The sequence below is a fragment of the Micromesistius poutassou genome, assembly GCF_964030765.1.
Source record: "Micromesistius poutassou genome assembly, chromosome: 3".
Classification (NCBI taxonomy): Eukaryota; Metazoa; Chordata; class Actinopteri; order Gadiformes; family Gadidae; genus Micromesistius; species Micromesistius poutassou.
In genome coordinates this window covers 10,112,615-10,175,344 of record NC_140273.1, presented here as the reverse complement: position 1 = coordinate 10,175,344, position 62,730 = coordinate 10,112,615, and the positions used below count along the sequence as shown (strand labels likewise).

General features: G+C 45.9%; 2 protein-coding genes across 2 annotated transcripts; both read right to left on the bottom strand.

Annotated features, from left to right (window-relative positions):
• Nucleotides 1–2,138: 2,138 nt before the first annotated feature.
• Nucleotides 2,139–4,893, bottom strand: LOC311340570 (B-cell receptor CD22-like; the record flags this gene model as incomplete). Its single annotated transcript, XM_084465431.1, has 7 exons — nucleotides 2,139–2,220; nucleotides 2,303–2,550; nucleotides 3,161–3,218; nucleotides 3,307–3,398; nucleotides 3,602–3,855; nucleotides 4,106–4,321; nucleotides 4,488–4,893. 7 exons carry the CDS (start codon nucleotides 4,891–4,893, stop codon nucleotides 2,139–2,141), a joined length of 1,356 nt encoding a protein of 451 aa, XP_084321557.1.
• A 14,916-nt stretch (nucleotides 4,894–19,809) lies between these two features.
• Nucleotides 19,810–40,099, bottom strand: LOC311341314 (sphingosine kinase 1-like; the record flags this gene model as incomplete). Its single annotated transcript, XM_084466221.1, has 5 exons — nucleotides 19,810–20,617; nucleotides 23,675–23,790; nucleotides 25,057–25,151; nucleotides 29,940–30,089; nucleotides 39,670–40,099. 5 exons carry the CDS (start codon nucleotides 40,097–40,099, stop codon nucleotides 19,810–19,812), a joined length of 1,599 nt encoding a protein of 532 aa, XP_084322347.1.
• Between the last annotated feature and the right edge of the window lie 22,631 nt (nucleotides 40,100–62,730).

Here is a 62,730-nt window from a genome sequence, read left to right as displayed (position 1 = left end):
AAATGATCAGTGAGGTTCTTATTAATTCTGTTTATTAACACATAATCATCACCATGTCCCTGCTCTGTCTAGCGCGTCTATCTGTCTCCCAGCATCTCGCGATGTCTCACAGCATCTCGTGATATGTCAAGTAGGCTATCTAAGATACTATACTACACATTCTACTCAACCTAAGCAAAATCATGGAAAGAATAGTATATGAGCAAATAATAAAAAAAAATCTTTATAAATGACTTGAACACAGCTCATCAACATGCATACAGAAAGGGGAACTCCACAGCTACAGCGCTAACCCAAATGACTGACGACTGGCTGAAAGAAATAGACGCAAGCAAGAATAAACTGTGCTGTCATGGTTTTGATAGCCTGGATCAATAATTACCTTACAAATAGAAAATACTGTGTATACTTTAATGGTGGTTTTTCAGAAATTAGGGTTATGAGCTGTGGAGTGCCGCAAGGGAGTTGTTTAAGGCCACTTTTATTTTCAATATTTACAAATGATTGACTTTAATTCTAAACAACGCATCCATTGCTATGGACGCGGATGACTCAACCATTTATTCAACAGCGTTGACACCAGGAGATCTTGAAAAAGGTTCTAAATGAAGAGCTAGTGCTGATAAGGAAATGGGTTAACATAAATAAAATGGTACTTAACATAAAAAAACCAAAATGCATAGTATTACGGTCTTAATGGGGAGGGAGATTAAAGCCGCTCAAATCTATGGGAAGGGGGAGAATTGGGACAGGGCCTAAGAGTCTGGGTCAGTGTCATCCTTGACAGCACACTATACTTTCAATCCCACATCAATGACATTACCCAGTCTGCCTACTTCCACCTACGAAACATCAATCCCCTCCGCCCCTCCCTTACCCCACACTGCCGCCATCCTTGTCCACAGCCTCGTCACTTGCCATCTGGATTATTGTAACTCTCTCCTTTTCAGCCTCCCTCACAAATCCCTCCATCAACTTCAACTGGTCCAGAGTTCAGCTGCCCGCATCATAACTTGAACCCCCTCCATCCACCACATCACTCCTGTCCTCCAACAGCTCCACTGGCTCCCGGTTCGGTTCCGTATCAAATTCAAAGTCCTCCTGTTTAACATTCAAGGCCATCCACAACCTCCATCCATATCTGTCCGACCTACTCCCCGTTCCCACTCCCTCCCGCTCCCTTAGATCCTCTTCCTTCATACACCTGTCTGTCCCCTCAGCCCATTACACCACCATGGGGCGCAGAGCATTCAGCCGCTCTGCTCCCCGTCTCTGGAATTCATTACCACCCCAACTCAGAAACATAGATTCATTCCCCCATTTCAAATCACAACTCAAAACACACCTGTTTAAAACTGCCTAGTCCATCTGATGCCAATTGCTCTGTCTCTTACTGTATCTTTGTACGGTGTCCTTGTGTGCCGAGAAAGGCGCCTTCAAATTAAAGGGGTAGTTCGGAATTTTGGACATCGGGTCTCATTTCCAAGTGAGCCAGTGTGTTATTTATCATTGGAGACCGTTTTCAACATGTTTCATTCAGTCCTTCTAGTTGCAGAAATCACTGGTGCTAGGCCAATAAAAACAGTTTTACCCACTCCACAGTACACCCGAGGCAAACCAATTATAACGCCAGACTATCGATGTAAATGTCTGTGTTGATAGAATAATGTTAGAAATTAAACTATCTTTGTATTGCAATGTTCGATTTCTGCAACTAGAAGGACTGACGGTCTCCAATGATAAATAACACACTGGCTCACTTGGAAATGAGGTCCGATGTCCAAAATTCCAAATTACCCCTTTAAATTAATTATTATTGTTATTGTCATTTTAGAACCTTACAGGTGCAATACATTCAGGTAACCAGCAGATAGCAGTGATGAAGCAGAGTGCCGTCCACCAGAGCACACAGGCCCTGGATAAGATGGTGGCCTCACTAGTGGCCTTGTGGAACATAAACAATCAAGTAAATAAATAGAGTGAATTCAAGACTCGTCAGATTGTGCATAAGCAGTAGTGGTAAGTATTCAGCACAGGAACTTAAGCACTATAGCAAACAATCAGCCAGCGTATTGTCCTGTTTAAACTGAATGAATGGAGACACTTTCCATTATCCCACTATTGAAATCCTGCTGCCGCTACTGGTTCACCGCCTGGGGTGTTTTCTTGACATTGCTGTACATCTCTGAGGTTTCTGCAGTCTCTCTCTGGTCACAGGCCCTGTAAAGAAGACACGAGGACATATGAACTTCACTCACCTTGTTTGTCTATATTGTCTTTAGAAATACCAAGAGAAGCTTACTCTGGGACAGTGTCGTTGTGTCTTGTCTCTCTGTTAAAGTTGACCGCAGAGTACAGGACCCCTTTTGTCTGATCTGATTGGACACAGAAGCCAGCCAAACAGTGAGGCACTTCCTGGTTCTCTGAGTGAGAGTGGTGGATGGTGGCATAGTGAAGGTCATCCTGCTTTCCTATTGGATCACTCTGTGCTGCAGGAGCTGAGCGATTGGACAGAGCTGAGATGTTGTCATACACCGTAACAGGAGGTGGCTGATGGGGAGTGAGGACAGTAGAGTACATTAAGAAGACACGTTACACTTCTGAAGACAGTCCTGAAGGCCATGTGTTTCTGGTTCATTGAGAGACCCATGGTGGTGACTAGTGGTCCCACCATGCTGCAGGCTGCACTTCAAAACCATCCTACAAGGTTTCATTCAATGGGTGAGCTTCTTTAAAACAATATACAGTACATCATTCCTTCCATTAATCCATCTTCTAATTTTTCTAATTAGTCTTTCCAGAGTCCAGTTTGAGCTCTAGATCTCTCACCCAATTAGCAAACATCGCTTTGTCAAGTCATGACTCTTAACCTAAGAAACTCTTATAATGATTCAACATAGGTTTGTATTCTCAGTTGACCACACCATACCATAGTCGACAGGTGTCATGGCAACACTGCCCTACAGAAAGTATACAACCAAGACTGAATACTCAGTCTTATAAAACAAAGTATCTCCTAGTGGGCTACAGGAACAGAAAAGGACACTTGCTAAGGAAACAACTAGACGACTCCTGTGTGGTCTTGTGTTGATGCCATGTAATTTCCACTGTGTGTCTTAGTGAAGGATGGGTTAGTAATCAATGGCTTCCTGTGTCTCACCTCCTCCATGGTGTCTGGCCTTCCTCCCTGTCCACCAGTTCTGGAGGCCCTCTTTGTTCTGGTGAAGAGAACAGAAACATAAAGAAGCAACAGGAGAAGGGAAGGAACGTCATAAAGAAAGTGAGAAAGAGGAGAGTGTATCTCACCTCATCCAGAGGAAGACTAGGAGGAGTATGGTGGCCAGTAAGACACCAATGGTTCCTACTGCTACTGCTGTTGTCTGTAATGATGATGGCGTCTCTGGAACATAGTCATCTGAATTCAGACACTGATAACAAACTGTTAAATTAATAGGCGAATAATGAACAGTGTGGCCATTGTTGGTGAAGTATTAAGACTCGGCCTATTGATACTCTGTGAGTGTGTGTGTGTGTGTGTGTGTGTGTGTGTGTGTGTGTGTGTGTGTGTGTGTGTTTTTTAAATACCTAAATTACTTATCACATGAATGGACAAAAAGGTGGAATTATGACGTCCAATTGCATTACGGGGTTGGCAGTAATAGTTTCCTCCCAGCTCAGATGTGATATTAGTGATGGTGTAGTTCTGTCCTGATTGTCCCACTGAGTCATTATGTTCCTTGAACCAGGTGTAGTCAGCTGCTGGGTTGGCATCACTGCTGCAGCTCAGAGTCACTGAGCTGCCCTCCTCTATTTCACCAGAGGGACTCACGGTCACTGAGGGGGTCTTTGGAGCGTCTGTTAGAAGTAATTAAGTAATTAATATGTAAAATGCCAACAGTTTGAGACTGCAGATAAGTTGAAATTAGACATTCACCAGAAATTCAAATTCAATTCAGCTTAAATGTCAACGTTAGACTGGTATTGACTAAAGCTAACTTGTCTGCGGTCAGTTTGAGTCCATTCCTAGTACATCTACATGTAGTTCTGTACCCTAAAAGGTCCATTACATCTGATATCATGTCAGTGTACTGTGGAGTTGACTTACACACTAAAGGAGAGTGGAGAGGTTTGTATCCTTCAACGGCACATGCATAGTTGTCTTCAGAACTAATGTTGCCTTTGTAGTACATTCCCTGTTCTACATACTGTCCATTCCTGAACCAGATGTAGGTAAAATCACCAGCTGGACTACACGTACTGTTGCATGTCATGTTTGCCCTGGTAGGATCAGTAGAGGAAGGGAAGGACACCTTCACCTGGTCTGAGAATGAAATACACAGTACATAACAGTAATTAAGATTACACACATAACAAACTTGCAAGAACACAGACAGACAGACACACACACACACACACACACACACACACACACACACACACACACACACACACACACACACACACACACACTAGTAATTAAAGTTTACCTGTCACAGATAGCATCACTCCAGGGACTCCAGTCCACTTCCCTCCTTCTATGTTTGTTATGAACCTGAACTTGTACTCAGCAGAGTCATTCTGTCTCAGGTCTTTGATTCTCAGAGTACACAGTCCATTACAGCTGGACGAGTTACAGCTTATATTTCCACAGCTGTATTCAACACGATCTGCATAGTCTGCATCAGTGATCAGATTAACTGGCTTATCTATCGCTCCTTTAGTAAACCACAGTGTTGTGACTTTGGGGTGGCCATTGTTAGGGAATTTATAGGTGCAGTTGATGTCAACTGTTGATTCTCTTAAAGCGCAGACATTACTAGGTGTGTAAGTAACTCTGTAGTTCTCATCACCCTGTAGCACTGAAAAAATAAAATAAAAACTGATGAAATGCATGATCACAAGATACACAAAGAGGTGGAGGCTGTTGGGTGGAGCTGGAAACTACAGATACATGCAGACCACTGAGCTGTGAGAGGAACGTTCCAGAACATCATGAAACATTATACAGCTAGTGATAGTGATATAGCTAGCAATACAGCTAGCAATATAGCTCACGATATATCGCTATAAAAAAAATAGTTATGAAGATAGTGATAGAGCAAACATTTTTAAGATAGGAAACCATGTTGGCTTCTGACCTTCAGACTGGATGCTGTATGCAAAAATAGACCAACTGAATATCCATCAATGTTTTAAATAATTCAGGATCACCTAGCAACCAGGAAATGGCTAACAATATGTTATGTATTCTGAAATGCAAATATATATAGTGTCAAATAATTCATGTTCAAGTTTTTTTTATTTAAAAAAAAACGACGTTACTATTTCTACAAGCCAAATGCTAGACCGTCCAGTCCGTCACTGTCTACAAGAGAGTGTATACAACTTGCATTGATGTGGTATCCACATCAAAGACTAATAACCTAAACTCAAATATATAAAGTGGACCTTTCTCTATTCTATGAGTCTTCCCTAACCAAACACAGCGTTCAAGAGATTGCTTCTTTAATGTCAAATCTATTACCAACATGCTGTGCTTTCACCCTCTACTCATTCCAGTTGCTTGGTTCTTATGGTATTCATTGAAACAGTTACTAAATGTTCACAAAAAAATAATACCTGTGACTTTTAATGACAGAAGAATAGCTAGAAATGGCAAATTCATAGTTCTCTAGTCCTCTCCTCTCTCACTTTGTTGTTCTTCTCTGCAGGTAAAAAAAATAACATTGTTAATGGAATTTTGATCAAGAACACCACAATAATCCTAATAGGATTTGTAATCATCAATGACTTAAATTAGTTTAACAGTGAAATTAAAGTAAAAACAAAGTACATGGTCTTACTGTAGAAGAGGGGTTAGTTCAACATATATTAAGCCAAACAAAAAAAAGAAAACTTCCAAACCTTCCTTTTCTTACCATAAATAGAAGCATTAACAAGAATGGGCATGCCTTCCAGGCCTGGAGCATTAATCACATAAAGACCACAATGGCACAAAGATCCTTCTTGTGTTATCTTGCGATATTTTATCTTTTTCTACTCTATTTCTCTTCTTTTTCTTCCTTTTAATAGAGATTTCTGTACTTTATACTTTTTTCATAGTTAATTTACAAAACAGGATGAAATCTTATTTTCAGCTGCAACATACAACTTTTAAACAGTTTTCTACACAGCTAACTAGTTGGTTAAGCTAGCTCATTTTAGCTTGCTGTCATCTCTAGCAAAAAGTTCCTCATAGTGATGGTGAGGTGTACTGTGTGGTTGATATGGTTGATATGGGAGTGGCCTGAGTAGAACAATATGTGTTCCTTTCCTAGAAGAGAACTACTTCACCTTGGTACTTCTCTCTAAGCATGTGTATTCTTTTTAACCAATCACCTCAACCTTAATTCTCATGGATAATTCTATAATGTTCATGCAATTCTATAACTGTATGAATGTATGTTCTGAATATCTGTAGTGGGTAGGCCTATAATGCACCTTTGCAATTAACAGCAAAGAAATGGACACAAAATGATTGTCTGTCTGTAGACACTGAAAATTCATTTATTAGTGCTCTAAATCCAACCCGGTATCACGCGATTTCGTGCTCATGCGCACGAACTAATCTATTGAATCGTGTCCCACAGCACGATTGTCCGACTTTTTTCGTTCTACACAGAACGTGATGTAAACCAATGCATTCTGAATGGGAGCGTTTCTCCGATTTTTTCGTGCTACACAGAACGAAATGTAAACCGATGCATTCTGAATGGGAGCGTTTCTCCGATTTTTTTCGTGCTACATAGAACGAAATGTAAACCAATGCATTTTTAATGGCAGCGTTTTTCAGACGAGAGAGAGAGAGAGAGTGTGTGTGTGTGTGTGTGTGTGTGTGTGTGTGTGTGTGTGTGTGTGTGTGTGTGTGTGTGTGTGTGTGTGTGTGTGTGTGTGTGTGTGTGTGTGTGCAGACAGTACAGTGCACCCTCTAGTTATATGTATGTCAATATTTCCGATCTTTAAGCAGACCTCCTCAAAAACTGAAACGAACGTGCTCCACAGAACGAAATATAAACCAATGCATTCTGAATGGGAGCGTTTCTCCGATTATTTCGTGCTACACAGAACGAAATGTAAAGCAATGCATTTTGAGTGGCAGAGTTTTTTTCGTCCTACACAGAACGAAATGTAAACCTATGCATCGTGAATGGGAGCGTTTCTCCGATTTCTTCGTGCTACATAGAACGAAATGTAAACCAATGCAGTGTGTGAGCGTGTGCGTGTGTGTGTGTGTGTCAATATTTCCGATTTTGCAGAAGACCCCCTCAAAGACTGAAACGTATTTTTCGTGCTCAACAGAACGAGAGAGAGAGAGAGAGAGAGAGAGAGAGAGAGAGAGAGAGAGAGAGAGACAGAGACAGAGACAGAGAGAGAGAGAGAGAGAGAGAGAGAGAGAGGCTTCAGAAGGGGTGTGCGCAGATAGTACAATGCACCCTAGTTATTTTTATGCCAAAACCACAATTGCATCAAAGGGTAAATGTAATGTATTAGGGATACAACTGATTTCCCTGCTTTTAAGAGCAGACCTCCTCAAAAACATTTCGTGCTCATGTGCACGAACGTTAATCTATTGAATCGTGTCCCAAAGCACGATTGTCTGACTTATTTCGTATTACACAGAACGAAATTCAAACCATAGCCTTTCAATTGGGATATTTTCTTCGACTATAGAAGGGGTGTGCAGATAGTACAATGCACCCTCTAGTTATTTATGTGTCAAAACAACAAATGCATCAAAGGGTAAATGTAGTGTATTAGGGCTACTCTGATTTTCCCGCTTTTTACAGCAGACCTCCTCAAAAACATTTCGTGCTCATGCGCACAAAAGTTAATCTATTGATTAATTAATCTAAATCACGATGTCTTAAAGGCCCACATTATATAAATTGAAATACAGGCTTAGAATTCTGGAAGCTCCAACGTTAACATCTAAATATCTTTTGGCTAATTTATCAAACCTTCTGCTAATCGGTGGTAACATCAGTGTGTTTTCAGGCCGCCTAGGGTTGCCAGAGAAACAAAACCTGTTTGTATCTGAAATCCAATTCTCTGCCATTATCTGGTGACCATACAGTAGGAACATAGAATGACCTGTATCATTATCTGTATGGGGTGCCGTTTGTAAAAATTCGGTTACATTTTTTTAGCTGATACATTTTCAACATTTAGCTCACTTTCCTCACATTTAGCGCATTTTCCTCACATTTGAGACAGAAATTCATGTAAAACAACACGTTATATGTAATTTTCAACAATATGTTCAAATGTAAAAAATCCATGTTAAAAATTATATATAAATGTTATATCTAAATCTAAATGTTATATCTAAATCTAAATGTTAAATCTAAATGTAAATGTTAAATTTAAATCTAAATGTTACATTTATATCTAAATGTTAAATGTTAAATCTAAATGTTAAATCTAAATCTAAATGTTATATCTAAATCTAAATCTTAAATTCATATCTAAATGTTAAATGTAAATGTTAAATGTTAAATCTAAATGTTAAATCTAAATCTAAATGTTAAATCTAAATCTAAATGTTAAATATAAATATAAATGTTAAATGTTAAATCTAAATGTTAAATGTTAAATGTAAATGTTAAATCTAAATGGGTCGCCAAGTGTAAAGCTAAATGTTTAGAAAATATTCAAATCCCCAAGGAAACCACGCCCACTGCTTGTGGGCGTTCGATGTCCGTTCGATGTCTAGGACTCTAGAGAACCGGCCATGCCCGCCTGCCTTTCACCACAAGTCCGGGGGAGGGGGGCGGGGCCGTGCGATCGTTGCCGCGTGTTCTATTTCATCCTTACTGACCGCCAGAGGCGGTGCTTCAAGCACTGGATATATCCACCTCGCGCATGCGCATTTCGAGTACCTAATACCAACATAGTCACCTGTGACCCCCACGTGACACCGGGAAGGCTATAACTTCCGGTGTCGTTAAAGGATCTGTTCCTTTTCATCTTCTCGCTAAGGCGCAGTACCGTAGTACCGTTTTGACGTTGAGAAAAGGAAATTACACTTACAGCAAGCCTCGTGCAGCCTCGCGACAATCGTCGGAGCCGCGGACTGCCCGTCCTCCAGAGGCTGTGGCTAGCTGGTTACCTGAAGAGGAGACAGGTAGGTGGCCGGTGCCTGTTGGTGAAGGCAGTGCATTCGCTCCCGCTCCCAGCACGCGCTGTCCTCACTGCTCCCTTATTGTTTGGTGTGTTAGCCGTTAGCTTTGCTCTGCTTTGCTTTGCTCCTAACCACCATCTACTTTTATTTGGTTTCCCCGTTTAGCAGCAGCGCTTACGCTCAGCCTAATTATTATTTGCTAGTTACAGGTGAAGGCAGTGCTCTCGCTCCCGCTCCCGGTAACGCTGCCTTTTTTGGCTTTTCTGTTTACTTTAGCAGCAGCGCTTACGCTCGGGCTGATTGATTTCTGTTTTCCGTTGATTCCGGTGTCACGGATTGTCGCGCTGCCGTAATGGCCCACTTATGTGTCGCCTGCGCAGCTCCCCTGGAGCCGGAGGACGGTCACGACAGCTGCCCTCCTTGCCTCGGCCTCGAGCATTTGAGGGAGGGACTCACTGTCAGTGCCTGCATGAATTGCAGCCTCCTGCCGTGGGCGATTAGACTGGCTAGGCTAGCAGGGGTGGAGCAGCAGGCAATAGCTGGCGACCCCTCTGTCTTAACCAGTCTCCCCCAAAATCTGCGCTCTCGACTCCGGCAAGACGGAGCTGCGGCTAAGGGTGCCCCCCCAAAAAAGAAGGCGAGGGGCGGACTGTCCTCCAAGGTGGACAAATTGGCGTCCGACATGGAGCAAATGAAGTCGCTCCTCCTGGCCCTTCAGCCTGCTGGTCGGGGGCCAGCTGGACTTCAGCCTGACCCTCCCTTGGACGATGCGCCCTCATTGGACGATGCCCTGTCGCTTGCGGCTTCGGCTAACTTCTTTAACGAAGTTAATCTAGAAGGCGACGCCTCTCACACATTGGGGGAGGCCTCCTGCTCCTCCGCTCAGAGCTCTCTGCAGGGGGCAGCGGATACCTCTATGGCGGCCATTATGCGTGTGGCTCTGGCTCGCCTGGGGCTCGATGCCCCCCAGACGGACCCGGGTCAGGCCAGCGCCTTCTTCAGGCGCAACCCTGCTCCGTCCACATTCACCGTTCCCCCGTCAGAGGAGTATGTGAAGGAGCTCCACGCGTGCTGGAGGGACTCCAGGGCCCTTTCCCATGCAACAACAGATGCCCGGACCTTGGCTGCCATGCAGGACGCGGCACAGGTCGGGCTGGGCCGCATGCCGCCAGTTGAGCCAGCCATCGCCTCGCTCATCTTGGCTCCCGATGAGGCTCTGAGACCGGATGCCAGGTGTCCCCGGCCGCAGTGCAGGGTCACTGACGACCTCCTGTCTAAGGCCTATGATGCGGCAGCACGCATGGGTCGCATTGGTAACTCCCTCTCCCACCTACTGCTGGGCCTTTCAACCTCCCTGCAGCAGGCTCAGGTTGACCCGTCACTGCAGAGCCTGAGCGACGCTTCACTGCAAGTGTTTGCCCTTATGTCGAGGGAGTTGGGGCGCACAATGTCCACCCTGGTCCAGACTCGCCGCCAAGTTTGGCTGGCTCAGTCACCCCTGACAGAGACGTGCAGGAAGGTCCTCCGTGCGGTGCCAGTGGAGCCGGGGGAGCTGTTCGGGGCAGCTGCCCTGGAGGCACTGGAGAGGGCTGCCCGAGCAAGGCAGACCAGACAGGAGCTATCAGGGCTCCACAGGAGTGTGTCCGCTCCTAGCAGGCCTAGGGGCCCCTTGGCTGTCCCCCAGCGGCGCTCCCAACCTGATTACCCTGGTGGTCTACGGAGGTCTCAGCGGTCTGCTCAACAGCCTGATGAGGGGTTTCGGGCCCCCGAGCGCCCACCTCCCTGGCAGCAGCGTGCCTCGCAGCCTAACCGACGCCCCCCCAGAGCCTCAGGAGGCCGAGGGGGCAGGCGCTAGGCCCATGGGGTCGGTCGTCGGCTGCTTTTCCCAGCAGCAGCTCAGTTACTGGGCTGCCTGTACTTCAGACCCTTGGGTAGTTTCCACCTTAACCCAAGGGTACGAATTGCAGTTCCGACGCCGGCCCCTAGCCTTCAGCCGGGTCAAAATGACTGTAGTCAGCGATCCGGCGAGGGCCTTAGCCCTGAGCCAGGAGTTGTCCGCCCTCCTGGCCAAGGGAGCCATCGAGCCAGTAGATCCTCTGCTGCACCCCAGAGGCTTCTACTCGAGATATTTTCTCGTGGCGAAGAAAGACGGCAGATTCCGTCCCATTCTCGACCTGAGGGGACTCAACAAGTTCCTGAAGGTACTACCCTTTCATATGCTCACCGCAGCAGACACACTGCGAGTGGTTACCAGGGGAGAGTGGTTCACCACCGTAGACTTGAAGGATGCATACTTCCACGTCCCAATCGCACCACACCATCAGCACTTCCTGAGGTTTGCCTTTCGCGGCCGGCATTTCCAGTTCAGGGTACTTCCCTTCGGCCTCTCCCTCTCTCCAAGGGTATTCACCAGGGTTGTGGCGGCAGCTCTCGCACCCCTGCAAAAGCAGGGCATGAAGGTCCTGCCGTATTTAGACGACTGGCTGGTCTGTGCACCGTCCCAGTCTCAGGTGGCCCGGGATACAGCTCGACTGCTTCAGCACGCGGCCCGGCTGGGCCTGACGGTGAACCTTCTGAAGAGTCAACTAGACCCATCTCAGCAGGTCACATACCTGGGGATGGTCCTAGACTCAGACACCATGAGGGCTTATCTGTCACCACGGCGGGTGAACGACATCCTCCTCCGCCTCCCCCTCTTCGAGTGTGGCAGGATGGTGCCGTTCATCCAATTCCTCCAGCTCCTGGGCAAACTCCAGCTCCTGGGCAAACAACACAGCTGCCTCAGCTGTGGTGCCTCTCGGCCTGCTGTCCCTGCGGCCACTGCAGATATGGCTAAACAGCCTCCACCTGGACCCCAAGTGGCACAGGCACCGGAAGGTCAGGGTGTCGCAGCGATGCCTCCTCTCTCTGTCCCCATGGAGAAGGAGGCCATATCTGTCGGCCGGTGTACCCATGGGCGCCATCCCGTCCCGTCGGGAGTTGGTCACAGCAGACGCTTGCCTCTCAGGATGGGGAGCGGTGTGGCAGGGCAGGACTGCCCAGGGGCAGTGGCCGGCCCAGAACAACGAGCACATCAACGTGCTAGAGCTCCGTGCGGTGCAACTAGCACTCAACCACTTTCTGCCCCAGCTGAAAGGCAAGCACGTGCTGGTTCGGTCAGACAACAAGTCCACTGTTGCCCAAATAAACCACCAAGGGGGCACTCGGTCCACACGGCTGCTCCGGGTATCTCGGAGCCTGTTGACCTGGGCATATCCCCGCCTGGCCAGCGTGCGGGCAGTCTTCATCCCAGGGGACCTGAATCAGGTCGCAGACTTTTTGTCGCGACAGAAGCCCCCACCGGGGGAATGGCGGCTTCACCCGGAGGTGGTGGGGGCGATTTGGGGTCTTTTTGGCAGGGCGGAAGTGGACCGCTTCGCCTCGGAGGAATCCGCCCACTGCCCCATCTGGTTCTCCTGGACGGAGGTGACCAGCCCCCTCGGTCAGGACGCCTTGGCTCACGACTGGCCACAGAGTCTTCTGTATGCTTTTCCATCCCTGCCCCTGATCCTTCCCACACTTCAGAGGGTGCTTCTGCGGGGTCACAGGCTACTTCTGGTGGCCCCTTGTTGGCCGGGGAGACTCTGGTTTCCACTGCTGCGCAGGCTCTGCTGCAGCTCTCCATGGCGCCTCCCCTACAGGAAGGACCTCCTGTCACAACTGGGGGGTCGAATTTGGCACCCAGACCCCCGTCGCCTCCAGCTTTGGGTTTGGCCACTGCAGGGCCCGACCCACTGCTGAGGTCCTGCACGGCGACCGTCAGGAACACTATCCTGAATGCCAGGGCGCCATCTACCAGGGCACAGTACGAGAATAGATGGAAGCTGTTCTCTGACTGGTGTGAGGGGAAGGCAGTGGACCCAGCATGTTGCTCCGTGGCCACCATTCTGGAGTTCCTGCAGTCCCTCCTCGATAGTGGTCGTGCTCATTCCACCCTGAGGGTCTATGTGGCTGCTATTTCTTCCCGGCATGAAAGGGTTGACGGAGCCACAGTGGGGTGCCACAGGTTGGTGTCCCTTTTTCTTAGAGGGGCTCTGCGGCTGTGTCCCCCTAGGACCCTGAGGGCCCCAGCATGGGATCTGCCCCTGGTGCTGGAGGCCATATCATTACCCCCGTTTGAGCCCTTGACCCAGGTAGGGTTAAAGTGGTTGTCTATGAAAGTGGCTTTCCTGCTTGCCATTTCCTCCGCGAAACGGGTCGGGGAGTTGCAGGCCCTATCCGTGGCAGATACATGCCTGCGTTGGCACTCCGATGGCTCGGGGGTAGTTCTATGGCCGAATGTGGCGTTCCTGCCCAAGGTGCTTTCACGCACCTACCTCAACCAGCCTATCCAGCTCGCTCGTTTTGACTCCCCGTCTGAGGAGGGTAGATCTGTGCTGCTCTGCCCGGTACGGGCACTTAAGGCCTACATTGCTGCTACGGCTAGCATACGGCAGTCGGAGCAATTGTTCGTGTGTCACGATGGCCCTAACAGGGGTTGTGCCCTCTCCAAACAGAGACTGTCCCACTGGGTCGTCGATACCATTACACACGCCTATAGGGCCAGTGGCCGCCCCCCACCATCTGGGGTGAGGTGCCACTCCACTAGAAGTGTTGCGACTTCATGGGCTGCACTAAGAGGGGTGCCCCTGGAGGCTATTTGTGCTGCGGCATCGTGGACAACGCCTGGCACGTTCACACGGTTTTACCGGGTCAACGTCGCCGCCCCCCATCCAATGGATGTGGTCCTACGTCCAAGCTCTGCTGCCTCCAATGAGTAGGTGGGTGTTGGATTCTTTGTGACCTTGTTGGTATGGTCATCCAGTGCTTGAAGCACCGCCTCTGGCGGTCAGTAAGGATGAAATAGAACGAAAGTTACAGATGTAACTACGGTTCTATGAATCCTGGATGACCGCCAGAGCTTCTAGTCACTACAGAATCCTTGTGTTTTCGCGAGAAGATTCTAGGAACAGATCCTCTAAGACACCGGAAGTTATAGCCTTCCCGGTGTCACGTGGGGGTCACAGGTGACTATGTTGGTATTAGGTACTCGAAATGCGCATGCGCGAGGTGGATATATCCAGTGCTTGAAGCACCGCCTCTGGCGGTCATCCAGGATTCATAGAACCGTAGTTACATCTGTAACTTTCGGTTTCCTTGGGGATTTCAATATTTTCTAAACATTTAGCTTTACACTTGGCGACCCATTTAGATTTAACATTTAGATTTAACATTTAACATTTAGATTTAAGATTTAACATTTAGATTTAGATTTAACATTTAGATTTAGATTTAACATTTAGATTTAACATTTAACATTTAGATATAGATTTAACATTTAGATTTAATATTTAACATTTAGATTTAGATTTAAGATTTAGATTTAGATTTAACATTTAGATTTAACATTAAACATTTAGATATAAATGTAACATTTAGATTTAGATTTAACATTTACATTTAGACTTAACATTTAGATTTAGATATAACATTTAGATTTAGATATAACTTTTATATATAATTTTTAACATGGATTTTTTACATTTGAACATATTGTTGAAAATTACATATAACGTGTTGTTTTACATGAATTTCTGTCTCAAATGTGAGGAAAATGCGCTAAATGTGACGAAAGTGAGCTAAATGTTGAAAATGTATCAGCTAAAAAATTGTAACCGAATTTTTACAAACGGCACCCCATATATCTGGTGATCATGGAGGTAGGAATATGACCTGCACCATGATAGTTTAGTCTTTTACATCACCTTTAGTTTGGGTTAACACAGGTCCCACACAGAGACTCTCCTGGTATGGTAAAGGCCTGATTATGGTTCCACGTTCACGCAACGCAATGACCACGCAGACGCTTCGATGCAGTCGTGAACCTTTATGTTTCTGCGTCGGGTTTTAGTAAGCGGACCAATCACAGCCCTTGCTGTTGCGTTGCCCTGATGGAAGGTTACAATTTCTAGGAGGCGAACGTCAGGCCCTTGCGGTGGACGCAAGGAGGGTCTGCAAGGACGTAAGGGGTCCATAACCCGATTGCGTTGCGTGAACCTGGGACCACAATCAGCCCTTTAGACTTCTTATTTTGGGAGGATTATTACAGGATAGTTTACTCAAAAGTCTTCATTCCTGTCCCCCTACACCTCCTTCGAGGAACTAAAGAAGCTACATAAGTGAATGGAAAATGAGATAGGAAGAAAGAGAGAGAGTGACAGAGAGAAAGAGTTAGCAAGACAGAGAGAGAGAGAGAGAGGGACAGAGAGAAAGAGAGTTAGCAATAGAGAGAGAGAGAGAGAGAGAGAGAGAGAGAGAGAGAGAGAGAGAGAGAGAGAGAGAGCTAAGAGAGTTAGCAATTCAGAAGAGAGACTGATGATGATGATGATGAAGGCGTCTCTGGAAAATACAGATATGAATTCAGACACTGGCTGGGTCTGTTTCAATAGTTATTCCAATGCTAGGGCTAGGCTTGACCACTGGAGCTTCGAGTGTATCAAGTATCATGATAAAGGAACGATGTGCAATTTGGAATGATCAGGACAGATGAGATGCTTCAGCGTTATTAAAGTCAGCTGTTGAGGATCTGACCAGTTACTTCCTTCAGACTTTGCAATCACGTTTGTTATGTAATGTGTCTTTTGAGGCCCCAGGGCTTTGTAATATGTAAATGTACAATGACGTAGCCGAAGAATATCTATAACACTGATGAATCCTCAGTCCCCCTCCGATTCAGCGGCCCATTAACTCAAATTTGTTCATCACGCTTCTGGAGAAAGTTGGTTTCCGAAACGAACGGCGCAGATTTTAGATTTTTTTTATTGATTTTTTTCTTTAGAGATGCATGTATGTATGTATGAGACCATGCCTCGTCCTGACTGGATGTACTGTCTGTCAGTCTGCAACTAACAGATGCAGTTGCTTACCCAGTGTTTTCACGCATAGCTTATAGTCTCCTCAAATCACTTTGTGAACATTCCGCTCTGCTGCAGAGGTAGGTGGCGTTATTGCCCTGACGCATGGGTGCTTGCTTTTATCTACTCACCTCTAGGTCTTTTCAGTTTGCTGCTGAAAAACATCGGCACCACCCCATGGCCCCCTTTTAGACCCGCCCATTAGTATCTTTTGCACCAGTGTTCCACAGCGGCCCTGAAGGCATTAGTGTGACAGTTTGTTGGTTTTTTTCCTGTAGTCTGAACATGAACAGAATAATACTTCCTTGTCCTGATAGGAAACATGATCTCACTTACTTTTCTTGAAATTCAGAACCGACAAATGTATACGTTCCAGAGGACGTACATTTGTAAAGTCACAGTATGTGTTGTCTAGCTGGTGGTTTTACCTACATCTGGTGGAGAGACTTAAGACAAATCAAATGTGATCTCTATAACTATGTAGGGCTAATTTTTGTCACAATCGTGCAGCCTTGTCTCATGGTCCCCCAAGCAAATCTGGGGCCTGGTACATCCTTAGTAGCCTGCTCACTTCTCATTTAGTTACTGGTGATAGGCCTTTTATGAAATACTTGCTTTCATTATTTTCATCAAACGTGTGATCATACAGATCTATAAAAGTCGTGTACGTGTAAGAAAAACGGACCGGTCAAATTCAAGTTTGTCTTTATTTCTTTATCAATAGAAATAGAAAAGGATATAATCATAGCAATAGAAAATTACAATCATGTGGAAAAATAGATATCTCTGCAGCAATTCAAATGCACAAGACATCAATCATCAGTTTATCGTTTCCCTGCATACACGGATGGTTAAAACAGAGCAGAGCCTCATCTCCGTAGCTTCACCTTAGAGAACAGTGGCATGTCTGTTCATGACCTCTTATGAAGTGCCTTTGATGGCTGTCGATAGAAGTACAGTGTATCCCTTGAGCGATGACATTGTTTACATTGAAACTTCCCTATAGACAAATTTAATGCAAACAAGGCTAGACAGTGGAACTTCTGCCCCGACTTTAATAACTTTTTGTGTGTACCATACGTCCTAAAGTCGTCACGTTCTGCTTCTCCCACCTTTTTTTGTGTTTTCAGACATCTGAACGATGATTGCCATTCTGTCTATCTGGGTAATTAATGTCTTGTATACCCCCAACGCGCACTTGCTATGGGAAGAAAATAAACTTTACTTCAAATTCCCTTCTCTTAGCTCTTGAAACTATATGTGCATGTATCCAGATGATTTATAATAGATTCTACTAGTGATCAAGGCACTTCAAACAGAAGCAGGGATTAAAAAAAATCCTCAATAATTAAAATGATTTACATTGACAAAATCAACGATTTTGCTTAAGATAAATAGAAACAGATAGAAAATAGAAATATAAATCAGAAGAAAAAAAGGCATAGATCTAACATAGTACAAACAAAGTTTTAGCACTGTATTGCTTTTAAAAGAAGTTCCACTACCAAAAAATGTCTAGGCCTACATCCATCAGTTGAATTGATTAGACTTCCTTCTAGGCTGTGACAACTTAAGCAACCATAAGGACACTTTTTATATTGAAGTTGTGGGCCATGAGGAACCCATTAGTCCCACTAAAAGTGGCTCATCCACATTTTATAACCTTATCAGACAGGCCCCTCAAGTAAAGGATGGAATGTATCTTCAAAAAAGTGAGGTCATGATAGTGAATAAGTACCTTCTCTAGAGCACCATTAGCTAGGTTATTGTTATAGGCTAATAGAAATGAAGGAAGCGGCTTGCAGTCTTGTTCAGACTTCAGTGTCCAGTGGCAGGCTAGCAGCTAATGCTGGTTAGCGCTCCCCAGGGGGCCTTCTGTGGTGGATTGCAGAAGGAATACACCTACTCAACATTTAACATGTCTATACTCTAGAGCAGGGATGGAGGAATGTGTTTGTGCGATTCTGCATGCAAGCGCACACACAAATCTGGGAGCAAGGGTGCACTAGAGAGAGTCTGCATGAGTGTGTGGTATGGTTTTATGCAGCGCTAAGAACAACACATGCATGGGATTGTCCCTCAGACAGGTCACACTAGACACCAGTCCTTCCAGTGTGTTTTAACAAGACAACGGTGACCACCGTGTCTGTTTATCATGCCCCTGACAAGGGGGAGATGTTAACTCCATCTTTCTGCACACGTGAGCCACACTAGTACTGCATGCTGCAAAGACATGTAAACCTTGAAGGAATTGGTGCCTTTGCTATTAGGAGTACTAACATGGGGGATGGATCCAAATAGCATATTTTGAAGTATGACCTCTTCCATTGAACATGCATGTGAAAATTGGAGTGTGTTCTTTTTAAAAGCTTAAGTTGCATGAGGTAAAATCCAACGACCATACTTTGGAAACCTCTCCCACTCTGGGGAAAGCGAGGAGGATTCAAGGCATGTCAGATGGGATGTTTGTCCCGTTGTCCACTGTCACTGGACATCCCCGGGGTTCAAAACATCTGGTCAATGACCATATTTGGTTGTCAGGAGGAAGCTCTGGTATACGGATGCGCCTTCATTTAATGAACAAAAGCATGGACGCTGTCATGGTGGAAGGCCACAAGGGAAATGCAGCAGATTATTGGTGCACAAAAAGGAAATAATGGTTAACACGAACACAAAACAAATATGATAAATTATCCTTTTATAAATTAGATATATTCATTTGGTTCACAGTTTCAGTGTTACATTCGGAGGTTTGAAGACATTTAGCCATGTCTCGTAAACTTGTGCTTGATGAGTTGATGGGTTGATCAACCCAGTTCATCTAAAAATAAAAACAATTATTCTCTTGGGCGTATTCTCATATCATAATTAATTCTGACAGACTCAGTGTATCACATATGAAAATATATTTGAAAAGCTTTGTGCAGGATTGTGATGCAGCCTGATCAAAGACATTAACCGCTCCAATGGAATGACAGCCGTGCTCTTCCCCATTAGCCGTATGGGGGTGGCTGGAGCGTCGTTGACCTTGAGCATGGCACTAGGGGCCTATTCGGTTGACTTCACAACAAACTGTCACACAAACGCCTTCAGGGCCGCTGTGGAACACTGGTGCAAAAGATCCGGACGATCACGTGAACGACGCCACGTTGCTGCTGCACGTGCCCGTAGCACTAGGACACGAGCGTGCACACATCACGCAGAGACACATCACACAAATGTGCAAAACATACAACACACACACACACACACACACACACACACACACACACACACACACACACACACACACACACACACACACACACACACACACACACACACACACACACACACACACACACACACACACACACGTCGCTGCAAAGGCATGAGTCAGATTCCTCTGTGTTACATCAGAGCACACGAGAAGCGTCATGGTGATATGGTGGCTTGGCCAAATAATACATTGTACGTGTTCAAGTAGTACGCGAGTGTGCCTTTGACGCATTTCATTTTTTGGTGTTCTTTAAAAGCATGAAGGTATACCCTGGACTGTCACACGGGGTAGTGTGTCTTTGCGACACACAGACTACACATTGTACGGGTCACCTGATTTCGAGACGAACCTTCAACCACAAAACAGAAACCCAATATATTGCTTAAAAAAAAAACGATCTGTTGCACTGTAAGAGCCCATCACAGTACCGCTAGCCATTAGCTTAGCCGTTAGCTCAGTTATCCAGTGATCATCCTCGCCAGACCCCGGTGCACCTGCGCCTGCACCGGCCCGTACTCCACCGCCTCGCCGTCCACAGTGATCAGGCCTTTCTGGGCGTAGGGCTCCAGCCGCAGGGCCCGCACCCGGCGGTACACCAGGTGCGGGCAGCCGGTGGCCAGGTGGGTGCCCTTCTCCATGGCCAGGAACAGCTTGAGCAGCGAGGCGCGCGATATCCCCGCCTTGACGTACATGAGGTGGATGACGCCCTGGTCCAGGGTGGCGCGGGGGGCCGCAAGCAGGTCCTCGGCCAGGCACGCCTGGTACATGGCCAGCATGAGCACAAAGTCCTCCTCCGGGACCACCGCCCAGTCGCCGGGCACGGGCCCGTCGGCGGGCGGCAGCAGTGGGTCGGCGGGGCCGCGGAGCGGGGGGGGGTCCCTCCTCTTGGCGTCGAGGGCGTTGTTGGAGCTGCAGGTGTTGCGGAAGGTGTGCTCTCCGCCGCCGGCGGGGATGGCTCCCCTCTCGTCGGCGGCGGCGGCGTCCCCGGCGTCGGCCGCCGGGAGGTAGGAGAGCCGGCCGCGGTACACGCGCAGCGAGGCCAGCCTCACCAGCGTGCCCACGGTGAAGCGGGCCGCGCCCACGTGCCGGTACTTCTCGCTCTCCACGTCCACGTCCGCCACGAAGCCCCAGGCGAGGGAGAGGAAGGAGAAGAGGCGCTGGCCCGAGCCCAGGTGAACCGAGGTCAGGTCCATGCGGGACACCAGGCCCTTACACAGGATGAAGCCACAACTGACCAGAAGCTCCTCGCTGGACACCAGCGGGCCTCTGGAGGAGCAGGAGAGGGGGAGAAGGACCAGAGGGAGCGAGAGACAAGAGTCATGGAGGCGTTCAACAAAGCATTTTAGTGTAATATGAACCAAAAATCCACTAAATCATACATGATGCGGAGTAATTATATTGTTAAAACCCGATTTTTATTGAATCTGATATATCTGAGTATCTGATATCATCGTACTAATTAAACATATTATTATGATGATGATAATATTAGACTATGAAGTAGGCAGGTGGGGCTGAGTGGGATGCAGGGCCATTTATTGATATATTTATTCATCAATGCATCCAGGTGGTGCTTTGTTTGTGTGTTTTGAGTGAGGATGCTGAGGGTAGGTGCTGGGAGTCTCCAGTCAGATGCATGAGGCAGGACATGGATGGATGACTAGGCCTGCCAAACTGCCAGGCCAGTCAGGCAACAATAAAAGCCCCATCTGGGGTACAGAGTCTGGGGTGAGAGGTCAGACAGACAACCCCCATCCCCAGTACATCCAAATCTATCTGCATGACTAGTGACACACACACACACACACACACACACACACACACACACACACACACACACACACACACACACACACACACACACACACACACACACACACACACACACACACACACACACACACACACACACACACTACTCTTCCACTGCTCCCTTTTCAAAACTTTTAGCTCCTTGACGACAACAAAGATGTCACCGGGCTTTCTAGCCAAGAATGTATTCCCACCTCGCCTTCCTTTTCCAATTATAATATAACTGTGTATTTGCTGAGGCTAAAGGTAGCATTACATATGACATCTGGATAACCACACATCACATGTGATAGATTCTTATAATTATTATTAATAAATTATTCCTACAGCTTTACATTTCGTATCTACGTATCTATCTGGGTGATATCATGACCTGGGACTTGATATCCTGGTATTAATATCATATGTTAATGCATCACTGAAGTCCGTCCAGGTTTTTTTTTTCTCCTTACTTATTTATGTTGCAATGTTGATCAGCCACCAGCAGGGGGAGCCCTTCACCAACTCAGCAGAGTCCCCCCTGTACCTCCTGCAAACACTGGACTGGCCCAACATTAAGAAACCCTGTCAGTGGAGACTCAGACCCCTAATCATTCCAGGTCCCACCAAATACGGCTTAGAACCATTGTTGCCACAATGGACGCTGGCGTTCTGTACAGTGTGCACTGTGCACTTTCTAGGTCATTTGATCTACAAACAGCCAATAGACTCAGTGAACTTCTACATCATTCAGCAGAGAATAATACCAGATCCATTCTAGCTCTAGGGCTACCTCCGGACAAGCTGCAACTCACACAGACACACACACACAAACACACACAAACACACACACCAGGGGAATCCAGAATATGAGGGTGTGAGAGTGTATGGGATAGATATCTAGATAGGTACATACATAGATAGTTAGACTGAGAGTTAGCCAGATAGAAGATAGATAATTAAACAAAGATGAATAGGGGAGAAAGAGATTGAATGACGGAGAGATCGAACGAGACACGGAGAGTCACAGAGAAAGAGATAGAGGGAGAGGCAGAGAGAGAGAGAGAGAGACATACAGACAGACAGACAGACATAGAGGGAGAGAGGCAGAGAGAGAGAGAGAGAGAGACAGAGCTAGCTAAACAATAGTGCCTCTGGCCCCTTCCCCTCATTGTTGTGGCAGCTCTAGCAAGAGGATCTTTGTGTGATGCCAACACGTGGACCGTGCTACCTTCTCCTACCAAACACACCGCGTTGCTAAAGAAACTACCAGCTCCATTAAGGAAAGGCTGCATTGTGGGATCCCTTTAGCAACATGATCTGGAGGCACTGCTGGCACTAGCGTGGTAGCATCATGTGCATCTGTACTTTTGGCTGTTTTTAACCAGCGGCCAGTGGATCACTCAGAAATAAGTGTTGGTTGATTGTTTAGGATGAAACAATCCATGTAAACCATTTTGTTAGATTGTTTGTTTGTTTACCATTACACTCGTCCATTTAACACCCCCTGCTGACATAGACTTCAGCCCGTATAAAGGAGCAAGACAGTTCATAGATGGAGATTCCAACATCACCCAATCCTACAGAAACTCAAATTGTCAAAGGTTTTGTTAGGGTATGATAAGTGGCAATAAGATCAACGGAATGCATTTTTTACTCCGGTAGAAAAGTCTGGTATGCATCTGCAACCACGCCCATGCAGTCAGTACCACCTTCTAGTAAGAACAATAGGTATCGGGTATCATGGAATGCAATCATGGAGTGATTCATTGGTTCCCTGATGCAGATTTCCAACCCAGGTAAAAATGCTACTGAACCAACACTTGTCGTCTGTAAATTATTGCATACCAGGAGCGGCCTGCAGTACTAGTTGGACTGGTTTTTCCTAGTGCCTATATGTGCTTATAATAGCAGCATAACCTAACATCTCCAACACCCCATTTACTCCACTGGAGTTTCTGTTAACATTGAAATGATGGACATGAAACTTGTTGACATAATACCCCGGAAAGATATTCATACTTTTGCCATGTAAAAATGTTGGCCTAATGTAATTCAGCCTGTGCCTGCGCAACCACCTGTCCATGTGGGATATGATTGATTGAATTTGATTGATTGGTTTATAAAACATGTAATATATTTGGTCGGTTTCAGAGAAACGGAACCATCACAACTATATCTGTGATTATGAATAAATTAAGTTTGATAATCAATTGGAGGGACATATTTGTGTAAGAGACAATTAATATATTTGATATTTGGAGTAGGCCAACTTTATATATCGTAGGCTATATAATATATACAGACAGAACACAGTTATATTTCACATTGGTGTCATCATGCCTTGTATACTACCAGTCACGACGGAGCGCTTCACGCAAAGCGCTTCTATCTGGCGATGCTGGGTTTGGATGGTGGTTCAGTGTCCTTTTCATCCCTCACCGATGAGGGATTGAGCCTTTTTATCAAGCGCGGACGGCCGCTGGCGTGTGAGCGTGCTAGCATGTGTGAGCATGCTAGTGTGTGACCTACCCGGAGTAGTGGTGGATGGAGGCCGCCAGTGCGTTCCCTGACCCCCCCGGCAGGATCCCCAGAGGGGTGTGGATGGCCTGTTCCCAGTCCTCCCTCTCCAGCAGACCGTTTATGACCTGCCACAAACACACAGCTCAATGCCACTCCTCTTTCTATAGAGTTCAGGGACCATGACAAACAATCAAAAGCCCATAGAAAGTGGAAATAGACCCCCATTCTGAGACGTGCAATGGAGCTTCCATGTGTGTGTGCGTGTTTATAAGGTCAGCGATTGTGTTGTGAGTGCCCGTTGGTCAGTAGAGCACATTAAGGTGAAGGATGACGAGAGGGCGGAGCAGATCTTAGTTCCACCAACGATATTTAGGGCAACATTTGGATTCCGTGTGGACAAAGGCCATGGTAACAAAAGTGATGGACAAATCAGCAAAAGGCCCTCGCCACACATCACACACACTAGAGGGAGCCCCTCCAACGGGTGAAGCTGATTTAATACGTCCGAGGGGAGCGACTAACTAACTTACTAACTAACTAACTCTCCCTTCAGCCTTCAGGGAACATTTCTAACCAAGATCGAAACAAGGAAATCACTAAAGGCTTGGTTGTGTTCATACCGTTTGGAGCAGGGTAGCCAACCTGGGCGCCCGTAGGGACCAGGTGAGGTGCATACAGGGCATGGTCTAAAAATAGCACCAGTCACCATGGAGCTCTATCTAAAATTTGGATTTAATTGTGTTGATGATCTTCCTGAATCAATAACACTTGCATTGATGTACATTGGATGGCAATGACAAAATTTATTTAAAATGTATTATTATTATTATCATTCTAATCATTAAAGGTGAACCGTTTAACTTTGTTATTCAGGAAGTTTGTATCAAACAAGTAGCCCTTGGTAAATAAGGTTGGTGACCCCGGGTTTACAGCCACAAACAACTGAACGCTACACAATAAAGTACAATTTCTCAGCTATTAAAGTCAAACATTTACATGCAACAGTAAAATAATGAAATAAAACCTTTTCTCACTCACGCCTATGAGGCGACAGGATATGGTTCGGTATCACGTATCAACTACCTATTTCCCCATTGGGATTAACATGGGGGGGATCAGGATGGGATACCTGATGGAAAGATATACAATAGCATAAAGGATAGCACAATAGGGCACAAGAAAGAAAGAAATGGAGCACTTTATGCTAAAGTGAGCCTACCCTGGGTTTATTAAGATACAAGAATAAAACGTTACACCCTTAGTGTGTGCTTGTTTATCCATGAATGCCTCTGTGTGTGTGTGTGTGTGGACCAACATGCATGTATGTGTGGACCTGCGTCTGTGTGTGTCTGATCCTCTGTCTGTCTGTGTGTGTCAACAAGCCTGTGTACCTCGTACAGTAATCCGTCTCCTGAGATGATGACCAGGGCGTCCCACTGGCTGAGGTCAGCCTCCCGTACCAGCTCTCTGGCATGGTTCTTCCGCTCTGCACACACACACACACACACACACACACACACACACACACACACACACACACACACACACACACACACACACACACACACACACACACACACACACACACACACACACACACACACACACACACACACACACACACACACTTTATGTGGAACCTTTTTGTTGCAGTGACTTCAGTGAGCTCCATGCATGCAGGCTTATGCATACGCATGCGTGTCACCTATGGAGGGACGCAATCAAAAGTGAAGGGTCATGGAAAATGCACGTCTAAATACGTCTGATTTCCTTAGTCTCAAACCGATTAAGGTTTCCAACACACACAACGTCACACTAGACCTCTTCGGTTAGCTAATGAAGGAGGCCCCCGGGGCGAGACAGTGGACACCTTCCTGATGAAGTGAGTTATCACACTGCCAATAAGATCACTGTGTTTCACCCCTGAATTATCTCACAGCACTCAAATGAGCCCGCTTCACAACGGCTGATCTGCTGGAATGCTCTCGACTACGCAAATCAAGTGCAATCATCACATTCACAGGCAACATGATACGCCAGCCGCATGCACACACACACACACACACACACACGCACACACGATGGTAATTCAGTTTTAAGCATTTTCCTAGTGCATTACTTTAACTGCATTTTTACTATTTGTGTTTGTATACTCACTGAAATATAACACTCAATACACCCAACAGTGCGTGACCTGTCACTCATCACTGAACATCTTCGAGTATGTGCGTTCCTAGGTTTCTCTTAGGGCCTGCGTGGGTGTTTTATTTTGTGGCGTCATCTCTCTGGGTTTATCTCCCTTTGTCTATCCGCTCTCTGTCTTTTCATCTCAAGGTGAAGAGGGCATTCCGCCAGTCGAGTGTACCAGACCATAACTGCATCTGTCAAAACTCTCTCCCTCCATCTCTCTTTTCTCTGCCTCGCTGTCTGACAGACAGCAACATTTCACCTCCATCCACTCCCCTGGGACAAAAGTGGATAGATTGTGGCGTCTATTTTATCAGAAGTTTCATCAAAGAATTTCAAGCCTGTCATCTCGGTACTTCTTGACAAAAGGTTCTTGCGTCTCCCGCTAAATGTAGTGATAATTATTTCACAATGGCGAGGAAGCATCAAGAGGTTGGTTGGCCGCTTGGAATGTTTGGTAGGTTGGTAGACACTTTAATGTCTACCAACCTGGATGCAAAGAGGTTGTTCTGTGGGCAGTTATTAATATTAATGAAGCCCTTGCATGGTGATTGGCTGGTTTTACTCGTAGCCAGCTCTTGCCGTGCTATCGGATGCCCTGTACGGCTGCATTATCAGCGTGAGTGGAGGATGCATTACGGAGGCTGGTTGTGTTGAACCAGAGAATGAGGGCAGAAAGAATACGTAGGGAGGTGGGTGTGTGTGTGTGTGTGTGTGTGTGTGTGTGTGTGTGTGTGTGTGTGTGTGTGTGTGTGTGTGTGTGTGTGTGTGTGTGTGTGTGTGTGTGTGTGTGTGTGTGTTAGTATTCTACCACTGTCCTCTACTAAGTACTACCTTTTTCTATCTATCCTAAGGATCAGCGCGTCAGAGCCCCGGTCTCGGTGTGCTGTGGTTTGCTCACGGTTCATCTTGCTCCACAGTTAATGGCCTCTCTGGACCGCTCTCAAACAGCTGTAGTCTAGGGCCAGCTCGCCACCAGCCAGCGGTCGCACACAACCACTTCCTGTTGAAAAGGACTCGCAGGGCCGAGCTCGGGACACATCGGGACGAGCCATCGAGGCTGAGCGGCTGAAGTATGTGGGCAGTCCTTGTGGTCTGCTGGGCACGCCGTCTTTAGCGGATGAGAGACGGTCGTAGCCCCAGGATTAGCCTACCTTATTGGCCGATGGGATTTATGTGATGTGGTGAAACGCCCAACTCCCATTGGAATTCCCCTTGTTCACTGCATTTCTGGGGTTATGTTTTTTTTTTTTGGCGGAAAATGTGACCTCCCTCGCCTGAGGGCTGTCATAAATAGCCTGTGTGACGGCATTTTGCTGACACTTATGTTACCACGCTGAACTGCTTCTTTTTATATTCATGTTGGTGTATTTGATTTTGCTCTTTTGAGGATATCGTAAGCATTTGGTGGCGTTTGATTCGTCGCGAGTACATCCACAAACATTCATTTCAGCTGGTACTTGAGGAGTTCACCTTTACTTCACCTGCCTCGGGGAACTTCCTCATACCAGTCGACTTGCACAGCCGCCTTACAGTAAAGATCATAATCCAAGACGGAACAACAACGCCAATCAATCACAGAAATCTGATTTGTTGCGGAGAACTGTGGGCGACATGACCATTACGTGTGGTGTCGCCCACATTTCCTAGGCATTAAACATCTCCCTCAACAGGATGATCACCATATGAAGCAACAGCTGAATCTGCTTCTTCTAGGAGCCGGCAGCCCTGCTGTTCATTGCGTACTCGTTCCGTTTTATCACGGACGGACCATTTTTAATCACAGGGTTGAACTTTTATGTGTTGAGAGATTAGGGGCCGTCTTGGAATGTGTAAGTGTACTTTAAGATGGTGTGATTGTGAGCAAGGGATTGTGTACAAACCCGGTTTCCCCCCTTGGGGATACATAGAGTGTACTAAAAAGGGTTTCTGCCCTCGGGTGGTTTGGCAGGTAGTGGTGTGATGGGCCCTCGCGTCCCATTCCGGCTGGCTCCCTCTCTCTGGGAGTGAATCCAGAAATGTTTCAACTTGTTTCAACTGTCACCGACTTGGTGTAATAGAGCGTAACAGTGACCGCCCCCCTTTTTTTCCCAGGAACTCCTCATCCCACAAACCATTGCGGACCTTTTCACAATGGTTCCAACCCAATAGTTTAGTGTGTTTCTTACATCTTATAGCCTTTGTCATTATTATATTCTTTATATTGTTAATAGAAGTTGTGTCATATTATATTCTATGTGTGTGTGTGTTAGTGTATGTGTGTGTGTGTGTGTGTGTGTTAGTTTTTCATATAGTGTATAGCGTTGTCATCGACATCTCTTTGCTGTCTCTCGTTTTTAATACATTTTTTATGTATTCCTTTTCTTTTATATTACCCAAATTACTAAAAAGCTAGTGCCATATCATATATTTGTACTTTTATTTTTATCATATATTCTATATCAACACATTTTTCACCTGTTACAGCTCATTTCCTCTACAGCTCTAACTACAACTCTGAGTTCAGTAGCAGCAGAATGTCTGATATGAATAGTCTCCGTAGACTGGTAGCAGTAGCAGTGGGTGTAACGGTGGGTGGTACGTATAATTTGGATGGTTACGACATTAAGGCTTTTAATCAAAATCTGTATGATGAAAATGAATGGGATTTTTACTTCCGGAACCACACTGTATGCTCTTGTTGGGAAATATTGGAACAGGATGTAATCTTTCGCTGAGAGATTGTTGTTCTTATGGACCATCTGACTCTGAAGTGAAATGCTTCGTCCTGCATGGAGATTGGTGGATTAAATCTAGGTTCAAGCAGAGCATTAGATTCATTGCCTGGCCTAGATTTGGAATTCTCTCTCTCTTTCTCTTTCTCATAAATTATGTATGTCTTGTCACTTCACTATCCCATGATACTCTTCTTTCCTGCTAGGAATGATGCTTAATGATGACAAACACACCAACATCATACCCAGAAGACTTCAAGTTATATCTGATCATGAAAAAGAGGGCATATGTCAGAGTGTAAGACCTCTCTGCATGCATATGGGTCAGCAACACTTGATCAGACTAATGAGTCTGACAGCAGCAAAAAAGAGGATTTAACCAACAAATATGTTATGGAATTATAGCCTGTAATTTGGGAATCGGATGAGGCAAGTGTGCGTATGTGTGATGGTTGATCTGTGAGTGTGTGAGTGACAGGAGAGAGAGACATTAATACACAGCAGACTGCTTTGTGTGCACAGCGACACCGTGAGTGTCACTTATGTGTGGTTTTTACTCAAAATTCTGGTGAAAATTGATTCAACCAAGCCGGAGATCTGCACTGGCTGCCGGCGCTATGGAATAGCTAACGCTAACCTATGGGGGCAAGCTCTTTATCCGCTTTTGGGGCTTCTAAACAAATTCAGAGAACCATTCCAAGACCTGAGTTACACAAGTTGGTTCCTTATCAGACACCACCATGCTCGTTTAACTCAAATACTGTGGCGAAACAGTATAAACTTACTAACGTATAAACTTACTACTAACCCTTACTAGCGGATAGCAGAACGGATGCGCTCAGATGCACAGCCACTGGCAAGTGGCTGGGAGCGCATCCGTTCTGCTATCCCTCAACACGGTGTGACCCTCAGGAAAACGATAATGGGGTTAAAAATCCGGAGCGCTCCTTTGACCATTCCTTCTGTCCAAAATAAATAATTGTCAAATTGGCGACTTAAGTGTTATTTAAGCAAAGAATCAAATACTCACATTTCTCTATCCCCCCCACACCATCCCTATGATATATTTAGTTGCTTCTGTGTTCATTCCAAAAGCATCCATTTGGTTGATTAGTCGTTTGAGAACTTTAGCTCATGGATGCATTTCTGGTTGGTTCACAGGTTCAGAGTCACTGTGATCAGGTTTCTCGCTGCACAAACCTGAGAGGAGATCTATTGTGGTGAACAAGAGATCAAAATGTGTGTGTGTGTGTGTGTGTGTGTGTGTGTGTGTGTGTGTGTGTGTGTGTGTGTGTGTGTGTGTGTGTGTGTGTGTGTGTGTGTGTGTGTGTGTGTGTGTGTGTGTGTGTGTGTGTGTGTGTGTGTCCACTCACCGGTGATGAAGAGTGTGTGTGGGACCCCGGCCTCGTGGAGCATGCGCTGGACGGGTCCGTTGTACAGCGCCAGGGCCTGGCCCTTCCCGCTCTGCGGATTCACCAGGAGCATGACCCTGCATGGCTGCCGCACCTCGCTTAGCAACACTCCTACAACACCGCGCAGAATCACAGAGAGAGATGCGTCAAAAAAAACACCGCTATGGAGAGACTGCCGCGTAAGGATAGAACGGGGAAAGGCGTGTGTCAAAGCAGACGCTGAGAATCAAGATGGTATAATCTCGTTTGACAAGCTCTCACCTGTTGTATACTGGACAACTTTTAACCCCTGCACTTCCCTCAGTCCTCCCATCAGGCACATTGCCTAGTGTGCGCACACACACACACACACACACACACACACACACACACACACACACACACACACACACACACACACACACACACACACACACACACACACACACACACACACACACACACACACACACACACACACAGGAATGTGGGTGGAACCCATGCGCAGTGATCACAATAGATACCAAGTATTAAATACACAGAAGTGTATTAAAGAGATCCAATACAACCCACCGATTCTTTCGGAAACAATCCCATGACACACGAGAAGCAGTTGTTCAGAAACCACAGGGACAATGTAGACTAAGCCCAAGTAAGGGAACCAAGTAAATACAGAAGTTGAATACAGACAAACCAGGTGTTAATGACAATGTGAAAGGATTAGCAAAAACTCATTCTTGCAATGAGGGTGTGTTTGTGACAGTAAAGTAAAAATGTCAAATACAACAGAGATGTTGGCTGGTTCCCAAGCATAGTTTGATAAATAGGTTTAGTTTAAGACTTCCTGGAGAAAGTAAGCAGAAAGTAGGGAACCTGTATAAAGTGAGAACCCTAATGGGTTGGACCTTGTACTACTGGTTTTTGTGGTATAGAATGGACAATAGTGCAGACAAATTGCAGGTTCTTGACGCAGGCTCGCATTTCAACGGCTTGAGGGAGCTAACAGCAATACTGGAGGTCAACATTTCTCTCTGGCGACAGACACACATCCCAGGGCTGTGTTTAGACACACATCCCAGGGCTGTGTTTAGACACACATCCCAGGGCTGTGTTTAGGCCTCAACTGCAGAGGCAGTTGAGGCTCCTCTGGACCACCTGAGGAGCCTCCAGAGCGTTGTCTCTCAGATCCTCTGTTCAAACTCATAAACAGCTGTCAGATTGGTGTTAGCAACAGGCTGTTCGAGGTTAGGCCTCTTATGTTCGCTGTCGCTGTCAGACCAGTGAGGCATCGTTATTATTTGATAGGTTTAGTGATTCCCCCTCATATGAATGCGCTGCCGGCTAGCATTACCGAGCTGATGTCAATTCCCAAGTGGCAGAGCATTAGATTCAAAACTCAACTTAAAACATCTTCGAGATACAGTTTGTGTAGCTGTAATAAACTATGTTAAAAAGATGACTTCCTGAACAAGAATTCTGCTTATTTACCAAGCAGTGACAACAGCACTATTTGGTTCCAAACAACTTTCTTCATCCACTTTTCCAAATCAGTTGGGTTCTTATTGTCAGGGCTACCAGTATCGTCGCCCACGGCCCCATGGTGGAAGAAACTTGATTCAGATCAAATACCAATCTACAAAATGATTGTCTCACTGCTCTGGTCTGACCCCGAGAAGGATAACTAAAGGAAAGAAAGCCCAAATCCTGAACCAAGCATTTAAGAATAGGGTTGGACACAATGGCAGAATCACAAATTATGTGACCCAATGGTGTGTGCTTATGTCAACTTAAGGTTAAGGTTGGTTAAGGTTTAACTTATATTTATTTTTTTGGTAATGACAGTTCCAAAGAGTGTATCAGGAGGTCAGCAGTAGTCTTGCAATCTTACAATAGGTTTTTAGGTATGGAAACAAAATAAGTCACGGGTATATGTTTATTTTATATCCACAAAAATGAGAAAAGATTTTGCTATAACCACAAAGCTATTCCTGCTAGAAGAATGAAGTTAATGGTCTGGGTGAAACATGGAGACGAGTCATCCAAACAGGGGTGTCAGTTGAGTTAAAAGGAGCAAGGCTTGATTGAACCATCACTATAATTAGTTTTCGGGGAAATGCTAACAGGACGATTTACCTTCATGAGCGGGAAAGGATTATACAAGATCTTGGGTTTCACACGGTGCTGTAATAGGAATAAAAAAGATTTAGGTACTCTGAAAAAGTACAGGCCTGGCTCTCATGAGTAAGGGCTATTTTCCTTAGATAATTGAGCAACCAGTACGGTATTCTACTAGTTGATTATTTCCAGACATTAGGGAGTGAGAGGAAAGCAAGCCAAAACTTTTCTTATTTATTTCTTCCGTCTCATTTTTCTCCTTTAAATTTGAGGTACAAAAACCTAAACAAAAGGCAAAAAATTGGGCATATATAAGTGCAGTGTGCTACAATTTTAATATTTGCGTATGCTTTTTAAATAAATTGTTCTATTTTTTTTTTTTAACAAAAAGTTTTGGAACCGCTCTGACCACAGGGGCTGCTATACCTGGCCGTCTAACCTAAAGGACCATCTGGATAGATTTTGCGGTAGCTTGAAAGTTTTCGAAAACATGAAAAGAATCGTGAAACCCAAATGACCCACAATGTGGTACACATGCTCATTAATCATGCCCAACCTTGTGATTCTTACATTTTTTTATTCTGTTAAAAAAGGCAGAGTTATGGTATAGTAATGCTTGAATGCAAAATAAATAAGCTGCCATTATTCAATCAATCCCAAGTCTACTTCAGAGTACCCCAGAGATCCGTGGGCCCATCAAGGACATCCCCGTAATGTTTTGCGTTGATAGCTAAAAACATTACGTCAAAGAGTCAATTTCAAATGACCACTGTTGGAGGTGCTCAATCAATTTATTAAATGGAAGTCAATGGGGGAAAAAAACGCTGACTTCAACTATTTTGAAGGTGAACGAATAAGAGTTGTCAAAGTTGGTACATGTAAAGAAACTGCAACACGCAAGCAGGTCTCGTAAAGTGAAGCACCCCTTTGGCGACAAGGGCCGTTTTAACTGGGAATCAAACAAAAACAATCTGCCACATTATTCAATCAATGACATGTCCAACGCAGAGCCTTGAAACCTACAATTTTCTTCACAAAATTCACATGCGGCGACATGTCTAGTTAATTATGCACACACACACACACACACACACACACACACACACACACACACACACACACACACACACACACACACACACACACACACACACACACACACACACACACACACACACACACACACACACACACACACACACAATGATATCAGAAATCAGTTTCCACCACTGATGAAGTAATACTGGTGAAAGACAGAGCAGGGGCGGATAGGACGTCTGCGTACTACTACTACGTCAAATGATATAGTACAATAGTGGAAGGTCATTCGTTTATTTGATGAACTACAGATCGAGTATTTCAGATGGGATCACTGTTGCCCCATGGCAGCTCTTGGCCTCCGTAGAATCTTCCGGCTATCGCTGAGCACCGGCCCAATTCAACCACTGGTCTCAAAACTACTTTTATCCTGATAGAAACACACGCATTCAAACATGCCTCCTTTTCACCACTGGATCCGGTAAACGTTTTACATACAAGACCATGCAACTGACTGACACAGCATAGAAAACTTACAGACTGGATAGGTGTATTTATAGTGAATGGAGATATAAAGACAAAACCAAGCATTTCTTGTGGTTCTGCCGTTTTGTTTCTAAATCTTCTAACACCATCCGATCCAAGACCGACAGCCTTCAATCCACTCTGGAGGACCGCTTACGTATCCCGTGGCCCGGGGGCCAGCAGAGGTCTGACCTCACCTTCTCTACTCCTCTGATACAATGCTACTTAATGGACACCCGTCCGGATCTCATTGCAGAAGGACCTTTCATCTTCAGCTTGTCAGGCCTTTGGGTTTTCTTATCGATTAATTCCAGCTGTGACATTCACTTACTAACAAACAAAGCTGGACATGAGCCAAAACAAGAAAGTGCAAGTCAACTTTATTGTAACAGGAGGGAAACGTGGACAGGACACTGCAATCGATGTGGCATGGCCTATGGAGCTATAGCCCTGGCTCAGGTTGGCTGGTGACTCTCTGTTTAACCAAGCATGCCTTTTTTGAGTAGAGATATGCTGTTAACCATATGAGGTCATGGGGCAAAGTCTTTTTTATAAATTTTCTTACAGAAGAAGTAGGGCTGTTTTTCTTTGGTAAATCAGTAACTACAGTGATGGCGGGGCCACTATTGAACTATTGAGATTTTTTAAACAAAGAATTGTCTGAAAGGCGATCAGGGCGGATGTATGACTTTGTGTGTTTCTTCTGAGACAGACTGTCAGCGGGGGAACATAATATCTGTTTGAGCGATGGGGGGGGGGGGGGGGGGGGGGGGTTTCTAACTCTACGTAAAGCCTGTCCCGATCACCTCACAAGCAGCTCCTAGGAACATCATAACCCACTGCTGGGGCCTCTCGACGAGAGACAATGACAGCCTAGTGAGATGAAGCGCCACTGAGCTCCACACCTCAAACACACCCGAGCGGTCCTAGTCTTTCATCGCTCCCGTCGCAGGTGTCCCGTTTCTAGCCTCGGGAGCCGGGGCTCTGGGAACCACTGCAGAGTTCTTAATGGAGTAATGACCGTGTGGCTCTCCCAGCAGAGGAAACAGCCGCTCAAATTAAAGGGGATAGGGTGATGGGGGGGAGGGGGGGGAACTCCGGGAAAACTCTGGAAATACACCCATGGCCTGTGGTGGTGGTGTGTGGGAATAGCTGCCTAACTTTAGGACGAGTGGACAAAAACATGCAGCCCTATTCCACTGACATGACCAGATATCTGGAGGAAAAGTGCAGCTTGAGGGGCTGATTCAAGGCCCGCCGACATTGGGAAGGAGAGATTAAGAAAAATAAGAAACGATTATAATGCATATGATAAAAAAAGTTACCACTTTGTCTCTTGTTTATATTGCAGCACTTAAACGCATTTTGCTTATTTGATCAATTTGATGTAGTTCTTGTACTTTCTAGGTTATATCTTCATTGTTGAATGCATATAGCTTTGTTTGGACCAACGCGTCAGCTAAATAAATCAAATGTAATTGAATATAATATCGATTTGCAATGTACAAACATACTGTATAGTTGTCTGATTGTCTGAGACATTAGTCTGGAAACCCCTATATTTCTCACGTGGGATTCATTGAATTATGCATTCATATAAATTTTACCTGGATCATAATTTGTTGCTCAAATTCGGCCCAATGCTCTAGGAAGACTTTGGCGCTCACAATTGTGCACACAAAGCATGTCAAATCATCAACAGAACAGTACATCTCCATCACCATAAAACATCATGCATGTCATTATTCCTGTGGGACCCAGAGTCATATCAATCAAAACGTCCAAACTAAGCCTAACTAATGACATGCAGGTAAAGTTTTGTCATTCAGGGTCAATGGAGAATGCATCAGGGGCTTCAGAAAAAGGTTAGTCTTTAGAAGGGCGTATCATTACAGCTATCAGTCGACTTGTGCTTCCACAAAGGCTGAGTGCCTTGTGATGTTGCAAGCTTGATGGTAAATGAGGAATGCGGGTGTATTGTCTGAGATTATATAGCTGTGGTAATTGGGTCTGAGTGATGCGCCATGTCTTGCTTCACCAGCTTCAATAGGCCCCTCAGCTGGCATCAATATAAAACTCTTGGGGCCGTTTGCTCTCTGACTTGGCTATGGGGCCCATGTGGAGTGTGTGTGTGTGTGTGTGTGTGTGTGTGTGTGTGTGTGTGTGTGTGTGTGTGTGTGTGTGTGTGTGTTTGTGTGTGTGATAATAATAATTTCCAGCCTCCTTTGCCCCTAACCTTACTAAATGATGAAATCCACTACCTCTTGTTGTCCAATGGCACTTCATTTTAAACCAGGCTCTCTGTGTATTGCCATAAGGATATTCATGTATCAAGCCTGAGGCTGTGACATAGTTAAATAACCTGACCAGACCAGCAGCTTTAAACACAAACTAATTGAATCACCTTTTAACACTTCCACTGGCAACAACTTGACGACATAGGCCTAAACTAGATAAACAAGAGGGAGTACCGGTCCTATTACCGGCATGTTGATAAAAAGGTGTTACCTCGTGGTCGTTAGCAATAAGCCCTGATCGCACTGATATCATCCCTACTGAGAGCATTACTCACAACTGTCAATGGAAGAATGTCACTGAACAACCATTGACATGATAAACGCTTCTAATTAGTTTCGCATTCTTGGGAATTAGTTTGAAATGATGGAGCAACAAACCACTTACTCAGGTTGCACTTACACAACAGACATATTACCAATTCACCATGGCAACCCTGTTTTACAATTGTATAAAATAACTTTGACAACATCATAGATAACGCAGATTTAGACAATTAAAAGCACACATTGCAGTGAAAATCCTATGATCCCATCCTAAAGAATTGCTCTAGTAAAGTTTAAGCTACACAAAAATGATACCTTATCTTTTTGTAATCGTGAATTTCTGGGTGTGTGGTAGCTATGGTGTTGTGTGTTTTTGCGCTGTTCTTGACTGAGATGAACCACAGAGGGGAGGATGAGGAGGAGGAGGTTGTGGTAAACTGTCTAAAGAGCTATATTGAGATGGAAATGAAGGGCGAGACTAGCGCAACAAGAAAGAAGAGTGTGTGTGGGCGTTTGTGTAAGTGAGTTTAATATAAGATGAGAGCGAAGTCTCATCGCTAACTGCAAAAGCCCAACGGTCTAACAGATAAACAAATAAGACACACGGTGCGACGGACGGATACACTGACAGACGGACCGGTTTACTGATGAAATGGATGCAGCGACCTCCCGTCTCATTTGTGCCCCTAACGTTGTGCTGCTTACTAAACCACGTTACCGTGTTGTTTTAACCAGCCTCTTCAGGGTTTTCCCCTGTATAAGTCTACTTTTGGCTCTTGGCTCTGCACGCATGCATCTTCACTGGAGTGTTTGTGAACCAAACACTCCAGTGAAGGAGGTCAACACTGACATTTAAAAAAAAAACTCTGACTGCATGGGCAGGAAATGGACTGCCCACCGTGAGATACGACCACAACCACATTTCCCTCCCCTAGGAGGAACCCGGGGACTCCCTTTGAGAGACCCAGTGGCCAATCGGTGGCCACCGCTTATCAGCCTATTGGTGAATGAATTGTTAAATCACAGGCGAGCGCTTCAGAGGGAAGCACGCTCTGCAGCATTTTTCTACATGGCTACGCAATACATGTAACCATGTCAATATTTGCATAGAAAGACAAATGAACGCAGTAGCAGAGTCAGTTGCAACGATATCTGGTCATGATGATATCTTTATGACATTCGGCTGTTTCAACTGGGGAAAAAAATGTAACATAAGCCTGTCTGACTGAATATGGCAAAGTATCAGTGGGAGGGAATCTTCTTTGATGTGGAGTTGTGGTATTTTCCAAGTGCAACAGCACTGCTCTCCTTCAGAAGAAGATGAATGAGGGAGATACAAATACAGACGGACAAATACAGACCGACAGAGAGGAAGAATAGGAGACAGTACTAACTGAAACGGGTCGCACTTTCCACTGGTGGCACTCTCCACAAAGCTTGAGCTTTGCCTCGCAATTTATATCCATCGGGGAGGGGGTTTTATGCAAAGAGGAAATTAATGTTTTGGCCATCCTCATAACACATACACACACACACACACACACACACACACACACACACACACACACACACACACACACACACACACACACACACACACACACACACACACACACACACACGTTGTTTAATTAATTGAAGGTCTGCCCTGGCTTGTCCAGGTTGAATGTTATTTGCCATATTGTGAAGGAGTCAGCGAACAGTGACCCTGGGTCATTCTGAGATCAATAACCACCCGTCAGCCCACGGTCGAAGGCATCTTGATCTAATGCTCTCTAGCAAAGGACTGACATCCATTCATTGACAACGGGAGGGGGGGGGGCTCTTTTGAACCTGGCTCTACATTAAATATGCAGCTCATTTCTCATGATCACAGCAGCATTCAATGGTGAAAGAAAGGTGGATTGTATATTTCAACATAACGCAGATGTAGTCATCATCTGCAATTTGCAGATGATGTGTGTTACATTCTTAACTGTTTTCCTGGCTAAAAAAATTATATGTGATGGGCCAGAGGTCTATAGACCTAGTCTTGGCAAACATCATGAAACTGGCTTTTGCATCATGTGTAAGCATTAGCCATCTGAGTGAAAACGAAAGTATAAGGAAGGTGTTTATCCAAAAAGAGGTGATGTCTGCATTGTGCTTGACTGGGTGAAAATAAAAACAAGTGTAACATGTTGTGCACTTTTCTCAAGCACTTGTTGCACAAGGAGGAAATGCTAGCCACACAAAGGTGGAGTTGTTAAGAGATACTGTGCAGCGGGTCAAGCGTAAGGTAACACCAGGACAGGAGAACTTGTTTGGGGAAGGTATGCTCTCACCAAACCGCAGGGCGTAAAATGGCCACGCATTGAATACAGATATGTTTTAATCAACAGATCACTGGTGTTGATTGTCCCCTTGATTGTGTTTCTTGCAATTTGTAACAAAATATATAGGCTGACTTTGGTCAAGAATTTTTGTATACTGTTTTCTCTCCTATAGAAAAATGTCCAATTCCAAGACATGTATGGTCATGGATGGGGTTGAATTAATTGTTGGAATAGGCCTTCTTCCTTCAAGCAACATATTGCAAAATAAATACTCCCAAGGCACAATATTTGAATAACACGGGCGTGTGAATGCCTTTAGATGCTCAGGGCCAGGAAAGTGGTTGTGTCTGATGTATGGTTCCAGTGTGCATCAGCAAAGGGATTAGAGAACCTGTTCCTTAAGGTTTCATCCCGGGTTTCTGCTGGGAAGGCACCAGCATCATAACAATTTCCTCTTGGGTTATAAACTGTTTACTCCATTACCTGGCAGACTTCAATTGTGGCCAATTTCGTACCATACCAAATGCATTTCTACAAAACGAGGAGAGGCTATGAAGATCACAGTGTGTCCTCAACATAATGTCATCTAGTCAAGAACAAGTTTTTACAGGTATAAATATTTGCGAGATTGCTTATTTTACCCCCTCAATTAGACTATAAGTGAGGATTGTCATTGGACAGGTCGGTCATTATCAAAGCACATTTGTATGCGCGATTGTTTTCGCCTTGAGTGATAACATACCGGCTAGTGTGCATCATGCTTTAATAACGCGACTCCTTGTATGTCCGGGTCTAATGTTTCATCCATAAGAGATGAGTAAAAGGAAACAATCCGAGAGATGGGTTAGGGCAAAAGTCTAGCAACCAGTTCCAAGGAATCCATTATCAGTTACTGAATAGGATAGTGTTACCTTTATAATAGTAAATGAAAAGAGCACAACACACCTAAACACTTATACAGACGTGGACAACAACATATTTTATTTATTTATAAAAAGAAAGGCATTGTACCGTATGGCTACGGTTACTAATGGGAAAGTGCGCAAAAAGTAGACTGCTCTAATGTATGTAACGAGGAACACCTTGACCTAATTTAGGTCTAAATAAACGCAATGAACAATAACATACGGTTACTTTGACCTTAAACCAGTTGCTCACCGTCTCTGGGGGGCTGCAGGAGTCCAACGCGCTCTCGGATCGTGCGAGCCCATTTATCCGCCTCTTCCAGGTTAGCGCGCTGGTCCTGGACCGACGCGACCTGAAAACACTGCTCCACCCGCTGCCTCGACACACCGGTGGACATCCACCGCTTCTTCAAAGGATAAAAGTAGACCGAAAAGTACGCCCTCGAGTCTTCGTTGTCATCTTCCCGGTAAGACCGAGCACCGACGCAGTCCTTTAATTTGAACGTTAACTTGCCCCGCCCGGCGACAGGTGAGGGCGCGAGGACCTTTTGGACGGCGAGGTCCGTCTCGGTCAAGCTGACGACGTACTTGACTTTTGGGTTGTCCGGGGCGAGGAATTCCCCGTACAATACCACCTGGCTGATGTCGTTGAGGACGGACGAGTCCACCTTCTTCGGTTCCATCTTGAGCGGACGGGGAGACGATCCGCGGACCGGCGCACTCTGGTCCTGGACGACGCTGCGCACACACTCATATACCAGCCGAGCGCCTAGGATGTCAGACTCTACAAAGCAGCAGCGTGCACAACTGCGTTTAGGAGCTCCGGCGCTGCAGTGCTCAGCGTTTGGTTTGCTCGTGTGTGAATGTAACAGATGTCGCCATCTAGTGGCATAATGGAAGAATTGCCGAGTAGATGAGAATAAAGAAATAATGTATTCTTTTCCTCGTTGCAGAACTTACAAACCCAATATTTGGGACCTAATATATACGCACATTCGGATCTATTCTATCGGGGGTATCGCATGAAAATGTAGCAAGACAATGTGCGCTGCAAAATAACATGTTGGAACAGTAACTGACTAACGATGGTGTATCCGTAGCTCCGGGCGCGCTAGTGGTCATCAGCCATCAGGCGCCCCCACAAACTATCCACAGAGCAGGTGATGCTAGTCCAGTGAGCAAGTATCACGGCTCCATCACGGCTCACAGAAACGGAGCCGCTATGCGTGCTTTGAGCAAACATAGGATGTGGTAAAATGAATTGTCACCGAGTTATTGATTAGTCGAGTCTTAATGCGAGCGCTCAAGTTGTCGCGGTAAGACATCTGTATGCACTTTTCCCCATTCTAATTCATTATTCTGTTTTAGCGTGTTGCGGTGACTGCGTTAGATGCATGGCATGTCGCAGTGCCTACAACTGAATGCCTGGACACTCCTTGGTTAACCGGCAGCACCCCATAGACATTACTTTTATAAACGAAATTATTTCAAATGTTTAGCATGTATGTATGTCAATTATGGCACCCATTGCACTCCAGAACATCCCTGGAAGGAGCGATCCCCCACTCTGCGTTCCTCCTCAAGTTTTCTTCCTTGCTGATTAAGGTTTTTTTTTTTCTTGCCTTCTGGGGGGCTAGGGTCAGGGGGGTGGCCTGGCCTGAATGAATTACACAATTGATCTGCTGAAATCATCGTTATGATCTTTCTTGAGAAATGTATACACATTATGAAAGACAACAAAGGACGTAGGCCTATATTATTGTACTAATAAAAACAACACATAGCCTAATAATATGTTAGTGGCAATGGTAGTGGAATTAGTAGGCCTAGTAGTAGTACCCATAAATTCGAAATGCTAATTAATCGGAAATATCTTATGAATCACTTCTTAAAACACACTTTCATGTACTGTTTTTTTATGTAGTCTTTTTTATTTCTGTGTAAGTAAATGTAATTGATGTATTCCTTGAGTGATCCATTGCTTTTCTTAATTGTTTCATGGATATGCTATATTTAATTTAATTGTGCCTGTCAAAGTGTATATACTTTGTAAACATTTTTTATGCATAGGCCTACTTTATTTGCAATATAAATTAAGCGTATTCTTTATTCTTTATTGTACGGCATATAAAAGTATCGCTGCACAGAAACAACCGACAGATGGCGGTAATGTACTATATATAGTCCTATATGCTCATGTTAGTAAAAGGCGACGGTATATTACCTTGAAACTAATTAATAGCCTACGGTGGCGGGGCAGAACAGTCGACAGACCAAGTTAGACTTTTAACCTGTATTAAATAACTGCGCAATTGAATGAGCGGTGAGATTGATTTTTGGGAACAGGCCTACCCTTAGCGACTCTAGTAAGGATTTAATGTGACGGTATACTTACCAGAATAAGTAGGCCTAAATGGGGTCATCCTCGGATTCCCGTTAAAGTGAGTTCTGTGTGTTGCTGTGTTAATGTGTTTTACACTCAATGTGTGTCCTGGCTTTAGGCATTGGCACACAAGATCCGCCGAGCGGAAAAGCGCAGGAGTGGGAGGTTATGGAGGAGGTTAGCATCGTCAACTATATGCAGATGGTAATTAGCGGTCCCAGTAAACACCTGGGCCCAGAAGCCAAACCAAGTGATAGTATTCACATGTGAGTCCTGTGCTACTTTTATACGGCTGAAAAGCACGCTACAGAATGGGGCGCCGGGGAAATGGCTGTTTATCGAGCGCGTGGCTGTAGGCGACAGATCATGGCTGACTCTCTTGAACTCCCCACAAAAGCCCCCTTTTCATGCAGTGCGGGAGGGTAGATGTGGATTTCCTAAACGCTATTGATTTAAAACGGCACAGCTGAGGAGAGGAGTTGAAAATGGCGACCGGCTTTCACTTCCAATATTCTCCAGCTGTGTGTCCTTCTCTCGCTGCTTCAGAGTGGATAGGAAGGGCATCAATAGAAGGCACTTCAGTCCACGGGGCCAGAGACACGCCAACGCAGCGCCGAGTGCTCTCTTAGGGCCCCTGAGAAACATACATTTACAAGAAAGTCTACACAACTGTGTGCACGGCACAGTTTCACATTCAATTTACACTAATAACAAATCCGTTGTCTTTCCTGCCATCTGGTTTGATCTGCTGACCATAAGGATCATAACAAACCATTTTTTTTTATATCCACACTGTACAGTTGCAAGAACATCGCCGTACGTATGTTTTCTCAGGGCTGATCAGTATGGTCAATTAAGTTGGCCTTGTTATTAGGATTACATACCAAGAGCCGTATACTGACACTGCTTGGTCCATTCCCTTTATAAGCCAATCATATCGTATTTAATCATATATTAAATGGCCTAAGTCATATTTTCAAGTTGTTCAGAAAACCTTATATAGAACCATATATAGAGTATACTCTATATGTGGTTCCGTTTTTTCTGTTTTCTGAACAACTTGAAAATATGACTAAGGCCATTACTTTAAGAGGGTGACGATATGAAATATATGTACACACATTCTCAAAGACTCACACAATCAGTCACACACTCACAGAAACGTGTATGTGCACAATAATGTGCAATATTACATTGAAATAGAAATACATAACATTATGAAAACGAATGCCTCTCCGCCTCCTCCGTCTGCCTGTGACCAGCATCTTGTGTTGCCGTCACAAAAAGCCTCTCCAGGGACCCACTTGCAGTCAGTTTTGGGTTGCAAAGTCTTCGTCAAGTCGTTCCCCTGGCCAAGTGGCAGCAGTACGATGTAGGATATAGCTGTGTTGGGACGTGACCTCATCCCTCACACTGGTTCAGAATGGTGGCTGGAGAACACGATCCCCAGGGTGCGCGGTACACCTGCAGGCCTTCTCCATAAGGCCTCTCTACTCTCTACATGTACCTACACATTTAATGTGGGCCCCTGTGGATGAAAGTGGATGAAAGTGTTTAATAAAGGACAATAGTGGAAAATGCGAGCAGTAGAAGTAATGTCATGAATCTTTTAATTCAATCTTTGAGCAAATTGAATTGTTATAACGTAGTCATCTTCATATTATATGATCTATTGCTGTTACACATGGCAAAGTAGGCCAAAAAAGTAGTTATTCTATACAAAAGGTATACAATGTTGGCCGGCTTTTCGGAGCCTAATCGGCTTATTATCCAGCACATTATTTGTTATTCAAGCTGCATGCTTACCTCAAAACCCCCATCTCCATCTTTCAGCGTTATGGCTATCTCGGCAATAAGCATGATTAGCCCTCAGGCAGTGATGTGTGTATGTGTGTGAGGGATTGTATGTGTTTGGTGTGTGTGTGTGGGGGGTTGTATGTGTGTTGGGTGTGTATGTGGGGGTGTGTGCGTGGGGGGGGGGGTTGTGTGCACAGCACTATGTCAACTCCCCGCCCACTCCAGACCATGGTAGTGCCCCATGGATAGTTGGCGTGACTGACGGCTGGGTTGGGAGTGAGACGCCAGCGGCCAGACTGATATGTGCACATGTGGCCGGCCTCCACTCAGCGGCTGAACCAATGTGCCCGTCCCGGTTAGGGGGACTCCATTTAACTCCTGAAATGCGGCACGGTTGACACAGCCGCGGAAAAGCACGATCCAGTGGGCATATTACTGCATGACTCAGTGGGCTTGGTGTTTATCAGGGGGTCAATTCATTCATTAGGTCATCGCTTCTTTGTTTGCCAGTCTGTGAGCTGTCAGCCGCATAAGTCTACTCAAAGTGCCTTGAACGGAGCGGTCCGCGTCGCCGCGTTCATCAGAGAAGTCTCTGCTTTGTTTCTCATTTGCATGAAGAAATGCTTCCAATGATGATCCAGTGTCACAGCCAGCGGGGTCCATTATGTATCCATGGCGATGTGAACCATCAATCTCTTCCTTTTAATGGCAGACTTGGCTTTAGACTGTTCCTGAGGTTTCACCTTCTTCTGTTCTGTGCTCCACAACCTGGTGCCCACCAGATCACACCAAGAAAATAACATATTATTGTACAGCAAAAAGTCCTCATAGTTGCATTACTTTTCCAAATGGGGATGTCTATATGCAAGTACACCTTATGACATCGCTGGTAGATCAGCGTATCACATGCCATTGTTCAAATATATCCAAACGATATGGGAGGGTTGCCTCCAAACGAAATGCCTGTGGGCCGTGATTTTCTTATTGCAGATTTCTCAAAGACAATAACTGTGTTTAGATACACCTAAGCAATTGTCCATTGAACGTGCTTCACATTTATCATATATTAAATCATGCAAAGATATTTTTGAGAGTTTAAATGGATCGTATCTTGAATAATCTATTTTATCTTAAAGTTTCCCATTAGAGCTTCTCATCAGATTTGCGGTTATTTTATTCTCAGAGAAAAGGCTTGGTTGTTTGTTCCTGGTTGCCACTAATAGCCATTCTGATGCCATCTTATCAGTATTCCCCGGTCCTGGCAGGAGGCCCTCGCCTGCTGGCTCTGTGCTGCTCTCTGGCTGGCTGGCTGGGGAGTTCCCGGCCGATCATAGGGCAACGGGGGACGGGGGGAGCTGCTGCCGAGCCAATAGAGAGAGGTGGGGGATCCGTGGGCAGGTTGGGCGGAAATGGATCCTAAAAGGATAAGATATTATTTCAAAGCGGTTAACAGCTTTTTTACTCAATAATACAGTAATATTCATTCTCCAAGTAAAAAGGTAGGAGTGGAAGGAACATGATCTGATTCCTTTCGCACTTTCAAAACAAAGCAGGTGTTCTTGGCGTGCATGTATTCATTTTCTATTCAGTCCATTAAAATAAACCCTGAAAGAAACAAGCATGTTGCCTGCATGCTACAGTGATGGAGAATGCTTTCATAGCAGCCAATGTAACATTGACCTGATGTCTAATGTCCATAGACGTACCGCCACTTTCACTTTAACTTTCCTCGCTCCAATCTTTGAATCTTTGCAGTCTATGCAGTATCACTGCAGAAGAAAGGTCCATTAATATTGCTTTTATCCCTTATTATTCTGCGTCAAGGTTGTCTGGTGTTCTGTTCCGGGGAGTCCTCATTAAGGAGTTACGTGGACACAAAGAATAGCTAGGTCTCCCCCGCCCAAGAAGAAGGATCATACTCATTATAACCCACTTCACCCCAGCGCATTGAAGCCGTGTGTCCGCCTGGTTGTGGGACATACGTGGCCCTCATCATCAGTGGCCAGAGGCAGAGCAGAGATATGTTTTCATCCCAAACTATTATGTGCTGTTGTGCATGCTTTGTGTCCTATTCAGTCGTTTTATTACACAGGTGGATTCAGAGTGGGTGGCTGGCACAGGCAAGCACCCTGGGGACATATTAGCTTCATTACGTTCCCCAGTCCTCTGCCAGAGCGGACCACAGTTGGAGGGGATTGGGAATACAGCGGTTGCGATGGCAAACAACAAGCCATTGGTAATAACAGACTTCCTAATAGAGTGGATACATATTGCACCGTGCAGAATTCCCGTCACAGAGGTTGGGTTTTCTGTTCCTCTTTTTTTTGAGGGCAAAACTATAATGTTGTGCGGCTCTCCGGCCTTGGTCCCTGCGGACAGTGCATTTGAGAAGCGCAGCATTATCCCCAGGGCAACCGCAGCAAAACAACAACAATATCAAGAAGGAATTGAATCACATATTTAATTAGGCAGGAAATAACAGAGGATTGTCTGGAGACTTTGGTCTCTCTCTGTGCGAGTGTGTGCCTGCGAGCGTGCCCGTGAGTGTGGTCCTGAGCGTGGTCCTGAGTGTGCCCGTGAGTATGCACATGCCTCTGCAGTCTCGTCATGTGCGCACCAGTCAGTACTAGATGTGAAGTAGTAACTTTGTTTGTATGGAGATTTATTTCAAAGTCAAAATTTGACCAAAATTAAAAGAACATCTTGGTTTCTATCTTTGTAATCTGATTAATTTTGCATGAACACATAAACATTGGAAAAAAAACAGAATCTTGGGATGCATCCAAGGCCAGAACCTGACTGTAAGGAAGATGCTCGTGGCCACTTTATCACAGCGTAGAAGAAGTCGAAGCACTACGTCTCTAGGGAAATGTCGTTCTTCTCCTGGGAAATGCTGCTCCAGTCCCAGGGTTTTTCATCACGGATATTGGAAATAATCTGTTGATTTTGATCATGCTTTCAAATTTCAGAACCCTCTTCAGTTTGTTTAATGGAAATATTTTTACCTACTGTGGCGACCCGGTTCCCAAATGTCTAACACTCATGGCAAACACCACACCACAGATCCAGGTTAAGCCGAAGTCTGCGTTTATTCGGCAAAACACTGGTGAACAAGGAAATATACTATTGACTATGGCCTCCGTGAGACTCGTGTCGGGCGGTATATCGGCAGTCTTGCGCTCTGCTCATCCTTCTTGTTTCCCCTGGTGTGAGTCCACGGTCGTCTTTTAAGCTGTCTCACCCTCCCTCCGGCCAGGTGCGCTTCATCAAGGTGATTACGGTGCGTGACGACGTGCTCTCTGCCGCCGACTAGTGCGTGTCGGCGGTATACGCCGTCGACCACTACCCCACGGTTCCCCCTGGTGGGGAGCGGGTTGTCACACTCCTTCCCTGTTAGTTGAAGCCTCCGGTCGCCGGGGATCCACCCCAGGCAGGCATCTCGGCGTGACAGGGCGTCGGCGTTTGCGTGTTCTTTGCCAGGTCGGTGGTCCACCTTAAAACGAAAGTCCTGGAGTGCCAGGAACCACCGCGTCACCCTGGCATTGGAGTCCTTCGCGCCGGCCATCCATTTCAGTGGGGCGTGGTCTGTGACCAGGGTGAACTCCCGACCTAAAAGATAGTACCTTAGTTTATCTAGTGACCACTTGATGGCCAGGGCCTCTTTTTCCACGTTTGAGTAATTCCTCTCATTGGGGAGGAGCTTCCGGCTGATGTACGTGATGGGGTGTTCCTCTGCGGACCGGACCTGGGAGAGGACTCCCCCCAGCCCCACCTCTGAAGCGTCGGTATGAACTATGAGAGGGGAGGTAAAGTCAGGTGTTATGAGTACCGGCTCCGAGCACAAGGCTCCCCGGAGCGTCTCGAAGGCCTTCTCGGCCGTCTCCGTCCACCTGATCCGGTCCGGCAACGCCTTTCGGGTCAGGTCGTTCATAGGGCTGGCCAGGGTGGCGAAGCCGGGTATAAACCTCTGGTAGTACCCGACCAGCCCTAAGAACGACTTCACCTGTTTCTTGGAGATTGGTCGGGGCCAGTCTCTGATGGTGGCCACCTTGCTCTCCTGGGGCCTGACGTTTCCCCGTCATACCTGATACCCCAGGTAGGCCGTCTCCTCTAACCCGAGGCGGCATCCGGCCGGGTTGGCGGTGAGGCCCGCCTTCCGCAGCTCGCCCAGCACGGCCCTCAGCTGGCGGATGTGGACATCCCAGCTGTCACTGTGGATAATGATGTCGTCGATGTAGGCGGCGGCGTAGGCCTGGTGCGGCCGCAGGATCTGGTCCATCATTCTTTGAAAGGTGGCTGGGGCCCCATGAACACCGAAGGGGAGAACGGTGTACTGGAACAGGCCCCCCCGGGGTCGCGAACGCCGTCTTCTCCCTGGCGGTCCGGGTTAATGGCACCTGCCAATACCCCTTGGTCAGGTCCAGGGTGGTGAGGTATCGGGCTGGTCCAAGTCTCTCGATCAGCTCATCTACCCGGGGCATGGGGTAGGCGTCGAAGTCGGACACCTCGTTCAGCCTTCGGAAGTCGTTGCAGAACCGGTAACTCCCGTCAGGCTTCGGCACGAGGTCGACCGGACTGGACCAGGCACTGCGGGACTCCTCGATGACACGGAGCTGCAGCATCCGGGCTACCTCCTCCTGGATCGCCACCCGTCTGGCTTCCGGGACTCTGTAGGGAGGAACTCTCACCTTCACTCCTGGCGCCGTCCGGATGTCGTGTTGGATTACCGATGTCCGACCCGGGAGCTCGGAGAACATGTCCTGGTGCTGCAGGACCAAGTCGTCGAGGTCTTGCTTCTGGGCCGGGCTGAGGTCCTCTCCTACCGGAACCACCGGGATTCCGCGTCGGGCCACCAACCCCAGGGGTGCCGGATCGGGCGGATCCACTCCCCCCTTCCACTGCTTCAAGATGTTCACATGATACAGTTGGGTAGGCTTACGTCTCCCGGGCTGGCGTACCCGGTAATTTACCTCTCCCACTCGCTCGACCACCTTGTATGGCCAAGAACTTGCACTCCACCGTGGGGACCAGGACCAGCACCAGATCTCCGGGCCGGAAGACGCGCAGCTGGGCTCCCCGGTTGTAGATCCTCGCCTGGGCCTGCTGTGTTCGCCTGAGGTGGTCCCAGACGATGGGCCAGACCTGGGCCATACGGTCCCTCACCTGCTCTACATGGTCCAGCGCGGTGCAGTGGGGTGAAGGCTGGCTCTCCCACTCCTCCTCGGCGAGGTCCAGGATTCCCCGGGGCCTTCTCCCGTACAGAAGCTTGAACGGAGAGAAACCCGTAGAGGCCTGGGGCACCTCCCGCACCGCGAACAGGACATGGGGCAGCAGCTGGTCCCAGTTTTTTCCATCTGTGTCCATGGCCTTCTTCAGCATCTGCTTCAATGTCTTATTAAACCGTTCCACCAGGCCGTCCGTCTGGGGGTTGTACACCGACGTCCGGAGCTGTTTGACCTGGAGAAGTCTAAGCAGTTCTTTCATGACACGGGACATAAAACAGGAGCCCTGATCCGTAAGTACCTCCCGTGTTATCCCCACCCGGCTAAACAGAAGCATGAGTTCCTTCGCTACCGCCTTAGCGGTGGCCGCACGTAGGGGGAGTGCTTCAGGATACTGGGTAGCGTAGTCTACCAGCACCAGGATATATCGGTCCCCTGCTGGTCTTGGGAAGGGGCCCCACAATGTCCAGGGCGATCCGATCGAACGGAGTCTCTATGATGGGCATGGGGATGAGTGGGTTTCTAGCCGTGGAGCGAGGAGCTACCCGCTGACACTCAGGGCACGTCTGGCAATAGCGTTCTACGTCCCTTTTCATCCCCGGCCAGTAGAACCTCGCTAAGACCCGATCCCGGGTTTTGTCCATGCCCAGATGCGCTCCCAGGAGTTGTGTGTGGGCCATAAATAGCACCTTGCTAACATATGTCCGTGGGACCACTAATTGTTCCGTCACCGCCCCGTCCTTTTCCACCACCCGGTATAGCAGGGCCCCCCTTGTGCTAAAGTGTGGGTGTGGAAGGCAACTCACCGAATCCCGGGTCTGTCCGTCATGGGCGAGAACATGGCTCCAGGCGTGTTTTAGGGCGTCGTCCTGCAACTGGGCTCTAGCGAACTGACCCGGCCGAGTAGTTCCTTCCCCCCCTGCCGGTAAGAAGTCTGAGAACTCGGTGAGAGGTGAACTCTCGGACTCCTCGGGTGGTCGTTCGGCTATGGCGCAGTCAGGGTATCCGAGGTGTCGGGGCCGAGCCGCTGCGATCCGGACCGGGCAGATCCCCCTTCTGTGTGGGGGGCGGAGATCCCGGTGGTGAGAGTCCGTTCCCCTCGGATCCTTGGTCCTCTGCCGACAATTCCTCCTGTGTCGCCGGAACCCGTGTGGCCCCGTACGCCAGCCGAGCCGTCCTCCCCACTCGGCGAGAGGGCTCTCTCCGTACCCGGTTTTCCCGCTCCGGATTCCAGAGTCTGTGGAAAATCTGGCAATCCCTCCCGATAAGGAGGGGTACCGGTAGGTGGGGTACAATCCCTGCCCTGGCTGTGAACACCCCGTAGGGGGTCCGGATGACCACATGGCAAGTCCCATAGGTCCAGGTGTCCCCGTGTACACAGGCAACCTCCATTGGTTCCCCCTCCTTCCCTCCCGCCAGTTCGGGATGAAGAAGGGTCACCACACTACCAGTGTCTAGAAGGGCCTGCGTGTCCTGGGTCATGACCCGTGCTGGGATTGTCGGGGTCCCAGACACCCCCTGTGCCCAACAGGTGGCCAACATGCAGGGTCGGTGCGTACCCCCGTCCGCGTAGGCCGACGGCATCGACACGTCCCGGTCTCCGGGGCAGTATCGGGCCAAATGTCCGGTCTGTCCGCAGGTGTAGCACCGTCTCCCTTCGCGACCCTCCCGGGACACGATCGGCGGCTCCGGTGTGGGTGTCTGTGGCGCTGTCATGGGTCCCTGCCGGTCTCGACGGGCCTCGGTAGACCGAAGGCTGGTCCGGGGGCTGATGCTCAGCTGCTGGGCCACCTGCCAGTTCTCCAGCTGACGGATCAGATCGTCCACCGTGTCGGGGTGATGGTGGGCCAGGGTCCTCCGGGCGTCGGGCGGAAGCTGGCGAATGGTATTGTCTATGAGGACCCTATCCACCGGGCTGGGTCCCTCACCCGTCGCCAGCCACCTCCTCACTAGGCGGCCATGCTGGGCGATCTGGGTCCGCACCGCACCCCGGATGTCGAACCGCCAGTCATGAAAGCGTTGGGCTCGGGCCGTGAGGTTGTGCCCATAGTAGGCCAGTATAGCCTGCTTGAGCCCGGGATACTGGCTGGCGTCCTCGGTCGGGAGATCCTGGCTCGCCTGTTGTGCGGGTCCGGTGAGGAAGGGCGAGAGGATGTGGGCCCACTGCTCCTCCGGCCAGCTCTCCCTCCGGGCGGTCCTCTCGAACACCTCCAGGTAAGCCTCTACGTCGTCCTCAGGGCCGAGCTTGGTAAGCCGACTGGTCGGGGCGGCTGTTGGCTCGTCGCGGACGGCGTGCTGGGTGAGACGGAGCACCACTTCGCGGAGCAGGGCTTGTTCACCAGTGTTTATTCGGCAAAACACTGGTGAACAAGGAAATATACTATTGACTATGGCCTCCGTGAGACTCGTGTCGGGCGGTATATCGGCAGTCTTGCTCTCTGCTCGTCCTCCTTGTTCCCCCTGGTGTGAGTCCACGGTCGTCTTTTAAGCTGTCTCACCCTCCCTCCGGCCAGGTGCGCTTCATCAAGGTGATTGCGGTGTGTGACGACGTGCTCTCTGCCGCCGACTAGTGCGTGTCGGCGGTATACGCCGTCGACCACTACCCCACGGTTCCCCCTGGTGGGGAGCGAGTTGTCACACTACCAACCTACCATATTTGATATTACATTAAATATTTAATTTCATATTTTTTCTACCTTCACCATTCTTGTTTTTATTTATTATTACTTATTACTGTTGTTCGTCTTGCTATCTTTTTTGTGTCGTGAATGCATGTAAAACATGTCATTTGATAACAAATAGGACACAACAATCAGTTTCATAGTTTGTCTGAATTTCTGTTTACATATTATTTAAATCAGAAGATGATTTTCTGGGTATTTCTAAAGAGGAAAGTCAAACATGAAAAGGTTAATAGTGTTCTAGGTTTATCAGTCAAAACACATGCATTGGTGTGTGTGTGTGTGTGTGTGTGTGTGTGGATATGCAGGATTTGCAACAAACAGAAGATGAAAGGACAAAAAGACAAATGAAGGCATTCATGATTTAGAGTGTCTAGGGTTCTGTTTACTTCAGGTCACAACACTGAGGTTGCTTAATAAAATATTTAGCCAGCCTAGTTTGTTTCCCAGTTTCTGCTCCTCTCTGTCTCTGACAGACAGAAAGGTGGGCAGGCTGCGCTCCCAAAATAGAAACCAAATAGTTACCCAGACCGACAGCAAGGTGTATGGCTTTGAGACTTTTTTGTGAGTTTGTGAGTTGGCAGCATGTGGATAATGGGGGATTTATAAGGGTATTTATTGACAGAGAGAATGGACTTGCTTGATGGAATGCTTTATGATTACATTTCTGAGCATGCATAATGATTTTGCAATGCACTAAAGACTACAAATTAAGTGCTGAAATATTATAGGTAAGTTATGATCACAGCCAGTCCTTGTCCATTTGTCCCCAGCCAAAATTATATGGCACCCCCTTGGAACCCAAAATGTGTTATTGCACTGCTAGTAATTTGCTTGGCTATGAATTCAGACTACATTAGGAAGCACATACTCATAAAGAGTATTTATTTTATTCAACACGTCTTTACCCAGATAGATCAGTGCAACTTTAATTTGTACAGGCAGTACAAAAAGTGATCGAAATAAATTAAAACAATAATCGGATGCAAAGAACTTCTATCGCTTACCCCTCTGCCCCACCAGATAATTTTGGCTTAATTTACAGCCTTACTCCCATCAGGCGCCCCGTTAGATGGACTACCTGTAGGATTTAGACACCAAAAAATCCCTTTGAACTGCTGATAAGAAGAGGTTGTAATTCTCCACTCTCTCTGCTGTGCAGAACAGCCTGTGGGCTGGTTTATATTTCATTTAAACCGGGACGGTTTTGCAGGGAAAAATAAGGAAGTAATGTCTAAATGGCAAAAATGTCAGAACTTCTGAATTTGTATATTTCTTCCACTCGCATCACTTCAATTGTCTGTTTAATAAGTAACGTTTATTTATTATCATAATTTAGATTATTAATAGTTGACGATGTTATTTATTTTCTCAACCTACAGAGCTGGCTGGAGCGCCAGCTCCAGCCGGCTGCAGTTCACTTACAGGTCAAAGAGGCCAGTATTGAGAAGGAATTTGTGATTCTTTCACAGAGTACCTTTTTATTTAGAAGTGAAGTAGTGAGCCCCCTCAGACATCTTGCACCCCTATTAGCCTATACTACCTATGCAGTGTGCCGGCCCTTTCCTTGATAAGAATTAGTATTAATGTTTAGACAGAAGTTAAAGTTAGGGGTTATAATTAAACTACATGTAATACCATAATACCAAATGCTCGACACAGAGTAAGACTGACACAGGAGTAAATTATAAGGGTCTTTACTGAGGGCAACAATTAAGGAATGGCGGGGAACGGGGCGAGGGTCTTGATGGCAGGCGGGTAGCCGGACAGGCGAGGGATCAGTAACAGGATGGTAGTTGGACAGGTGAGGGTTTGGTAACAGGATGGTAGTTGGACAGGTGAGGGTTTGGTAACAGGATGGTAGTTGGACAGGCGAGGGTTTGGTAACAGGATGGTAGTTGGACAGGCGAGGGTTCGGTAACAGGATGGTAGTTGGACAGGTGAGGGTTTGGTAACAGGATGGTAGTTGGACAGGCGAGGGTTCGGTAACAGGGTCGGCAGACTGAACACAGGGAGAAGATTGTTAGCACGAGTGACGGGACACAAAGACCAAACAATCTAGACACTAGGAAGGGCCAGGGACGAGGTACTGACTGTTAAAACAACGATCTAGTGATGATTGTCTGGAGAACCGGGGTTGAAATACTGTGTGCTGATGGAAGATTGCTGGCAGGTGTGCAGAGCGCGGGAGATTACTGTATTGCAGTCTCTCATCCACGCAAATTAATACATGTGGTTGTGGTTGGTCGTTTTACAGTCTTCCATGTCGCAATCCCCACTGTTGGATTTAAGGCAGCAGTATACTTTAAATGAACATTTAATGTTATTGAGATGGTTCTGAAACATAATCATTCTGTGCTTTTGGATGTGGTGTACTCATGGTATACTCACACTAGCAGTACTCCAAAAACCCTCTCCACTATGTACACTCCTATCCCAACACTTCCTATCCCAACTAAAAGACAGATCAAGATAACATTTGTATTATGTAGGTTGGTCCCACTGTGAGTAGGCCTTTGTGCCTAATCTGTATCTGTGCCTAGCCCTTGCAGTTCTATTATATTCATTTGCTCAGTATAGTATACGAGACTCTGACATATCGTCATGGTTACGGATTCCCATCTGATTTATTATCTCACCTTGTCTCACATGCTGTCCTGTCAATCGTGATGTTATATAATTTGTGTGTGCTTGTGTGATGTGTATGTGAATGTTTGTGTGGACATTGTTTTTGTGTGTGTGTCTGTGTCTGTGTCTGTGTATTGTTAAGTTGTACACTTCAGAGAGGAAACATTTGAATGTGTTCTCTCTCCAGTTGTCATTACGACTTAAAGGCCATTGTTGTCACAGTTTAATAAATGGGATATTTTTAAATGCCAATTTTCAATGTAATTTATAGTTGTTTCACTTTTTGTTGTGTTCCTAATAAGCCCTGGTTCTATATATTCTTGATGTGCTCCAGAGAGTTCAATAGTTTGTGTATATACTTATATGGCCGCATGGCAGCGTTTTATATAAATGCCTGAAGATGTACTTCAAGCATTACTGAAGCACTCCCTAAGTGGAAGTGCTTTTCAATCAAGCATTCGTTGTCTCTTGCGGTCATGGTGCGTTCATTCCTGAGGACGGTTACAACCAACTCGCCAAACAGACCCAGGATGCGTAAGGCAGCCATCATGTTCCCATCAGTATATCGCTGGTCTTAGGATACACTGATGTATCCTCTGTACCCAAGCTGATTCAGGGAACGATTAAGCAGCTTCAGGTTTATCCCTACTATCACACTATCACTATTACAATAGTGATAGAGGAAAACATCTGGAGATTTAGCAGGAAGTTTGAGGCGAATCTCACAAGATGGACTTTGGGGAATGCGGCACCGGTCTCTGCTACAGCTTGTTGGTCTCCTTTCCATGGATCCTCTCAAAGAGCGCTTATAGTCCCACGCTTTGCAGCTTTGTTTTGAATATTAATGTTTAATGTTGGTGTGTTTATGCGGAACACCTGAATATGGGACATGCACTTTTCCCTCCATTTATTTCTTTCATTGCCTGATCTCTCCTCATATTTCAGCTCATCTTGCCATGTATGCAGTGGCGGTTTTAGGCACGGGCGAAGCGGGCAGCCACCCGGGGCGGCATTACATGGGTGGCGGCACGAGCACACGAGAAAAAAAAACATCCGCGCCGCAAAGCGGTTTTCTATTATCGATCATATCACTGTGTGGGGAATTGGCATATTGGCGTCCCCCCCCCCGTCAACAACTCCGCCAGCCCGCAATCACCTCCCCCCCCACCCCAGGGGGTCTCGCCCGGGGCGTAATTCAATGTAGAACCGCTACTGCATGTATGTGGCAAGATTTGGCTATTCATACATGTACTTTTGGGGTTATTTTAACCATGGCAGTTTTTGTTTTGTTCTTGGTCTGAGACAATCATTTAGGAGGTCGTAACCATCGGAAATTATATATTTTTTAAAAATCCTATTATGTTGGAAATGGAAGGCACTTTCATAGAGATTACTTTTCTGTTGAGTGCATGAGTGTGTGTGTGTGTGTGTGTGTGTGCAAGTGTCTGTATTAACATGATGTTATTAGTTGTGAAAATCCCCAGACATAGGATAGATGTGATTTTATTATCTGAGAAATATTTAAGTGAATGTGGTTCAAAGATAAGTCATAACCTTGATGGAATAGTAGGCAGACATGTTGTACAGAACCAACACACTGAATATACTCTCCATCCAAGTATGTTGTCTGTACTTAACTGTTCCAGTGCGTTTTACTCAACTGTCAATATAAGTGAAAAACGGTTGAACATAACCCACACGACAACCTAGTTATGTTTGACACACAGACAACTGTTTCAGGCAGATGGCTGTGATCCGAACAGGTCTGGTGGAGAGCTTGTGTTGGAAATGATTCTCTTTGGCCTTCAACACCCTTGTTGGACTCTGGAGAAGCCTGCAGACAACACAGTCTCACCCACCGTGTCCCTCATATCCCACTCCCCCTTCACCTTCACCACTGTCTCTCCCTGTCCCTTGAACGCCAGTGACCAGCTCTTTTCCTCTCCCCTCCTATGTTTGCCACTGATACGCCTCACTTGCGTGCTCCCCTCCCTCCTTAAGGCTCCCCTGGCTGCACGGTCCCACCACGGCTCCCCTCCCTCCCTCCCTAACACTCCCCTACCTGCACGGTCCCACCACGGCTCCCCTCCCTCCCTCCCTAACACTCCCCTACCTGCACGGTCCCACCACGGCTCCCCTCCCTCCCTCCCTAACACTCCCCTACCTGCACGGTCCCACCACGGCTCCCCTCCCTCCCTAATGCACTCTTGCTGTCGATCCACAGTCCCACCACTGTGCCCCTCCTAACATTTTCCATACTTATCTCCATCGTTTTCTGCATGAACAGCAAGCTATGCTCTTGACACAATTTAATGCAAAGAACAGAGAAAAAGGGCAGCATAACTTAGCTATAAATACCACAGTTACCGTTACTGTGGCAAAGAAAAGAGGCAATGCACTCTACGCCTATCAACTCAAGGGTTGTGTGTGTTGGAAAACGGTTCAGAGGGCATTCAGAACAGAGACACACGGTGAGCCTGCATGCAACTGGGCCTGGTCCAGTACACTCAGCTGGACTGACCAGGGTGTGTGTGTGTCTACAGTTTCACGTTTTAATTTGGAAAACAGACCAGGGGTTTGTTTCCCAAAAGCATAGTTGCTAACTTTTCACCTACATAGGAAGCTCTGAAGTTATTAAACTCCATAGTACTAGCAAGGTAAGGCTTCCTGACTGTTTCCCAACAACATAGTCTGAAAGAGTCCTTATTACCCACATGGTAAAACGGCTCTTGGGCTGGTCCATATTATACCACATGCTTCCTGGATATTCATGGTCACATGACCGATTTCAGTCTTCTTTGTCTTTTTTACGCAATTAGCATTCCAGGTTAGTGCAGTACCGCATCCAAATGTTAGGGTGTGGAACATCACTGGACATTTAATGGCTCATTTTCTTTAACAACCCTGTTACTTTTATATATGTGATAAGATTCTGGGTAATGGGTTTTAGAGAAGTGAATTCAGTCATAGCCTACAATTTAAAATAAAATAAAAAAGTATCAAGAAACATGCGACAACACAAGATGCTGCCCCCCTGTCAAAATGAAAAGGCTATCAAAATATTGTAGGAGGGAAATAAACAGCCTAGCTACTGTTAAGAGATCGACAGACTTCAAACATCAAAAATCTATCATTAGATCTGAGGAAACAAGACGTACTGGCAGGGCTTGAACCGGTGGCCAAAAAAGCTAAACCTGTTGCTCACAGGGAAAGTGCTCTAACCACTCAGCCATTTGACTTGATTCTGAGAATTGGGGAGAAAAGTTATTTATTTACTTATCCCAGAGAATAGTGTAGCCAAAGCAAAATTCATTGTTTGAATTATCTTTTTTCCATAAACGTATCAACCGTTTGCAGCAACTATATTGTATACATAATAGTGCCTATGCTGATGAATTCGCCAGTGTCATAATCACACATAATCATAATCTGTGTGATGCACAGATACATGTAATGCTTTCTGCTCTCCCTAAACTGGCATTCATGTTGTCAAAGCACTTGAAGAGGGAATCTGCTACAGTGCACACAACTGATCAGATGGATATTTGGATTTGCTCTGAGTTGCTTTTGAGATTTTACACCATTAAATGTATTCAAATACCGCCAATGTATTCAAAGATTTTAGCAATTGTTAGCAATTATTCTTTATTTCTGTTTTTCTCTACGCTGCATATGTTTTATGTTTGTATTATCAGATAAAAATACAAGGATCTTAACATTTCAGTAAACTTTGATCACCACTACTACTTACAACAGCTTTACTTGGATCACTCTCCATGGATCATGGACTCTACTGCCATCATCATATTCTTAATGATCAAATCCCTCCTACGTTCTCTTCTTTGCATAAGTTACTACTGTTGCGGGTTTCACTATTTTATATTGTTGAGGTTTCTGGTCTCGGTCTGTAGTGGTTATTGTCAACATTTATACCAAAGTGTTGTGAAATACTTGTTCCTGATTTGTGAATAGCGTTCCAATGGTGTGCAAGCCTCTTTACAGTTCAGAATAAATTACCTGATATTTCATTAGCAACACAAAAAACGATACTACTCAAAGCACAGCAGAAGAAAATTTCAGCCGATAAGCTAATCAAAAAAACAATGTTTTTAGATGAAAGTAATATCTAATCATTGTTGGTCACTGTGGTATTAGCAGAATAAACCATATTCCATACTTCAAAGCTGGGATTCTCATATTGTGTTTTGTTATGTGTCGTACACTATAAATTTAAGCCTATATATATATATATATATAGTTTTCTATACTGGTGTGTTTAGTAAGCTGTAGCATTTTCTTAATTTTGTGTGTGAATAGGATTGGAGATACTACATAATATTCTTGAATAGGCCTACTATTTAGTGGCCCTATGCTGATTTGAGTTTTGGATGGTGCCACCACCAACACAAGCCCTAGAGGGAGAGAGAAATGTTGGAAAATAACCTCAAACCTACATGCTCCTTAATGCTCCAACAAAGTATACTCATATTGGTTTGTTCTGCATTTTGTCTTGAGTTGATTGTAAATCAATGCCAATTGTATTGTGCCAGACAACTGCCTTGGAACCTCCCCCACCCCCCCATCCCCATAATATGCCCTGCTTCCTGAAATCTATTTACACAGGCTCTGAACCTTTGAAAAGCCACATGAATTGCCTCTGCTTTGTCTCTATGCTAATTGAATCTTAACGACAAGGAAGAATCTTCCGGAAAGGTAGTGCTGCGTATTGAATTTTTTAGCAGAAATAGATTTTTTAAAGCTGAAAGCAAGATGCTCGTTTGGACCATATAGACTATGACTGTGTTTTTAATATTTAAATATTATCTCTCCATCCCCTTCACTCATCATTATTTGACTACAGTAGCCTTTATTATTTCTTTGTAGTTTATCTGGCTGTCTGTCAAAGGGACAGACATTTATAGTTTGCGGTCCATTCATTCATATATTAAATTAAACCAAGCATCACTTGTTACTCCAGGCATGTTCACGAGGAAGCACAGCAATGCCCAAGATGGATGACATTCCTGAAGCTGTCATCACTCTTCCAAACCTACTTGGAATTGAACCTCTGTAGTACGGTGTTGTAAGCAAAGTAATATATTACTACTACGAGAGCAGTGCGGGAGGACGAGGATGAGGATGCTGTATGGAGGAAGGGACGGTGCAGTGAAGGCCATTTAGACTCTTTCGCATCTCCACCGATGACACATTTCTAACAGTTAAAGCCTGCGTACGAGAATATGAATATTTATTTATTCCATTTGTACGTTGGGAGTTCATGGTTTTCTCAAATGCAAAAAAAATAAAAATAAAAATGCAATATGAGTCAAGGGTTTTGAGCAAAATGCCTTGACTTTGGAGCATAAGCAATGGCCGTTTTCAAAGGTTGTCAGAATGGCTGCGCTCGGGCCACAGTATTGCGCAGCCAATAGAAAACTTCATCAATACTTTGAGACCCAAGCAGAACTAACTACAACCAATCCCAACATTACTGCTAGATTGGTTTGCATTAGATTAGAAGACACCTTCCCCTGACTCTCTTGACTCTTTAAACACATGCTAATGCAATCATAAGCTCTTATGGTGACCTTGTGATTAAATGATTATCTCTTAAATCCAACATTCGAATCAAACAATGTTACCGTTAATGGCGAGTCGCTGATAGTTCTGAATTTCTCATTTAAAGGCTGTTTTTTACATGAAGATCTTGAAGATCGAATCAACATTAATCACAACAAACATCTCACATTTAAACATGTGATTATGCATGACATTTCATGTAGAGGGAAATCAATTGGCCCGATATGGCACAATTAATGTACCTTCCCTTTTATATAATCATGCATGTCATTATCAAGGAAGACATACGTAGGCACATACACTGTGATATGTATGGAAATCCCCAGCACTAGGTTAAAGAGCCAGTCTACCTCAAATCGTTGTTTTATTTTTTTTGCACACTGGAACCACTGTTACACCTCTTGCCTTAACCAACAACCACAAGAACATTGGAGGAGACCTTTAAAAAAAAAAGATGTTAGACCTGATACTTTATGACTGGCAACATGGTCCCCTGGGCTCAATCTAATCATCTCAGCATTCGCAATCAGCACCGATCTCTTCTGTTCCCCCAGTGGGAGAAATCCCCTCCTGTTTCCCCTGTTGGGAGAAATCCCCTCCACTTCTCGGAAACGTACAAAACAAAGCATGCAGCGGGGAGCCCATTGTGAACGGAGAAAGATAAAGCACTTCAGCATAACCCTCAACGCCTTCCTGGTAACGCCCATTGGATTCAATTCACTTCTGAAACGGGTCGCCCTAACACTAATTGCGTTGTTCTTTCCTGGCTGGATGCAGCGGAAAAAAAACAGAACAACCTGAAAGCAACAGGGCGAGGAACAGGGACATGCCTGGGGTGGGTGGGTGCTTAGTGGACCTCCCAACCCAATAAGCTTCGTCCAAATGGCTCCTCCTGGGAATGTGTGGCTCCCTAGAGCTGGGGACCATTGGTAGCCCCGTGGGACCATCCTGATCTGGAGGGATCGCGTTCTGATTCTTTGCTGATCAGCCCGGCCTCAAGCCACAAAAGTGTGTAAGATGGACAGGAGGTTCAGAGTTTCAGTTAATGCCAAACCAGGAACGCAGTTGTCTGCAGAATAAAAGAAAATATGACCGTGATGGTCAAGGATAGTGTAGCAATCTACAAAGGAATAAAGACTGTTTTACCTGAAATATAATAAAAATTTTAAAAGATTAACATAAATCTGCACAGGAGGCTTTATCAGGGGAGAAGTAATACAGTCTGATTGTTTTTTTTCAACAACTTACCCAATATTTGGATCAATGCTGCCCATCCACGGCCAGACCGATATTCATAGCAGGGTCACAAGGCTACACACACACACACACACACACACACACACACACACACACACACACACACACACACACACACACACACACACACACACACACACACACACACACACACACACACACACACACCTCTGCAACTGAGGGGCTGTAGGAGGATGCATGCTGCGCTCAGCATGGCTTATGTATCAGCGGGATTCCTCACGTTGTCTTCAAAATGGCTCTACCAGGGTTAAAGATCCCTGCAAATTCACAGTTTATAGATATCACAGGTTATGATTATGTACAGTGTGTGTGTGTGTGTATGTGTCATTGTGTTATATATATTCATACAGTATGTGTATAGTCTGAGTTAAATTGAGTCAACATGTGTCCTTAAAAATATGAATTGTACTTGATACCCTCCACACAAACAAACATAACTGACAAACAGTTGACAGAATGAACAATGAACCCAAGTGACACACATTTGACTAATGAGACAAAGAGAGGGATGGCACTTCATGGGAGAGGGGCCAGATCATAACAAATCAAAAAGATATATATTGGATTCTAAGATTGGTCTGCGTCCATAGCAACGTAAACTCTGTAGCCTTTTTCAGATTACCCTGTTCAATTCATTTATTTCTGAATCTTTGGCTTACAGTGATTTTGTCCTAGGAGAAATGAGACACTAAAAGAATGGACTTTTTTTTCTCTAGATGTACGCTCTAGATGGGTATGTTTAAGTTAACTGCATTCTAGTAAAATGGGATTGGGGACTGGGACTACTAGAATAGTTAGAATAAACTAATACAGTTTTTTCCGCAGCCTGTTAACCATGTAATTGGTATGATAAGGCCTAATACTATTAGGTAAAGCCGACTTTAGATGCTAAATGAAGACAATCATGTTTCTGATTCATGTGGCCACCACCATGTGAATTATGGACCCAGTCTGGCCACCCCTATAAAACTATTCTGGCTCCGCCACTGCATGGACATTTCTGTCCTCATTCGTCTCTACTTCTACTTCTTGCCGAGGAGTTGCAGATTGATATGACTCGAGGTCCTCCAGAGTCTATAATCAGAACTGGGTCCGGAGCAACGGTGTGTTATCCATAGTAGCAGTCTGCTATTCTGAAGTAACAGATGGCCGAATGCTGTAATTGACTCTGAATCTGGTATTGAACAAAGCTGTGTAATAAAGCACTTTAATGTTTAGAGTGCTGTCATTTAACCTTGTCATGGGTCGAGCTGATTACAACCAACATGATTGGTCGTGTGTAATGGAAGAGTGTGTGTATATGTGATCAGACCCAGAGTTAATAAGGGATGGGGATTGCATATAGAAGTCGATGGCTGTCTGTAAGGTATGGTGGACGTCTGAAAGCCTGCTGCGACTCGTGCTCTTAGCTCTGTATCTTTTGGAAGCACCTAACTAGAACAGCTGTAACCTGGCAACCTAATGAAGACAGCCAGTCAATACTCATACTGCAATGAAGTGGTCATAGACACAGCTTTCGAGAGAACTCAGACTATACAACACAATCACACACACACACACACACACACACACACACACACACACACACACACACACACACACACACACACACACACAGGCCGGCCGTCGTGTCTCATCTGTCTTTGGTGACATTTCTGACGCTGTCACCACGGCGACTGTTGACCTGGTGACTCGGGCTGTCAGCAGTTTGTCATTGTTACGCTGCGTGCATTTCCACGTCTCTC